At 38.5% G+C, this 72,089-nt stretch overlaps 1 protein-coding gene and 4 pseudogenes across 1 annotated transcript; 2 read left to right on the top strand and 3 right to left on the bottom strand.

The window, feature by feature from the left end:
• Nucleotides 1–3,266: 3,266 nt before the first annotated feature.
• On the bottom strand, nt 3,267–4,515 carry LOC148866198 (Mitochondrial transcription termination factor family protein). Its single transcript, XM_088976205.1, has one exon. The coding sequence runs from the start codon at nt 4,496–4,498 to the stop codon at nt 3,533–3,535; it is 966 nt and encodes a 321-aa protein (XP_088832331.1). The 5' UTR covers nt 4,499–4,515; the 3' UTR covers nt 3,267–3,532.
• A 1,603-nt stretch (nt 4,516–6,118) lies between these two features.
• LOC148866197 (protein ROOT PRIMORDIUM DEFECTIVE 1-like) lies at nt 6,119–7,992 on the bottom strand (annotated as a pseudogene).
• A 14,032-nt stretch (nt 7,993–22,024) lies between these two features.
• Nucleotides 22,025–57,533, top strand: LOC148866196 (mitogen-activated protein kinase kinase kinase 20 pseudogene; annotated as a pseudogene).
• A 4,718-nt stretch (nt 57,534–62,251) lies between these two features.
• LOC148866195 (mitogen-activated protein kinase kinase kinase 20 pseudogene) lies at nt 62,252–63,229 on the top strand (annotated as a pseudogene).
• Nucleotides 63,230–68,418: 5,189 nt separating this feature from the next.
• LOC148866194 (mitogen-activated protein kinase kinase kinase 20 pseudogene) lies at nt 68,419–69,834 on the bottom strand (annotated as a pseudogene).
• Between the last annotated feature and the right edge of the window lie 2,255 nt (nt 69,835–72,089).

The following is a 72,089-nucleotide window of genomic DNA, read 5'->3' as shown; positions in this document are numbered from 1 at the left end:
TCCATTTTGGGCAAATTTCATGACCACTAAATCAGTCAGACTATACATCTGATCAAATATCTATCACTTTTATTAGATTCAGGACATTCAAAAGTGTCAACCCACCAAATTTCATCCAAAAACTCTCCCGTTTGACCTTTCATCAAATAGAGATTCTATTTCAACAAATCTTGTTAATCAGAACTTGTCACCACTGTGTTTAGAGACCCAAAAAAATCCCAGCATGCTAAATTTCATGACCAAATTCATCCATTTGACCGTTGAAGTAGAAATATACCATTTTGATGTACCAGATTAAATTGCCATGTCATTCATCTCAACCTGAAGCCTCAAAAGGGTGATGGCTAATGTTAGACCTATTATTGACTCATTAGAACACTTGGACCAATGAAATAGAGCCTAATAGACCCAAAAAGCCCAAAGCCCCAAGATATCCCTACTTAAAACAAAAAAAAAAAGACAAAATAACATTTAAAAGTTTATCAAATTTACATTTTCTACCATTGACAACCCCAAATACGAGACTACCATGATAGCCTTAAACTCCCATTAGATGTACAAAACCCGTGAAAACCACCCCCAAATCGAAGAAAATATTTCACCAAATAGGAAATCTTAACTTTTCTTTGAGGGAGGCCCCCAGAGAGAGAGACAAAAAGAGAAGAGAGATTTCTCATAGCCCATATACTGTCTCTTGTTCACTTGAAAATCGAAGGTACTTTGAACCTCAAATTCCAAACTCGCCTCCTCCATTTTCAAGCAGAAGTTGTTACAACCAAAAGCACTCTCTAGCTCAAGAACCCATTTAAACTTCTTTTTATCTCATCCCTAGCTGTTGGAAAACTTTTAACAAGGTACATACGAAAGGTAAATCTTTCATTTTAACTTTTAAACCTAATTTCGTAATCTCTTTATTTTTCTAGGTTGTTTGAAGTTCTGAGACTTTGGATAAGTATTGTTCTTGACTTCTTCTAGACTGAGTATAGAGGTAGAGAAGCGAGGGTATTAGGGAAATTAGTACCTAAGACCCAATAACATCACCTCAAAGTCAGTCTCAAGAGAAGTTGAGCGCACATTTCTCTAGATTTCATAAATTCTATCAGCTGTATGTATTGGTTTTCTAAAAGAAATTAAGCCTGAACAACTCCCATATTGGGCTGCTACAATAGTTTAGAGAGAGGGATGCCTAATACCTTCCTTCTCATAAGAAGGCTCTCATCCTCAATTTTCTATGAGGAGATTACTTCAGCAAGAGTGGAGTTACTCCACCCAATACTCTTTTTGAGTAGCTCTCTAGCATTAAGGATTCCTCTCCAGGCCCAAGATATACATTTTTTCAAGGTTTTAAAAACCGACTCAGAAATGAAACCATTCTAACTACCGATTTTTGAGTTTGCGGTTCGACCATCCGGATTGAATAATTCGGACGGTTTTCATTAGGGAAAGTATTTATCATATAAAAGTTTATATGAGAAATAGAGAAAGGAGAAGAGACTCTATCAGCTGAGAAAGAAAAAAAATAGATATGATATCTGAGATTGATTTCTTTGCAACTCTAAAATCATCACCATCATCATCATCATCATCATCATCATCATCATCTTCTTCTTCTTCTTCTTCTTCTTCTTCTTCTCTCTCTCTCTCTCTCTCCCATTGTGTTGGATCTCATATCTGAGTTAATGTCTTTGATCTATCCTCTACAACTACAAGTTTCTTAAACCACGAACCACTGTCAACTCATTCGACCACTTGAGTCAACGGTTTTCTAACCAAGTCAATGGTTTTTTACCCAAGGATGGGTTAAGGGTGAAACAGAACCAGTTGCTTAGACGGTTTCCGAGCGAATTGTCCAACCGTCTGGGTCAACGACGGTTAAAAAACATTGCAAGGCCCACTTTGGCCCAAAGATTATCCTCCTCTTTTAAAATTTTCCATCCCAATTTTGCAAGGCTTACTTCATTTACCCAATGAAGGTTTTTGAGACCTAAACCACCTCAACTCTTTGATTTACAAACTCTCTCCCAACTTAACAAATGGAGAGGCTTTTTCTCACTAGAGTTAGACCAAAGAAAGTTTCTTTAGGATTTTTCTAAATCTTCAATGACATTTTGAGGGAGCTTAAAAGACCTCATTAAGTATTGTGGCATCATATTAGTAGTGGAATTGAGGAGAGTAATTCTTCCAGGTATGGAGAAGGTATTCTTCTTCCAATTGTTAAGTTTGTTATTGTCCCTATCATTGACAAACATGAAAGTGTTTTTAGTAACTCTAGAGTTAATTAAAGGTGCCCCTAAGTAAATGTTTAATTTTGTTTGGATTGGAATTTTCATAGTTTTTGCTAGGATTTTCTGAAATCTGTTAGGGGTATTATTTGAGAACTGGATTGTAAATTTCTTTAAATTTGGATGTTGACCTGATGCCCTTTAAAACTTCGAGAGGATTTTAATTTTCAAACAGGCTGGAATTGTAGTCTCAGTGAAGATAATACAGTCATTTGCAAATTACAGAATTGGAATTTTCAGGCTATCCTTTGCCATCTTGCAACCAATGTGGCTACAATGGAGTAGAGATTCCTTAACCAATTTCAGATCTCTTCCCATCTTAGCATTTTGTCGTCAAAGTTGAAGGAAGTTTTAAGAAGTTCTTGAATAAGAGGAATGCGGTTTCTTCTTGAATTTCTTTCTGTGAGTTCTTGAGTCTTCTGATTACTATCTTCTGATTCAACAATCACAAACTAGAAATGCATTTTTCACTGTTTAATATCTTTAGATGCCACCCAGAATAAAATAATCTTTTTTTTAGATTCCCATTAGATTTTAGACAACAAATTCCTCATATACAATGGACCCAATTCTTGTAGCTAAAGAGAACAGATATAAGGTTGTCTCCTGATCTCATGAAACAAAATTATTTCAACATTTTGTTCTTGACTAGTAACAACTCCATTTGAGATAAAGACACTGTGGGTTCAAATACTAACGAAAACTATCAAATTATTTCAGTTCAGATGGCATTCAAGCATTGTGTAACTTAGCCAATAGCCATGGAACCAGACTTCTATATTGACCCTGACTACTCTTGAGTACTGTCAATGTTGTAGGCCTAATATTTTCCTACCCAGAAGCAGGGTTCTCTCTCTCTCTCAATGTCAATATGTTGTGATTTCAAGAAAACAGAGAAGACCCATTTCCATTCCACCTCTTGTGAGTTAAAATGTGAGATAATGGAAAAATCTACAAACACAGACACAGAGAGCACAAACTCCCTTCCAGTAAAGCATCTAGTTGCACAAATCTCTTATCAGTAATTTACACTCTTATAACAGAAAAATGAGAAAGAAGCAGCATAAACACCAAAGATGCCTACATCAATCTCTTGTGGACATCTTATTATCCGAACCATTTCTATAATTTACATTTTTACAACAAGAAAAGTGATAATGAAGAAATAATACAAAGTTAACATAAATACCAATCTCCATCTCCCCAAGCAATTAGAGAGAAACCAGAAAAAAAAAGAGTGATGACAACCCTCATCCGCCTCCACGCCTTAACAACTCCCCAAACTCCTCATCAGTACTCTTAAGCATCAATGGCAAAAGAATCTGCATCCCACACTCCACCAGCTCCTTGTGTCTAGGCTTTATCCTATTCTCCAAACTGAAAGCAAAGTACTGAGGGAACTCCTTCAGCTCCTCCAAGCTTCCTCCCATCTCCTCAGTGAAGTATGCAAATTTGGGCTTGAAATTGTTCTCCACACTGAAAGTAAACAGCCCTGGGCACCTCAACACCATACCCACAGCATCCTCCCGCGAGAACCCCAAGCTCACCAAGTAGTCCAGTTTGGGAATCAGGGTGTTCTCCACACTGGACACCAACAACACAGAGTCCCTATAAGCCAGCGCCTCCAAATCCTGGAACCCAAGTCTCTGTAGATAAATCAGGGCTGGTTTGAGCTGGTCTCTCACACTTGAGACCAGTAATCTTGGGCATTTGTTGACAGCCTTCCTGAAGCCATGATCTGGTACGCAAAGGTCTTGGGACAGGAACTGAAAAACTGGGATGAGATCATGTTTAATGCTGGAGGTCAAGATCTTGGGGCACATGCCAAAGATCCTGCCCATGTCCTTCTGGTGGATGCCTTTGGATTGGAGGAAAGAGATGACAGAGTGGATGGAGTGAAGGGTCGCGGTGTGGAGGGAAGGGTTGATGGAGAGTGCTTTCCCTGAATCAACACCCATTATCTCAAGACATAGTATCTTCTCCTTGAATTGGACTGAGAGGTTGGATTGGTCTAGTGACGATGAGAGTGGGAGCTTTTGAAGGGGAGTTCTGGGTTTTGCGGTGGAGAGGTTATTGGTTAGTTGGGCCTTGGGCAGGAGGGGCGATGGTGGATTGTTGGGAGAGAAGCAGAAAGAGTGGTGAAGTGCTGCTGCCGGCATGGTGGTGCGATCGATGACTGGTTTGCAGCGTGCAAGAGAGAGAGAGAGATGAAACATACGTGCTAACACATGGATTTCATCTCATTATTGTATCTGTGGATAGTGGTTGGACGTGGCAATTTCTCCGAAGTCTATTGGTTATTACAGGATTTCGTAGATATTTTGGTGGGTTACAAATGCTTTTGCTGTTTTGTCTTATTTGCTCGGATGATTTGGGCGATCAAAGCTTTGTTGCATGAGGCACACCCTTGTTCATCTATTAAAACACCTCCCATGGTGTCACCCATTTAAAAGAACCTACCCTATAGACTATAGTTTGCAGCTGATTTATTCGAGCGGAAGTGAAAAATCATGGTTTTCATCTGGGTATTATATCACATAACTCATATACATATATAGATATGGATATGCTTTGAAAATGTATGGATACGAACGAAAAAGATGAAAAATGCATGGATACGTTAGGAAAATACATACAAATTTCGTAAATATATCAATAACACTAGATTTTTAAGATCAAAATGATGATAAAATAGTATATAAATACATAACAAATCTAAATATTAAGGATATATAAAGAAATATATTACAATTAATGAATCGGGATGCATAATTTTATTGATAGTGCATCAATCAAGAGTCAAAGACATTAAACATATGCACCTATTATATTTTAATTATTATATTGATTATTTTTTTTATTTTTGTACTTTAATTTTTTAACATTAAGAAAAAATCAACTAAATATTAAAATTTCAAGTGCAAATTAAAATATCAATTAATTAATAATTTATAAAATATAATCTTAACTTAAAGTATATCAAATTTGTTAAAATTTCTAAGATACATATCATATACAAATTCATAGTTTTTAATTAGTAAAATAATTATTCCATTATTAATATTTTTATTTCTATAAATTTTATGAAATAAAAAACCATTTTTTGAAATAAATGTAGATTAGTGGATTTGATAGATTCAATTTAATATTATATTCTTCAATATTTTGTATATAATATTTTTACTTTTTGTAAATAATAAATATGTTATTATTTCTTATTAATGTAAATTTAAAATATTAGTTAATAACTAATAAAAGTATATAAAAATTTTAAGATTTATATCATGTGCAAATTTATAAAATTTAACTATTAAAATAATTATTCTATTATTAATGTTCTATTTGTATAAATTTCTTGATAATAAAAATCATCTTTTTATATATATATATATATATATATATATATATATAAATGTGGATTTGATACATTATTTATTCTAATAGTTTATAAAATACTATTTTTAAATATTATTTTTTTTAATTTTTAGTTAGATTTGTTAAATATATAAATATGTATTTTTTATTTAAATTGTGTGTGAACACAAAAATTAATAAAATATATTTCATTTCACTTTATATCAGAAAATGAAGTATGGTTTAGTGGTTTGGAATCATTGTGAGCCAATCACCTCATTCACATTTTTTATGAAGACTAAGAAGTTTATTGCACGTGGGGGATTGTGATGACAATGATTGAAGTATGAAAAATTAAAAGTAGGTTGCAATGGAGGTTGAACTCTTCACGTAAGAGAGAGGCCTTGAATAATGTTTTGTGACAAACAAGAACAAAATTTAATCCTGAAATTGCAAATATAACTAAGTCGCCTTAGCCATAATTCACCAACAAGTAATAAGATTTAGGTCTTCCTCTATGGGAATCACAATCACCATTCTTGTTTGTTTTTATTAAATGGGACAAAATAGTGCATAAGCGCAAGGAAACAAAATCATGCAGAGAATCATAGAAACACACAATCACACATCTTTCAGCCTTGCAACCATGCGTTGGGTTGGTGGTTGGTTCTCTCCTTTCTTTGCATGCATGGATGAAGGACTTCCCCATTGTTTACACGAGGATTCTGGCCACTCGGAGATCAGTTCATGGAAAAAATTTGTATTGGAATCTTGTCAGTATGAACCTTTTCGCATTTCAACAATGTGATTGTATATTTGTCCCTCGCTGACAATGATACGTTAAATGCCTCAATCAAAAACCGTCAACCTAAATAAAGCTTAGAACTCCTTGGCCTGGATGGCATCAAGTGGTTCAAGTGTCGTGCTAAAATAAGGGAGCATGAATCCTCTGGTCTGTATAATCTTGCTTAGCCAAAAAAAGCATCAGACTTGTACTAAGATTTCAAGCTCGATGTTCTAATTAAAAACACTTCCAATTTGGATACTTGAGATTGTTTCACAAGCCCAGGAAGCCATAACTAATGTGAGGCAATAAAGAACCCTTTTGCTTCACTACAGAATATAATTGCAGCAACCACATTACAAGATAATCTACCGGATACCATCATCAAAAAGAACTTCATAAAACCGCTTTCTCTATCATTTTGTTCCAATGTTTCAGTGATTCTTCTTTTCTCCCTGTTCTCTGTTCTAACCGAAATTGTACCTTTCTGCCTCTTCTTCTCCAAATTCAATGCATGCCATCTCTGATTGTATTCATGAAGCCCCACCTAAATGAGTTTCCCAAACTTCTCCTTGATGCTTGACAACAAGCGGGTCCTTATTGATCAACTCTAAACCACTGTAACCTTCCCTAAGAAGAACTGTGCAAATATGATAACATTTAGAAATATAAAATATGCCCGGATTCTATAGAAGCATGACATTCAATCTCTCTGGCAAATTAAACTCTCTCCTAAAATGGTCTAACTTTATAATTGGCGCTTTCTTCCACAGAGTCAATGACAGTAATTCATGCACCAGAGCCACTACCCTCTTCTCCATCTCCTTTCATCCTTCACCAAATTTATCATTTGTATAAGGCGATGTATGTATATGGGCTTTCATTAAATTCATGAAATCTCTCCCATGATTTCACCCAAGTTGAAGGTAGAGAACAAGAAAAGAGCGGTTCAGTCCCCTATTATCGAGTTTGGGCTTCTATTACGGAAATTGCTAAATTAGGGTTCAATGAGACAAGCTAGAGTTCCGTCTTCGACTGTAACTAACAAGTCGAAACATGTCAGGATATTTCGGTACAATCCTAATTATTCAATCATCTGGAAACCCAAAATTTCTCTTCAACTCATTGAGCTTCACCACATTTAACTTTTTATTGGAACTCATCATCAATAACTTCGCTAATCGCTTGATGAGCACCGGCTCTTTTTCATATTCTTCCTCCTCTACCAGGGACATCATCCGTTTCGTTAATCGACAATACTGGTCATCGTTCTTGAGATACACCTCGAAGCAGCATGGATATTTGTTGATCAAGCCAGTTGAGGGTTTTACCTTGAAGATCGAGAGATGGGTCCATCAGCTTCTTTTGGTTGTTCACGATCCATCGGCGGTTCCTAAAGAGATCCGATTCAAGAGATGGGTCCTATTTCATCAACCACAAATAAAAACCATAGAGGAAAATGCATGGTTGAGAGAAAAAGCAAGATGTTAACCGCCATTTCTGTTCCTCTCTGTAACAATTTGTGTCGAGCTGCTCAGTTTTATATCTTGTTTTCTCTCTATTCAACTTTTGTTTTCGATTTTTCGTTTCAAATCAGAACGCAGACGACGGCGGCAAACGCCGCCACCGGATAACGCAAGCCAAGTAAGAAACCAAAATATCTTATCTGAATTCGGTACCATCCTTTTGCATCCCTTTGTTACCTCATCTCATTGTGTAACTGCGACGGCTCAAGTCTCCAACTGATCCAAAGGCACTCTCATCTCACTCTCTAGTCTCCTCAAAATGTTCGCGGGAGTGGGAGATGGGGAATAGATCGTGGGAGATAACCGTTTTTTTTTTTTTTTTTTGTTTTCTGTTAAAGTCGAAGCAAATTACATATATGCCTTTTGTATACATCAACAGGTGGGGGTAGAATTAGTCCAATGAAAAGTTCAGAAAATGGGGCTATTTAATCTTTTATTAGTGAATAGATTAGTGAATAGATGCAATGCATGAGATATGTATACAAAACATCCACGTATCGTATCGATATGTAAAGCCTTCTTACCCCTACCTCCTACATTGTTAGGATCATAATTGAAATTAGAATAAAAAATCCATCGGAATCATAATTTGAATTCCCTACTCGCATGCCTATATGGTTTAGATGAGAATCAGATTCGAATTTCAATCATTGAAAATTTTTGGTTTTACATTATTTTATTTTTTACTTTATTTATTTTTGTTATTATTATTATTATTATTATATTAAGTTATTAATATTTTATTTATTAGTATTTACTAATGAACATCTTAGCATTTTATTATTAACTTATGAATGTTTTACTTATATATTATTATTTTGTTATTACTTTACTGATAGTTTATTACTATTATATTAATATTTTACAAATAGTTCATAATATTGTTTTGTTATTACTTTAGTTATATTATATTAATATTTCATTTGTACATTATTTATTGTTATTTTATTATTTAGTAATTAATATATATTTATATTTTATTATTAATTTATTAATATTTATTATAGTACACTTATTTTATTATTATTTTACTATTAATTTATCAATGGGCTATTATTAATATTTTATTTTACTTTTTAGAGTATTTTGTTAATATTAAGGCTTGGGGGTTTTTTGCTAGTTCTTTACTTTTTAAGAAACTTTGGAATGAGAATCCAATTCGAGGGGGGGGGGGGGTGGGAGGGGCAAGAATGGCCATTAAATCCCATTCAGCCTAGAATAGAGAAATGACATTCCTCAATTGTGAGAAAATCTGTAATATCTATTTGCAAATAAAAATGAAGTTCATTAAATGAACTTGATTAAATGAGGTAATTGATTGTTGTATGCCTTTGTTTATTAAATGAGGTGATTGACTGTTGTCTGGTTTTGTTTATATTACTGTTGTGATTGATATAAATTATACATTTGAAATAAAAAAAAAAATTAACTTAATTTTTTATTCCAATATCAGATTGCACATTTTCATGATAAGAATCAAGTAAAATATCTACCCCAAATTTTAATCCTATGGTCCAATATTTCAACTAAACAATATAAATGAGAAATATTTTTCAATATCTTTAAATTTATTTTTCCATTATTTCAACAATATTTTCAGAATTTCCAACATTTCTATATCTTACAAAACAATCACTAATTATATACAATTGATTAAGTAATGTATATGATGTTGGGTATTGAACACTTGATAATAAATTAGTTGCATCATAAAAATGTTATAAAAAAATTGTTATACAAATTGCAATATCCCAATCATCATTAGTTATAAAGTTATTAGGCATTATATCATTATAAAACATGGTAGGAATTTCCCTTATATGGAAACAACTTTTAAAATAAAAAAATGTGGAATTCCACCTACATTGAACATATGATATTAATCTTTTATAATTTTCTCATATCGTAATGACATAAGTTTTAAATTCTTATTTTCTGGCATCGACAATTCTAAGTTCATAATGCAATTTCTAATTTTGCAAATATGTGGTAAAATAATATTTAAAGCTTCTTTTACACAAATTTAAAATATGGCATGTGCACCTAATAAGAAAGGATTTTCCATTTAAAATTTGTTTTAACTGAGATTTTAAAATATTTATAGTAGAATTATTGTTACTAACATTATCAAAACTAATGAAAAAAATGTTTTCAACACCATAAATATGTAGGGTATTTAAAATATTTTTCCAATTGCTAAACCAATATGTGAGCATTCAAGTATTGTAAAACTTAAAATTCTTTTTGTTTTTTTTGTTCTTTTGCAAAAACTATGACTCTTATTATAATACCTAGTAACAAATAAAATAAAATGCCTAGTGCTACAAATAACTAATGTTATATTTTGAAGTCGTAATATTTGAAGTAAGCGCAATTTTAGAATTAAGATTTGAAAAGTAGAAATTAAATTTTGTCTATATGAAACAAAAATTTCATCTCATTTTTTATCTATTGCTAGTGGTTAGATGTGGTAATTCCTCCTAAGTTGAGTGGTTTGGTGGATGTTTACTAGGTTATAACTTATAAATGCTTTTTCTCTTTTGTCTCATCTCTTTTGTAAGTCATAGATTTGGGAGTTCATATCCCTACCACATCCTTCTATCCTAACCCCAAGGCCCCCACCACCAACACACAGGGCACACCCTTGTGTACTAATCAGGGTCATTTATTAAAACACCTCTTATAGTTTCAAGGATTTACTAAAACCTACCCTATAAATTGTAATTTGATAATACCTACAGATAATTTGCAACTAATGTACTCTAATGTTTTTAAATTTGACTTGGAGGCTGATTTTTTTGCCTCTAGGTTATAAGTCACTAGTTCGACCATCTAGGTTGAATGGATCAGACTGTGACACATTTAGCATATATATATATATATATATATATATATATATATATATGTTTAAATTATACTTTTTATTTGCAAAAAAGATGTAAAATATTTGGATTTGAGGCCAAAAAGGGGGTTTTGGCAAAAATAGTGAGGGCACCTTGGGATGCATAAATCTCAAAAAGCTACCCCAAATCAATATAAAGATCACCCAAATTGGACAACTAAACATAAAGTTATGACCTTTGGAAGATTACTTATACATTTAGTATGCAACTGTGTCTGGTGTCTGAGTCGAGTAGGTTAATAGTTTAATTGCCTGAGTTAGAGGGTTTTTGGTGGTTGAGTGATGATTCAAATTGTTCAACCGTCCAGGTCAACGATAGGTTGAAAACATTGGTTTACTCAACATTTATTACATGAAGTGGAAAATGATGGTTTTGACCTTCAAAGAAATTTAATCAAAAGAAAATAAGAATGAAAATGTAATTCTTACCCCTTATAAAACACATGCAACTAATTTGTTCCATCTCTTTTATTCTTTGTTCAAAGAGGGAAGATGCTATGTTGGACTTTAATCTCACTAGAGATTAAAATCCAATAAGGTTTGATTGATAAATTACATGGAGAAAATATACTTTCATATGCATTTGAAAACTGATTTTAAATTTCCCAACAAAACTCTATTTTTACTTGTTTTCTCTTCTTTCAAGCCTTGTCCCACATTGAAAGATTATTGAACTTGTTTTGAACTTTTAAGTAGGAACTTTTTACACTACTTATAGATATAGAAAAGAGAGTATAAAGACTTGTTATAGTGCAATGCACGTGTGCGGTGTGGTTTATGAGAAGTGATTAATCATAGAGTTTGCAATTTGCAAAATTGTAAATCACATACTAATGGATTTTACAAAATCTCAAGATAAGGGAAATTGCATATGGTTTGAACCACATGGAAGTGTGAATTTTATTTGAAGGTTGAACCATAACCATTGATGTTTTAAGTTAATTCAATGGTCATGACTTGATCAAGTGTGATCAAGAGATAAATATTTAAACATTAATGGTCACTAACCATTAACTAACTGAGAAGAGTCACAAAGTTTGAAATTGTGATTGTATAATGTGACTCTTTGAACCAACACATCCATCTTCAAGATGACTCATCAGAATTTATTTAAGGGGTGTAAACCAAGCCGATTCACAAACAAGTTTTCAATAAATTTTCACTAAAATTCACTATTGTTTCTCAATTCAATCTACTAATGTGTCACAAAATGTTTTTCCGAAGATTCTTTAACTTTGTTGGTTGTAGTTTCTCAGCCTAGGTTCTATTGTATCACTAGAACGAATTTTCTTGTAACCCAATAGCAAACTTAGTGAAATTGAATGAGGGAAAATAACGTTCTAAAGACAATATCTTAAGATACACCTTAGAGCTTCTCTTTCAAAATTTGTGACCCCATTTCCCAATAATTATAGAATGTTATTTTGTAATGAAAGTGGAAGCTAGCATGAGTTCAATCAAGATGATGAACCAAGACCTCGTTTGAATTAATCAATTTGATGAGGCTAATTTTAGTCGATGGAAAGACAAGATGATCTTCTTCTTGACTATGCTGAAATTGTACTACCTCCTTGGTCTAAATTTGCAACCACTTCCTGAACCTATCAACAAAGTCTTAGAAAAGCTAAAGAAAGAAAAGGCAAAATGAGAGGATTCACTTCTATGTCGAGGACACATATTGAACGCTTTATCAGATTGGCTCTACATTGTCTATAAGGAATTGTCATATCCTAAAGAAGTTTGGAAAAAGCTTCGAAATTCAATTACATGGTGCAAGAAGCAAGGATGAACAAATATCTCATTGTAGAATATTTTGATTTCACCATGAATGGCCATAATCCTATCTGAAGCAAGTTCACTATTTGCAACTAATAGTCAACAAAATTTGGTCCCTAAACATCAATGTTTCTGAGTCTTTCCAGGTGGGAGAAATCATTGCCAACTTCCACCTTCTTGTAAAGATTATAGGAAGAAGCTTCTAAATAGGGTTGAAGAATTTATCTTGGAGCAAATTTAGCAATACCTTCACAATGAAGAACATTCTCGGATTAGAGACAATTGGGATAAGACCCTTGCTAGTATACTGAACTCTAAGGTTAACTTTGTGGAAAATAGATCAAAGAAGATTGCTCTTGCATTTCAAGTGAAGAAGAAGGATGATAACTTAAATAAAAGTAAAAACAAGAAGGGATCCTGCTATGTTTGTGGAAAGAATGGGCACTATGCTCAAGTTTGCCAAGATCGAAAAGGCAGAAACAAATCCTCAAATATAGTAAAAGATCAATTGGTGGCCATGATCACAGAAGTGAATATGGTAGAACCATTTCCTGGGCAGTGGTTTGATTCAAGCGCCATACTCCATGTTTGCAATGATAAGTCCTTGTTCAATACATATGAAAAAGTGATTGGTGGTCAAGAGTAGGGGTAGATTCGACCCGAGTTGAGCATTTCACGAGCCAAACTCAAACAACTCATGAACATCTCGGCTCGTGGCCACCCCTAGCCAGGAGGTACAGATGGGAAACCATACATGTACTAAGGTTGATGGAAGAGGCAACATGGAGTTGAACTTCACCTCCAAAAAGACATTGACCTTTTTGAATGTTCTACATGTTCTTAACATACAAAAGAACTTGGTCTCAATAAATCTCATTTGCAAAAGGTGATTCAAAGTGGTCTTTGTATCAGACAAACTAATACTGTCTGAGAATGGGATGTTTGTTGGAAAGGGATATGGTTGTAATGAGATGTTCAAATTGAGCATTAATGAAGAAAAGGATTATGCTTATATTGTGGATTCCTTTTCTTTATAGCATGATAAATTAGCACATCTAAATTTTAACTCCATAAAGAACATGAGTAAACTTGGTTTGATTACTTATAAAAATGAAATAAATGATAAATGTGAAGTGTGTGTAAAGTTTAAAATGGCCAATGAGCCTTTTCCAAGTGTTAAGAGAAATTCTCAACTTTTCGAATTAATTCATCCTAACATCTGTAAATTTAGTGGTGCATTATAACTAGGGGAGGTAAAAGATATTTCATAACCTTTATTGATAACTTTTCAAGGTACACATATGTTTACCTTAGGAAAATTAAGGTTGAAGCTTTGAACATGTTTAAATTGAAGGGATGAGAGATCCATCATATGGATGGCCGAACCCTCCAAGAAGGTTGGGCGAAATTTAAAAAATTTCTCTTTCTTCCATATGGGAATCGCATTCCCTATTTTAGAAATCTACATACCTAATATGAAGTAGCAGTAACTCCCAATGAAGGTGTTTATTCCCAAGGAGAAAACCAAAACCTACTTCCACTGAAAATGACACAATGTGAGGTGAAGTAGAATCAACAGGATGGTTCTTCAGCAAGAATCGAATTCTTCAACAAGAATGGAGTAGAGGGATGGTGAGCACGACTTCAGATTTCTTATTCTATCAAGAAGAAATATCAAGAACAATTCTTGATCACTCCCACAAGTGGAGAACGAACTGGGTAGGGGCGACAAGAACAAGGAATAACTCTGCAGATTGCTGTCTTATATCTGGTGTCTTTTTCATGTTCGCCATGCTCTCTTATTTATAGCCTTAAAGAGACAAATTCCTAATCTGATTAGGAGTTTCCTGATCTGGACTCTGTAAGTGATAAGGATAATCCCTTATCTTATTTGCAGTTTGAGATTAGTTTAATCCTAATCAAATGAGGAGTTTCTTGATCCAAATCTTTATTTGGATCTAGACTCTTCAAGTGGATAAGATTTATTCTCTTATCCTTATATGTCGATCCAAACCCAGATCCACCCCTATTTAATTAATCTAATTAACCCAATTCGAAATTGGGCTTTAGGCCCATTAAGTTTATGTGCTCACTTAACCTCTTAACTTGCTGCCCAGTTGGCTCTCTTTGTAGAAGACAGTGAACCCCTGAGTCCATCACTATGGACTCTAAATGGGCCCAACATTTACACTAAATGGTCCTTGGGTCCAACCACCTTATAAAAACCCAAGGATTTTGGGCAGATGCAAGATTAGCCCATCATGTACTACCCTCAATGGTCTTACACTTAACCTCTCAGCCCATAATGATCAAACACTGTCCGACAAGAGAGGAACTCTTCCTCGGCTGCAAGGAACAGTGCTACACTCTCTACTCACATGGATCCCGAGAATTAAAACCTTTTGCAAAACATTTTGAAACCATAATATATATGAATATCTCTATATAAATATATTTTGCCAAAAAAAATTTCAACGGTTGAAATCAACTACTAGCAATTTAAATTCCATTAGAGAGAGTGCATCCCTGATCATTCACTTTGTTCGACAAAGGGACTGATCTTGTCATTATGATCACCCACTCAGATGAATTCTCGAACTGTCCCAATATACCTAGGTTTTGACACCCTCTAAGGATCTCACTGATTGACATATCAAAGACAACCCGATCTGACACCTAGTGCAATAATATAATCGAGTCTAGGGGTCAGGTGTAACATTCTAGTTTTTCCCATCTATCTCCAAGGTCCAGGGCTATAGTAGAAATTTGGTCCGGTTTAAGGTTTCAAGAAAACCCACAATGCATGTACCTCAGCTCTCACCTTGGTAGCTGAGACAAGCCACCCCGACCAACTTGGCGGTACATCAGTGTTAGCCTTGGCAGGATAAATCTCCCCAAATCTATCCAACGGTTGTAAAGATTCTAAACTAACACGAGTATCATAAGTGTCCAGTTTAAGAGTATCACATAGAAACACACCACAATGACATGAATCAATTATGTATTCTATTCATTTACAATAAATGTCAAAAGATACATCAATATGATTGGAACTAAGGGCATAACTGTTTATCAGCTCCCACTTGCACTTAGGTCCAATCGGGTATAAGCCGGAGACCCAGACTTTCCACGTGTTTCTCAAACACTTTCTGCGTCAGTAGCTTAGTCAATGGGTTTGTCACATTCTTTGATGATGCTATCTTTTAACATCAATCTCCCGCAGATCCAATGTTGTCATACAACAGTTGAATGAGTGATGTGCTGAATTCCAAATTTCAGAATGAACACCTTCATTCATTAGGCAGCCTCACTTACGACAATGTTTTCGGCTTGGATTGTGGGTTGTTATTTTTGTAAGATAGTTTTCTATGCCCTTAGCTCCAATTAGTTTGATGTACTTATGACATTTATTGTAAATGAATATTCGATTCATGTCATGTGGTGTGTTTATGTGTAATACCCTTAAAACCGGACACTTATAAGACTTGTGTTGGTTTAGAATGTTCACAGCCAGTGGGTCGGTCTGGGGAGACCTATCTTGATAAGGCTGACATTGATGTACTGCCAAGTCGGTTGGGGTGACCTGTCTCTGCCACTAGGGTGAGACCCGAGGTACAAGCAATGTGGGATCAACTTGAGACCTTGAACCGGACCAAAAATCCAGCATTGCCCTGGGCCTTGGCGATTAGTGGGCATGATTGGAATGTTATAGCTAACCCCTAGACTCGATTATGGTACCGCACTAGGTGGCGGATTGGGCTATCTTTGATATGCCAATCAGTGAGACCCTTAGAGGGGGTCAAAACCTGGGTATGTTGAGATGGTTCATGAACCAATCTGAGTGGGTGATCATAGTGACAGTACCAGCCCCTTTGTCAGACAAAGGTAATGATCGAGGAAATGCACTCTCTCTGATGGCAACCAAAACTGCCGACATTTGATTTCAATCGTTGAAATTTTGTTTTACAAAATATATTTCTGTGATATAATATATATATTATAGGTTTCCAAAATTGTTTGAAAAAGGTTTTAATCCCGAGGGTCCATGTAAGAGGAGAGTACAACACTGTACCTTGCTGTCGGGGGAGAGGTCCTCCCTTGTCGGGCAGTGTTTGGTCATTATGGGCTGAGAGGTTAAGTGTAAGGCCATTGAGGGTTAAACCTAATGGGCTAATCTTGCATGGATCTATAAACCTGATAGACTCAATGGAGGCCAATGGAGTCTGGACTCTAGTAGATCTGCCCGCCTGGGTAAAAGCAACTAGTTGCAAATGGATCTATAAGAGGAAGAAGGGCCCCAATGTTGAGACCTACAAGGCTCACTTGGTGGCGAAAGGGTATACTCAGAAAGAGGGCATCGATTATGAGGAAACCTTTTCGCCTATGGCCATGCTTAAATCCATTAGGATCCTGTTAGCTGTAGCAGCATACCATGACTACAAGATTTGGAAAATGGATGTCAAAACCGTGTTCCTGAATGCAGATCTTACTGAAGATATCTACATGCAGCAGCTGCAAGGCTTCATTGCTACTGGTCAGAAACACATGGTATGTAAACTTAATAGATCCATATATGGACTTAAGCAAGCTTTTAAGAGTTGGAAAATCCGGTTTGACTCTGCTGTCAAAACGTTTGATTTTGAGCAGAATTGGGATGAGCCCTGTGTATACAGAAAGTCTAGTGGAGATAAGGTTATGTTCTTGGTTTTGTATGTAGATGATATCCTATTGATTGGGAATGATGTGGGAATTTTGACCTCGATCAAAGTATGGCTTTCACACCAATTCCCCATGAAAGATTTTGGAGAAGCGTCTTACATACTAGGCTTTCGACTTTATAGAGATAGATCGAAGCGGATAATAGGATTATCCCAATCTGCTTACATTGACAAAATTGTCAAAATGTATAGCAAGGAGAACTCCAAGAAGGGAAATTTTCCTTTCGGGCACAAAGTTACTCTCTCCAAGAAGATGTCTCCCTAGACATTTGAGGAGATCGAGGACATGAAGAATGTTCCCCATGCCTCAGCTGTGGGGAGCATCATGTATGCCATGTTGTGCACTCGCCCCGATATTGCTCACGCGGTGAGTGTACTAAGAAAATTTCAAGCCAACCCAGGGTAGGAGCATTGGACCGCTATGAAATGCATACTTAAGTACTTTTGTAGGACAAAAGAGTTTTGTTTAGCATTCGATGGTACATCACTACAGATCCAAGGATATACCGATGCTGACTTCCAATCAGACCCAGATGATAGAAAGTCTACATCTGGTTACGTATTCACGATAGGATCGTGTGCTATTTGCTGGAAAAGCAGCAAACAGGGGTCCATGGCGGATTCCACAACCAAAGCTGAATACATTGCCACAAGCGAGGCTGCCAATGAAGCTGTGTGGATAAAAAAGTTCATCCAAGAGTTGGTAGTAGTCTCATCCAGTACATTACCCATCCCGTTGCTGTGCAACAACAGTGGGGCCATTGCTCAGACTAAGGAGCCACGAGCCCACTCGAAGTCCAAGCACATCGAGAGAAAGTACCACGTACTATGAGAGATTGTTGGTAGAGGGGACGTCCTGATTTAGAAGGTAGCTTCAACGGAGAATGTTGTAGACCCACTGACTAAGCCACTCACACAGAAAGTGTTTGAGAAACACGTGGAAAGTATGAGACTTCGGCTTATTCCAGATTGGACCTAAGTGCAAGTGGGAGCAATTAGAAAGTTTTGTATGCCCTTAGCTCCAATTAGTTTGATGTACTTATGACATTTATTGTAAATGAATATAGTGCATATTTGATTCATGTCATGTGGTGTGTTTTTGTGTAATACCCTTAAAACCGGACACTTATAAGACTTGTGTTGGTTTAGAATGCTCACAGCCAATGGGTCGGTGTGGGGAGACCTATCCTGATAAGGCTGACACTGATGTACTGCCAAGTCGGTTGGGGTAGTCTGCCTCTGCCACTAGGGTGAGACCCGAGGTACATGTAGTGTGAGATCAACTTGAGACCTTGAATCGGACCAGAATTCTAGTATTGCCCTGGACCTTGGCGATTAGTGGGCAAGACTGGAATGTTACACCTGACCCCTAGACTCAATTATAGTAGTGCACTAGGTGGCGGATTGGGCCATCTTTGATATGCCAATCAGTGAGACCCTTAGAGGGGGTCAAAACCTGGGTGTGTTGAGATGGTTCATGAACCCATCTAAGTGGGTGATCATAGTGACAGTATCAGCCCCTTTGTCGGACAAAGGTAATGATCGGGGAAATGCACTCTCTCAGATGGAAACCAAAACTACCGATAGTTGATTTCAATCGTTGAAATTTTGTTTTGCAAAATATATTTATGCGATATAATATATATATATATATATTATAGGTTTCCAAAATTGTTTGAAAAAGGTTTTAATCCCCAGGGTCCATGTAAGTGTAGAGTGCAGCACTGTACCTTGCAGTCGGGGGAGAGGTCCTCCCTTGTTGGGTAGTGTTTGGTCATTATGGGCTGAGAGGTTAAGTATAAGGCCATTGAGGGTTAAACCTGATGGGCTAATCTTGCATCTGCCCATAGTCCTTGGGTGTTACAAGGTGGTTGGCCCGAGGACCACTTAGTATAAATGTTGGGCCCAAAGAGTCCATTTGATGGGCTCAAGGGACTCACTGGGTTTTCTAGTGAATTCGGCTAGGCCTTGTGACAAAGGCTGGGCTGAAACCTTGTGGCTGATGTGTAGATCAACGTTTGGGTCCCATGGAGAAAGGCCAACTGGGCAACAATTTGGAAGGCTTAAGTGAGCACATATACTTAATGGGCCAAAAGCCCAATACGAGCTGCGCTAATTAGATTGGCTTGAATGGTAAGAATCTGAGATATGGAAGGGAAAGTTCCTATCCACCCAGTAAGAGTCTAGATTTGAATATGATTCAAAACTGGTAACTCCTAATCAAAGTAGGAGGGTTAATCATGATCTGCAGATTAGATAAGGACTCTACCTTATCACTTAAAGAGATCAACATCTCCTAATATGATTAGGAGCTGATCCCTATAGGGTTATAAAAGGAGGAGGGGACGGCAGCCTCTAAACACACTCATCTCAGATACAGATACAACACAGATGAGAGAAATCAGCATACAATGAGACTGTGCTAATTTCTCCCTGCCCCCTCCTTCCTTCCGCCACCGCCATTAGCAATTCATCTCCACTCACGTGGGAGTCATCAAGAAGCGTTCTTGATTTCATTTCTTTGTGAAAGAATTGAAAAGAAGTTGTGCTCATCTGCCGTCCAGTGGGTTCTTGCAAAGGATCCAGTTCTTGTGAAGAACGTTGCTGATTCTGCTCCGTCCTACACTGTGCCATTTTCAGTGGGAGCAGCCTTTGGTGACTTTTTTCTGGGCATGAACACCTTCGTTGGGGGATACTAATTCTCCGTATCAAGTATTTCCCTCTCCTACTATTTTGTTCAGATCTGGTTCGGTTCTTGATTCAAGATTGATCTTTACAAATTAGTTTTCTTAAATAGGGAATGTGATTCCCAGTTGTAGGAAGGAAATTTTTTTTTGAAATTCACCCATTCTATTCCGCTTTATCTGGGCGTCCATACGATGAATCTTTCCATTCCTTCAGTAGTATTAGAGCCATGGTTTAAATCTTGAATAAAAAATTGTTCAGATCTGAACCTGCGCAAATTGGCAGAAAGCGTTCTACCCTATTTGCGTAGATTTTGTTTTTTGGGAAATTGTTCCCATAAATATAGGTGAATGATCTGGAATTAAATTTTATATAAATCTGGATTTTATATGGAATGGTTCTTTATAATTTTCTTGATTTTTTGGCTGTTCGTACGATGGAGATCGAAATCTTTTATTCTTGGCACGTGGATATCTGCGATTTGCATATTCTTGTTTATTCTTTACATTTGGTCTGTAAATAATTTTATTTTTATTTTTAGACTGAATGTATAGGATTCGATCTGATGTAATAATTAATAGAAAATTAGGTTTTTCTATTTTTGTATTATTTTTGGATTGAATTTGGCAGCGCTGGAAGGAGAATTCGCAGATATGAAAATCGCTATCTGCAATTTGTAGTTCGTGAAACTGCAAACTATGAACTAACCTTTGTTTTGTAGGATGGAGTGTGCGAACAACCCTACTTTACTGATTTGTGCTTTTCTTTATCAGTATTTAATTTCAGATCATTAATCTTGAATTAAAAATCAAACCCAGACCAATTCGAACTAGATTTGGATCAAATCAGTTGGACCGAGTCTAGGGTTTGATGGGGCTTATTTCTGTCCTGATTTCTCCCACTTTTGGGTCAGGGATTGATGTTTAGTTGCAAATATTAATTCGGCCCAACCTGTAAAGGCCAAAATTTAAATTGTTAAAATTACAAAAGCCCACCATTTGCATGAAAGCTATATGGGCCGAACTGCTAACTGCTATTCAACCCATTTACCTAGATAATATTAAATGTTAATACTATGGACTTTAAATGGGTTTTAAAATGGGATTTTACAGATATTTAATTGATTTGATCAATTCTTCCTACATGTGATGTATGGATGTGTGATGTGCTGCGTTCATGGGCCATAAGCACTTGGCTCATGCAGATACGATAGTGGCTCTTGCGCACACCATGGCTGAATGCACATCATTGCCATGGTGTCCCTTATGGTCATTGGATGACCTTTCCATCATGGTGGACCTCACATCCCTAAAAAGGACACATGTGAAAACCCTAGCCGAATTGGGCCACCAGAAATCTAGCTTTATGAAAGCCAGTGAGAGCCACTCAGGTTTGACCTAAAACTAGGGCGTAATTTGTTCCCTCCTGAAATATGAATGCATGTGATAGAGAGATCCATGAGATGGACTCTCTAAAGGCCTTCCGTCATTAGCATGAAGACGGGTCCTTCAAGTGATGAGGGAAAGCACTAGAAAATGGGCCAATCGATTTGCTGATGGATCTGTTGGATTGTTTCTTACGATGATAGAGACGTCATAGACCGATGTGGGAGGGGCTTCACCAGAAAATGAGAACTCTCTCACGGTACCTTGGCGTGGTCAAATATGATGGGTGAACACTCACTGGATAGAAAGGTTTACCCGTAAATGGCTATGAACCTTGTCTGACAGAGGCCAAAGGGAAAGCTCATGTGATGACTAGATATGATCATTCACAAAAAGGTGGTGGGGTTATGCAGCTGAAACAGTTGGCTCCATGCACCTATGTGGTTTCTCACATTTCCAATAGACATAATTGTCGCTGTCTCCGTCATTGAGATAAGAGGAAAATCCCCATGATGAACAAATGGAAATGGGACATAGATTAAAAGCCATATCTATGTAGATGACATGAATCAAATTAGGTTGTGGACTGACATCTTGCTATTTTAACAGAAAATGGCTAACGAACAATTCACCAAGCTTCTTGATGACACCAAACTTAAAGGCCCTAATTACGCTTACTGGTACCGTAACCTCATGCTGGTACTGACTTCTGAAAGATTGGATAAAGTTACCAAAAACCCCACCTCAGAGCGTCTGGGTGATCGGGCTTCTGAGGTCCGCAGAAGGGACTACCTTGAGTGGGAGGAAAAGAACTCCATGGCCCGCTGCTATATCATAGCTTCTCTGTACAATCCAATACATAGGCAATTCGATCAGATTGAACTGGCCAAGGACATATTGGACAGTTTGAAAACTATGTATGAAGAGCAGAATCGTTCTACTTGGCGGAAGGTCTTGAAGTAGTTCATGACCGCTCAAATGACCAAGGGACAGCAAGTGCATGACCATTGTCTTCGGATGATGGGATACATAAACGAGCTGGAAGCCCTAGGGTCAGGGCCAGACCACGTCACCAAGGTAGACGCCATTCTGAATTCTTTACTTCCATCCTACAATCAGTTTATCATGAATTATAACATGAATAAGCTGAACGTCAACTTACATGATCTCAGCAATATGTTGCAACGAGCTGAGGAACTGATTCATAAGGATGAGCCCGTCGCCTTGCTTATGGATACAGGCAAGTGTGGCAAGAAGAGGAGGTCCAAGAAGAAGCCCTAGAAAAAGGGCAACAAATCCAAGAGACAGAAAAAGGACAAGGCATCCGATGCCTGTCACCATTGTCACCAAACCAACCACTGGAGAAGGAACTGTCCTGCCTACCTGGAATCCAAGAAAGGTAATCCCGAATCCTGTGTCATAGAAACCAATTTGTTGGTTACTTCTGAAGGGATAGGAAATCCATCACATAGACGCCCAAAGATTGTGGAATAAAGGGGGCGAATTTAAAAAATTTTTCTCTCCCTTCAACTGGGAATCGAATTCCCCATTTAGAAAATCATATTTTCAAGGATCATTCTTGAACCATAAACTGAACCAGATCTGAACCAAAAGGAGTAGGGAGAGATAATACCTGATACAGAGAAGTAGTATCTCCCAATGGAGGTGTTCACGCCCAAGGAAGGATCCAAAATCTGCTCCCACTGAAGATGGCGCAGTGCAGGGTGGAGCAGAATCAACAGTGTACTTCCAAAAGAACTTGATCCTTCTCAAGAATCACCTGGTAGGCTTGTGAATACAACTCCCACCAATCTTTTCTCCAAAAGATTGGAATCAAGATCCAATCTTGATTTCTCCCAAGGAATGGAGATCGAACTGCTGTAGGCAGTGGCTGCAGGAAGGAGGCGGCAAGAGAGTATTTGCAGGGTGCAGAATCCTCTCTTCTGTGATTTCAGCTCTGAAGATTATCTGTTGCTTGCTTGTGATTGGATGTCTAAAGGATGCCACCCCCTCTTCCTTTTATAGACTTAAAGGGATCAGCTCCTAATCCCATTGGGTGTTGCTAACCCAAATCATATATGGATTAGAAGTCCCTTTAAGATAAGGGATAACCCTTATCTTATCTGCAGATTAGATCAGCCATCTCCTAATCTAATTAGGAATTTTCCAGATCTTAATCTTATTTAGAACTTGGACTCTCTAAGTGGATAGGGTGTGGGCCCAATCCTATCAGCTAATCCATCTTAGAATACGCCTCTTAAGTGACTAATCAAATTAGCCCAGTTCAAAATGGGCTTAAGGCCCATTTAAGGTTATGTATTCATTTAGCCTTCCAAACTGCTGCCTAGTGGGTTTCATTGTATGGCGTGGGACCCAAACATTGATCTACACATAAGCCACATGGGTTCATCCCAACCTTTATTACAAGGCCTGGCACAATACACTGTTATGGACAGTGCACCCCCTGAAACCCATCAGATGGGCTCTATGGGCCCAACACTTACCCTAAGTGGTCTCTGGGCCAAGCCACCTTGTAACACCCAGGGACTGTGGGCAGATGCAAGATTAGCCCATCAGGTATTATCCTCAATGGTCTTACACTTAACCTCTCAGTCCATAATGATCATACACTGCCCGACAAGAGAGGACCTCTCCCTCGGCTGCAAGGAATAGTGTTGCACTCTCTCAAGTATGGATCCTGAGAATTAAAACCTATTTGCAAACATTTCGAAACCATAATATATATATACTTTTATATCTCATATAAAATATATTTTGCAAAACAAATCTCAAGGATTGAAATCGGCTGCCGACAGTCTTGGTTTCCATCAGTGAGAGTGCATCCCCGATCATTACCTTTGTCCAACAAAGGGGCTGATCTTGTCACAATGATCACCCACTCAGATGAATTCTTAGACTGTCCCAACATACCCAGGTTTTGACCCCCGCTAAGGATCTCACTGATTGGTACATCAAAGACAGCCCAATCCGACACCTAGTGCAGTATCATAATCGAGTCTAGGGGTCGGGTGTAACTTTCCAGTTTTGCCCATCAATCTCCAAGGTCCAGGGCAATACTGGAAATCTGGTCCAGTTGAAATATTCAATTAATCCCACACTGTATGTGCCTAGGGTCTCACCCCAGTAGCTGAGACAAGCCACCCCAACCGACTTGGTGGCACCACAGTGTCAGCCTTGCCAGGATAGGTCTCCCCAGACCGACCCATTGGCTGTGAACATTCTAAACTAACACAAGTCTCATTAAGTGTCCAGTTTAAGGGTATTACATAGAAACATACCAAGGGAACATGAATCAAATATGCACTTTTATTCATTTACAATAAAATCATAAAGTACATCATTTTGATTGAAGCTAAGGGCATACAAAACTTCCTAACAACTTCTGCTTCCTGGTGTATTGACTTCGGGGCTTCGACTCATGCATGTAACACATTGCAGGGTTTCAGAATAAGCAGAAGACTGAGTGAGGGAGAGGTGACACTCTTCTTGGGAACTTCTACAAGCGTTTGCAGTTGTGGCCATCGGAACCGTGGAATTGACTTTTAGAGAAGAATCACTTGTACTTAAAGATTGTCTTTATGTACAGAATTTAAGAGGAAATTTGATTTCTGTCTCAAAATTGTGTGCTGATGGATATTCTGTTTTCTTTACTAATACGGTTACTATTAAAAGAAACAACAAATTCATCGCATACGAGGAACTAGAGAATGGTCTCTATGTTCTGCATCATTCTCTGGAAACCAACATAGCCGAAACTACGTCGATTGACGTTCCCAAGAGAACTCGTGATAACGCTAGTCCACATGCCTGTGGCATTACCGTCTTGGCCTAATCGGTATTGACAGAATCACAAGGTTGGTAAAGGATGGTCATTTGGATTTTCTAACTGTAGAAGATCTTCCCACCTGTGAGCCTTGCCTTTGTGGTAAGATGACAAAACAGCCATTTGGCGGTAAACCTGAAAGATGTACGAGCATGCTTGACCTCATACATAGTAATGTATGCAGGCCCCTGAATGTTAGGAGTCATAACCAACACGTATATTTCATCACCTTCACTGATGATTATTCACGGTATGGTTACATGTACGTAATGAGACACAAGTCTGAATATTTTGAAAAGTTTAAGGAGTTTAGAAAAGAGGTTGAGAAATAGTTGGGGAGAGAAATTAAGACCCTTCAATCCGATCGAGGTGGCGAGTATCTCTCTGACGAATTCAAGGACTACCTAAAGTCAACGGGATAGTATTGCAGTTAGCTCCTCCTTTACACCACAACTTAACGGTGTTTCAGGGAGGAGGAATAGGGCCTTACTTGATATGGTTCGATCACTTTTCACACCCTCGGAGTTACCCACATCCTTTTGGGGATACGCATTAGAGGCTGCGATTTATGTGCTGAATAGGGTTCCAACCAAATCGGTTCTGAGCACTCCATATGAACTTTAGAGCGGAAAAAAACCAAGTGTTAGACACTTGAAGATTTGGGGTTGTCCAGCACACGTTAAAAGAATAAGTTCGGACAAATTGGAATCCCGAACCAGTCGTTGCCTATTTGTAGGCTACCCCAAATGCTCTATGGGATATCTATTCTATGACCCAGAAGAACAGAAGGTGTTATGTAGTCGGAATGCCCATTTCTTGGAGGAGGATTACATCCTAAACAATCATCATCAAGAAGTTGTGATATTATGCCGTTGTCCTTTAAGTAGTCCCTGAATTCGTTAGAGAGATACTCGCCACATCGATCTGATTGAAGGGTCTTAATTTTTCTCCCTAATTGTTTCTCGACTTCTTGTTTGAATTATTTGATCTTTTCAAAAGATTTACACTTATAACTCATTTAGGTACACATAACCATACCATGAGTCATCATCGATAAATGTTATGAAATAAACGTGCTGGTTACGTGTCCTAACATTCAGGAGGCCACATACATCAGTATGTATCAGGTCAAGTGTGCCCATAGATCTTTCAGGCTTTCCCGTAAATGACCGTTTTGTCATCTTGCCCTGAAAGCAAGGTTCACAGGTTGGAAGATCTTCTATAGTTAAAAAATCCAAAGGACCATCCTTTACCTACCTTGTGGGATAAAATATTTCACGAGTCCTCTTCTTAGGGATTATTTCCAATGTAGTTTCGGTAATGTTTGTTTCCAGAGAAGGATGGAGAACATAGAGACCATTCTCAAGTTCTTCATATGTGAGGAATTTGTTATTCCATTTAATAGTAATCACATTACTGAATATGATAGAATAACTATCCATGCACAATTTTGAGACAGAAATCAAATTTCTTCTTAAATTAGGTACAAAAAGACAATCTTTAAGTACAATTGTTCCTTCTATGAAAAGTAGTTCTACAATTTCTATGGCTATAACTATAACTATTGCGGAAGTACACAAGTAAAGCATCACTTCTCTGTCACTCACTCTTCTGCTTATCTTGAACCTCTATAGTGAGTTACACACATGAGTTGAAACCCCGGAGTCAATACACCAGGAAGCATAAGTGACCAACAAATTGGTCTCTATGATAAAAGATCCGAAATTACCTTGCTTCTTGTCTCCAGATATTGAGGACAATTCCTCTTCCAGCGGTCGGTCTGTTTGCAGAAGTGACTGGCTTCTGATGCCTTATCTTTCTTCTACTTTTAAGTTTTGCTACTCTTCTTCTGAGCCTTCCGTTTAGCCTTCCACTTTTTTTTGCCCGATTTGCTACCTTCAACAAGCATTGCTATCGACTTATCATTCTTAATCAATTTTTCAGCCCTCTACAACATATTGCTAAGTTCCTGAAGGCTAACACTTAGTTTATTCATGTTGTAATTCGTGATAAACTGATTGAAGGACGGAGGTAAGGAATTGAGGACAACATCAATTTTGGTATCATGATCTAGCCCTAACCCGAGAGCCTCTAGTTCATTGATAATATTCATCATCTTTATACAATGGTCATGAACCTGTTGGTTCTCGGTCATCTGTGCGGTCATAAACATCTTTAAGACCTTTTGTCAAGTAGAACGGTTCTGCTCTTCTTACATAGTCTTCAGACTATCCAATATATCCTTGGACACTTCAATCTTATCAAACTGTCATTGTATCGGATTGTCCAAAGATGCTATAATATAACATCGTGCAAGAGAGTTTTTCCCCTTCCATTCTTAATACTCACTTCTTTGGGCCTCAGAAGCCCTGTCACCCAGACAATCCGGAGTAGGGTTCTTAGCAATTTTGCCCAATTTCTTAGACGTTAGAACCAATATAAGGTTTCAGAACCAGCCAACATAATTAGGGCCCTTGAGTTTGTTATCATCCAACAGTTTGGTGAAGTTTCCATTTGCCATTTCTGGTAATGGCAAGATAGATTTGGAAGTCTACAACCTAATCAATTCATGTCATCACATAGAATTGGCTTTTAATCTATATTCCATTTCAATTTTTTGCATCTCTGAGACTCCCTCCAATCTCATTGACGGAGACATTTGTATCTCTATAAATGTGGGAAACCACATGGGGTGCATGGAGCCAACTGTTTCAACTGCAAAACTCCACTACCTTCTGTGAAGGATTTCATCCACTCATCTTATGAGCTTTCCCTTTGACCTCTGTTAGACAAGGTTCATAGCCATTTTAGGTTAAACATTTCTGTCCAGTAAGTGCTCACCCATCATGTTCGTGAACGCCAATGTACCATGAGAGAGTCTTCCATTTTAGGATATTCCCCTCCCACATCGGTCTATGACGTTCCTATCATCTCATGAAGCAATCCAACCAATTTTATGGTGCATCCCCACTTACCAATACAACCAACCTTCATACTAATGATGGATGGCGTTTAGAGAATTCATCATATGAAATTCCCTATCACATGCACTTATATTTAATGGATGGAATGAAAAACCCCCTAGTTCTGATTTAGGTCAAACCAAAGTGGCTCCCACTAGCTTTCATAAAGCCAGATTTAGATGGCTCTAAACGGATAGTGTTCCGCACGGTTCCTCTTGGGGAGGAAGCTGATGTGAGGCCCACCATGCAGGGAGATCATCAAATGATCTTAAGGACACCATGACAATGATGTGCATTCAGCCATGGTGTGCGAAAGAGCCAATATCGAATAAGCATGGGCCAAGTGCTTATGGCCCATGAACGTAGCATATCACACATCCATACATCACATGCATGAAATCTATAATTGATCAAATCAATTAAATAACTGTAAAACCCATAAATAAAACCCATTTAATCCCATAATATTACCAATTAGTATCATCTAGGTATATGGGCTGAACTACAAAGAGCAATTCGGTCCATATTGCATTTATGCTGAATTGGGCTAAAACAGTTTTAACAGATTAAAATTGGGTTTTACATATGTGGCTTCAATCCAACCAGTTTTGTCCAATTTGGTTCGAATGGGTCTAAGGTTTGATGTTTAATTCAAAATTCAATTCAAGAAGATGATTTGAAATTAAACAACCGATAGATGACATTCAAGAATCAATAATCAAACAAAAAGGGGGTTGTTCATAAGGTTGCAACCTTACAAAACAAAGATTTGTTAGAAGTATGTAGTTTCCAAAACTGCAAATCGCAAATCGCTGAACCCGAATCTGTGAAATTCTTTCCTTTGCATTTTTAGCTCCGTCTTCGAATGAAATAAAAATAGAAAACCTAATTTTTCTATTAATATTACATCAGATTCAAATTCCTATACATTTCATTTAAAATAAAAAAAAAATAATTATAGACCAAGAATGAATAGAAGAAATCTGATTTCTTGCACCAATAAAAGAATTCAATCTCCACCAAAAGAACAACCCAAAATCCAAGAAATATATATCGAACAATTCTAAATATAAATTAGATTAATAAAGATTTGATTTTAGATCATTCACCCAAAACTTGGAAACGATTTCCTAGAAAAACATTAATTGCGCAAATCGGGTAGAATGCCTTCTGCCCAATTGTGCAAATCCAGATCTGGTTTAATTCGGCTCAAGATTTGAACCTGGCTCTTATACCACTGAAGGGGTGAGAATCCATCATATGAATGGCCAAACCCTGCAAGAAGGTTGGGCAAAATTTCAAAATTTCTTTTCTCTCCCATATGGGAATCACATTCCCTATTTTAGAAAACTACATTTTTAAGGATCAATCTTGAACCAAACTGGACCAAATCTGAATCCAAAAGGGAGGAAAGGGATATACTTGCTATGAAATAGCAGTAACTTCCAATAAATATATTCACGCCCAAGGAGAAAACCAAAACTTGCTTCCACTGAAGATGACACAATGTGAGGTGAAATGGGATCAGTAGGATGACTCTTTAGCAATAACTGAATTCTTCAGCAAGAATGGAGTAGAGGGCTGGTGAGCACGACTTTAGATTGCTTCTTCTACCAAGAAGCAATATCAAGAACAATTCTTGATCACTCCCACAAGTGGAGATCGAACTGGGTAGGGGCGGCAAGAACAGGGAAGCACTCTGTAGATTGTTGTTTTGCATCTAGTGTCTTTTTCATGTCCGCCCTTCTCTCTCATTTATAGCCTTAAAGAGACAACCTCCTAATCTGATTAGGAGTTTCCTGATCCAAATCTTTATTTGGATCTGGACTCTTTAAGTGATAAGGATAATCCCTTATCTTATCTATAGTTCAAGATCAACTTAATCCTAATCAAATTAGGAGTTTCCTAATCCAAATCTTTATTTGGATCTAGACTCTTTAAGTGGATAAGACTTATCATCTTATCCTTATCTGCTGATCCAAACCTAAATCCACCCCTATTTAATTAATCTAATTAACACAGTTCGAAATTGGGCTTTAGGCTCATTAAGTTTATGTGCTCACTTAACCTCTTAACCTGCTGCCCAGTTGGCTCTCTTTGTAGAAGAAAGTGAACCCCTGAGTCCATCACTATAGACTCTTGATGGGCCCAACATTTACACTAAATGGTCCTTGGGTCCAACCACCTTATGAAAACCCAAGGACTGTGGGTAGATGCAAGATTAGCCCATCGGGTACTACCCTCAATGGTCTTACACTTAACCTCTCAACCCATATTGATCAAACTCTGCCTGACAAGAGAGGACCTCTCCCTCGGCTGCAAGGAACAATGCTGCACTCTCTACTCACATGGATCTCGAGATTTAAAACCTTTTGCAAAACATTTTGAAACCATAATATATATATGTATATATCTATATAAATATATTTTGCAAAAACAAATTTCAACGGTTGAAATCAACTGTCGACAGTTTAGGCTTCCATCTGAGAGAGTGCATCCCTGATCATTCACTTTTTTCGACAAAGGGGATGATCCTGTCACCATGATCACTCACTCAGTTGAATTCTCGGACTATCCCAACATGCACACGTATGTGTGGTGCAAGGAATGACACTTTGCCCGCACTTTTGTCTGTACCCGTGTGGTTCACGAGAAGTGATTGTATTTTTGGTGCGATGATTTTTTATGCGAAGGAAAAAGGTTTGCAATGGTGCATTAATCACAAAGCTTGTGATTTGAAAAATCGTTCACAAGTCACAGAACAAGAACACTTTATATCAAGATTCTAAAATAAATATTTGGTTTCTAAATCTACAAAACAATGTTTGGTTTCAAGAAAATAATGAAAAGAGAATAGTGGCTTTTGAGTTCTTTCTTTACAATTGTGTGTTTGTTGGGAAATGAGGTTACAAAATTTGAACGAGAAGATCTGAGGCATATTTAATGACATTATGTTTAGAATGTTATTTCCCCCATTCAGTTTCCTTGAGTTTACTATTGGGTTATAGGCAAATTTGTTCCCAAGATACAACAGAGCTTAGGGTGAGAAACTACAACCAACAAAGTTGAAGAATCTCTGAAAAAACATTTTGCAAGATAGTAGCAAATTGAACTGAGAGAAACAACAACAAATTTCAATGAGAAGTGATTGAAAACTTATGTGTGAATTGTCTTGGTTTACACCCTTTAAATAAATTTTGGAGTTATATCAAAGAGGGATGTGTTGGTTCAAAGGCTCTCATCATACAATCCTGATTTCAAACTTTGTGACTCTTCTCATTTAGTTAATGGTTAGTTACCGTTAATGTTTAAATATTTTTCTCTTGGCCACACCCGATTAAGTCATGACTGTTGGATTGACTTATAGCGTTAATGGTTATGGTTCAACCTTCAAACCAAACACACCCTTAGGTGCGATTCAAACCAGACATGATTTTCACGTATCTTGTAATTTTGAAAATCATGAATTCTATGACTTGTAATTTTACAAATTGAAAATCCAAATTCGGGAAATAGAAACATTAGAGACCCTAGAGTTTGGTCTCTAAGGAGGACCCTTCGAAGATCAAGTTGATGTGAAGTTGGAAATGAGTACAAGCTGAAGAGATTGGTAGGCAAATAAGGTGTGTCAAATAATGTAGAGAGTAAGAGTGGCCGAATTGGACAAGGATCTCGAGAAGATGAGGTATGATGAGGTGCACAAATCACAAGAAGTAGAGGAAACCTTAATTTGGCCTGGATGCTATGCTCAAGACACACACCTTTCCCTCATTATTGTTGAAAATCCTCTCCTCATGGTTAGGAAGCTTGAACCTGTACAATTTAGGGATGGAATGTTTTTCCCAGATTTGTTCCCAGACCTCCACTCTAAGTATGTTGCTATTGGGGTGGAACTCTTCACACTTTGAGCTCAAAGCCTCAACTTGAGACTCTATGGGGACCGAGTAGTTCGAGTCACTCTCATTACCTTGACAAGGTGATTCACCCCTCCTTGAACTAGACCAGGAGGACAACAATGGCATGTTGATGATGAGAAAAGAAGCAAAGAAAACTACTCAAGAAAGGGAGAGGACCAAAAGTGATAAGTTGACTTGGCGAACTGACCTCTCCAAACCTAAACAACACGTTGTGCAAAAGTGAATGACCCAGGGGCCCTTGATGTTTGTTTAGAAACATGAGTATGATATATATCATCATAGCGATCTTCAATCTGATAGGTCCCAGTCAACGTTAGAGAGAGATAGAGTATTCTGCTTAGGGTGAGAATAAGACCACAAGAGTTTATTAACTTTCAACTGCCCCATCCATGTGGTGTTATGTACTTCTCACGCAACTCTTGGGAATTTTCCCACGTGGCATCTTCGCTAGAAAGGTTCTTCCATTGGACGAGGCTTTCCTCCACGAAGGTGGATCCTTTCTTCACCCAGCGGGTATTCAGAATAGCTGCTGGTTCAGTGATAAGTTCTCCCTCCTCGTTTATGGGTGGCAATTCGGTGCTAGTGGTAGTGGTGTTGCCCACCTGTCTTTTGAGTAGGGAGACGTGGAAAACTGGATGGATGTGCGAGCCCTTAGGAAGTTGCAGTTTATAGGCCACCTTGCCTATTCGTTCCTCCACTTGGTACGACCCGTAATAGTGACTGGCTAGTTTGTGATAGGCCTACCTATGAACCGTCTGCTGTCGGCATGGGTGGAGCTTGAGAAAGACCAGATCGCCCACTTGGAACTCGACATCTATTTTTTTAGCGTTAGCCATTTGGGTCATGCGGTTAATTGCCACATGTAGGTTTATTTTGAGTTGCTACAAAATGGCATCGCGAGAGAGCATGGCTTGATCTACCTCTTCTACTGGGGATGTTCCACCTTGGTAATTTGAAATACAAGGTGGTGGTCTTCCATAAAGTGTTTGAAAGGGCGTCATTCCGATGGAGGAATGATAGGTGGTGTTATACCAAAATTCTGCCCATTGGAGGAAGGAGCTCCACTTCCGAGGTTGCTGAAAAACAAAGCAACGGAGATATTGCTCTAGACAACGATTGACCACTTTGGACTGCCCATCAGTCTGGGGATGATAGGCGAAGCTCATCTGCAATTTGGTACTGGACATCTTAAAGAATTCCCTCCAAAAGTGGCTGATGAAGATAGGATCTCTGTCACTAACTGTCATCTTTGGCATACCATGCAGCTTCACAATTCCTTCTACAAACCTCTCGGCTACTAATTTTTCCGTATAGGGGTATTGTAAGGTCAAGAAATGAGCTGATTTAGTGAGACGGTCTACTATTACAAAAATAGTGGTTTTGCCTTTGGACGGTGGTAGTCCTTCTATAAAGTCCACGGTAACGTCATCCCATACTTGGCAGGGAACAGGTAATGGCTGTAGCAGTCCTGCCGGGGATAGAGTGTCAGCCTTATTTTTCTGGCAAATGGCGCAAGAAGCTACATATTATTGAATATCTTTGTACATGGAGGGCCAATAGAACTGCTGTGCCATACGCTTGTATGTGTGTAGAACCCCAGAATGTCCACCATAGGGGGAGTGGAACTTCTGTAAGAGGATAGGGACGAGGTGGGTCCGAGGAGGGATCACGACCCGGTTTTTGTAACATACCAGCCCATTTTTCCATGTGTAGGGAGCTTCAGGATTCTCCGTTGCCAGCTTGCTGATGCAGATCATGTAGGGGTGGGTGCTGGCTTCTTTCTTGATGGTGTCCCACAGAGATGTTTGAGGCACATAGAGAGTATTAAGATTTGAACTGCTCAAAACTCTAGATAGTGCATCTGCAGTAGAGTTTTATCGTCCAGGCTTGTAAATGATTTCATAGTCATACCCAAGTAGTTTGGATACCCATTTCTGTTGTTCTGGTGTCCCAATGCGTTGCTCCAATAGATACTTGAGGCTGCGCTAATCGGTCTGGATGTAGAAATTGCAGCCCAACAGGTAAGGTCACCATGTCCGTATTTCCTGAACAATGGTGAGCATTTCTTTGGCATATGTGGACCAACTTTGTTTGTTGACACCTAGAGCTCGGCTCATGAATGCAATGGGTCATCCCTGTTGCATCAATACTGCTCCAATACCCGCTCCGGAAGCATCTGACTCAATGGTAAAAGGCTCCTCAAAATTAGGCATTGCTATTGTGGGAGTCGTGGTCATTGCCTTTTTTAAGGCTATAAATGCTTCTTGGGCTTCGGTGGTCCATCTGAATTCACCCTTCTTGAGAAGATTAGTGAGGGGTCAAGCTATGATCCCATAGTTGCGAACGAACTTCCCGTAATATCCTATAAGGCCTAAGAAGCCACACAAGTCAATAATATGAGTGGGTTGAGGCCATTTAAGCATAGCCTCAATTTTCCCTTGGTCTACCTTGACCCCTTGGGAAGTGAAAATGTGACCCAAATACTCCATCTCTGGCTCATCGAATATACATTTACTAAACTTGATAAAAAATTGGTGATGCCTTAAAACCTCAAAAGCTGTTTTAAGATGTTCAAGATGCATGCTCCAGTTGGGACTATAAATAAGAATATCATCAAAGAAAACTAGCACAAGCTTTCAGAGGTAGGGGCAGAAGACAAAATTCGTAATAGCCTAAAAGGTGGAAGGTGCATTACACAGGCCAAAGGGCATAACCAAGTACTCATAGTGACCATTGTGTGTGCAAAATGCCGTTTTGTGAATGTCCCATGGGTGGATCCGTACCCCGATGGTATCCAGATCCTAAATCAAGTTTAGTAAAGAAAGAAGCTCCATGAAGCTCATCTAGCATGTCGTCAACCATTGGGATAGGAAATCGATCCTTAACGGTCACGACATTGAGCGCCTGGTAATCGGTACAGAAGCACCAAGTCCCATCCTTTTTTTTCACTAGCAAAACAGGGGAAGAAAAGGGACTTGTGCTAGATCATATTAGCCCCAACCTTAACATGTCTTGTATTTGTTTTTCTATTTCAGCTTTTTGGAATAGGCATACCTGTACGGGCGGACATTGACGGGTTTCGTTCCTTCTTTGAGAATGATGCAGTGGTCGATCTCTCTACGTGGTGGCAATTGTGTGGGCTCTTTGTAGAGATCGTTGAATTCGGCCAGTAATTGTTGTATATCTGGGTGTAGTTGGGGTGGTGCTTCTTCCGTGGTTGCGTGGAGATAGACAGTAAATAGCGAATGCCCCTGCTTGATCTCCCTTGAGAGTGCTTTGAATGATGCAGGCTGAATTGGTTGATTGTCAACCCCCTTCAACAGCCCGTGTTGGTTGGCCTAATAAAACTCCATCGTCATCTTCTTCTAGTCACACGCCACTGTGCCCAGTTGCTCGAGCCAATGGATTCCTAGTACCATGTCCAACCCAATCAGTGGTAAAGAGTAAAGTGTTAAGGTGAACGGGATAGCTTGTAGTAAAACGTGCACATTTTCAAATCTTCCACGGCACCAAAGGAGTTCACCATTCACAACTTTGACATTGATGGGCTTGTAGGTATGACCGGTAAGTGCAGCAGTTCGGCAATTCGATCGTTGATGAAGTTATGGGTGGATCCACTATTAATGAGAACAATCAGTTCATGGGAACCGACCTTGGTTGTGACATGCATGGTTTTAGTCTTCGACCATCCTGTAAGGGCATGGAGTGAGATTTCCGGCTCCTTGCGCGTGTCGATGAAGCTTTGGTCATCATCCTCTTGTTCATAGTCGGTACAATCTCCGACGAGTAGAATCAGCTGCGGCCCCTTGCATTTATGTTCAGGCCAAAATCTCTCATCGCAGTTGAAACATAAACCTTGGACACGCCTCCTTTGCATTTCTGTCCAAGAAAGATGTTTCAATGGTGGAGTTGTCTTTGTCCTTGTCGGGAAAGAGTCGCTGGTGGCTTTGGTGGTTGAACGCTAAGTCTTCTCAGGACAACACAACTGTTCATCCTTCATGCGTGCCAGGCTGATGGCTTCTTTCAATGATCTCGGCTTGAACATCTGAATTCCATCGGCTATGTCCGTTTTGAGACTGCCCATGAATGTGCCCACCAATGCCTTTTGTGTCCATCCGTGCACCCTGTTGCCCAATCTTTCGAACTCCTTCTGATATTCCCATAGAGACCCCGTTTGTCGTATTTTTGATAATGACTCATCAAAGTCTTCACAGTCAGTTGGGCCAAAATTAGCCCAAAGCTCATCTACAAAAATCTTCCATGTTACCTCCTTCCCTTCTTCATGATACGCCTGACATAACCATTGCCAACAATGGTTTGCCTCTCCTTCCTAGTGGAATGAGGTGAGCGAGACTTTCTGTGGTTCCTCGGTGTGTTGGTATTTGAAGAATTGATCAACACGGGTGAACCATTCGGTTGGGTCATCACCATAATGCTTGGGAAACTCGAGCTTGGCTAGTTTTGAGGAAAACATGGGTCGGCCTCTTTCTGAGTTGTCACGAGAAGGTCCGGAGGAGGACTGTCCACTGCATCCATTAGCGTGGCTCAGAGATGGTTCTTGTCGGGTCAACAATGCTTCGGGCATCCTACTAATGGCTGCCTCCAGTTGGTGTAACTTGTCATTAACCCCTAACTCGAGCTTGCTCAAACTTGCTTGGAGTCCTCCAAGCCCAACTTCCAAACTCTCAATTCTTTCTTTGTTGGTTGCCATGGTGCCTAGCTCTGATACCAATGATAGGTCCTAGTCAAAGCTAGAGAGAGATAGAGTATTCTGCTTAGGGTGAGAATAAGTCCACAAGAGTTTATTAACTTTCAACTGCCCCATCCATGTGGTGGGGTGGTGTTTAAATACAAAAACTTCTTAACTTCCTACCATTGAAATAACCTCAAAGTAAGGTATTAGCCTTCTAACTACATGGTTGATCCCTATGCCTTCTCATACTAACAACTTAACAGAAATAACAAGTAACTTATTTGACTCATTCTTGCTTAAGACCAGCTAACAACATGCTTAAGACTAGCTAACAATCAGCAACTAACTGCTTGACCGATTCTTGTGGCTTGACCGAATCCTGCTCTATTGGGTCCTGCGCTACTGGGCCATTGCATGGGCCATGCATGAGGGCTGGTTTTGCATGGACCATGCATGAACATTTTCAGTCCACGTACCTTGGGTTACGCGTGGGTACCCTGTTCGACCTTCGCGGCCCATCATAATCCATCTTCCAAATTCCCTTGTTGCTAGATCATACAACAACATGAAGTACTACTATACTAGGGGTTCTTTTGAAATAAATGGAAAGCAACCCTGATTCTTAGATCACTTCTTTCTTGCAGCTCAACTAGGCAACCTACTCAGTCCAGCGTCCGAGTTGTCCGCTAGTAGGGAGCACCCAATCATGCATCATGAATTGATGCCATCTGTGGGAACGCGTTACACAAAGACAAGTTCTCACCTACTTACTAAGATTCCAACTTAATGGCATCTTCCAAAAACAACCTCATCAACAATGTTAACAACGACATATGCATTGACAAAGCAGTTATAGGGGCAGAACTGGCACGCCATGCACATTGAGGTCCCCTTTGTGACTATCGGGCATTTTGACTTATTAGGCATTCCTGTCACATAGAATCCCAACTTCCATCTACCCACCGTGAATGCAGCCCTTCCAACAGTTGAGCCCTTTGTGGTTCCTGTTAGGATTGATGGCCGCTAGTTTCACGAGTTGGTACAGTTTGTCCGTGGCCTAAGGACTTCAAGGCCCTAGCCTGGAATCTTATGATAGAACAACCGGCCCAGTTGACCACCTTAACAGTTTCCAGGCCCTGATGCAGCTACATGGGGCCAATGGTGCGAGCCTTTGCATGGCCTTCCCATCCACCTTCCACGGCACAACTGGTGGCCCACACTTTGCCAATGGACACTAAAATCCTCATAGACCTATGGCTTAAGGACTTCAAGGCCCCTAGCTTAGAATCTTATGATGAAATATCTGACCCAATTGACCACCTTGATAGTTTCCAGCCCTGACGCAACTACATGGGGCCAACGGTGTGAGGTTTTGCATGGCCTTCTCAACTACCTTCCGAGGCAAAACTCATATGTGATATTCGGGACTAGCCTTGGGCTCAATTAAGAGTTGGAGCCAATTCACCTATCTCTTCACCACCCACTTCACGACGAGCAAGCGGTGTCCAAAGTCAGCGAATTGCTTCCTGAATGTAGTCCAATGATCAAATGAGAAATTTTGGGGCTATATCAAATGGTTCAACCTGGAGTGGTTGTAGATCTTGAACATTGATCCAACCGTATAGCTCACTGGAGCAGCTAACGGCATTTGATATCCTAACTTGTGCTAGGAGGTCAATTTAAACACTACGAGATAAAGTGGATTCTGGTCGACTAAGTGAATGGAGTTAGAGAGGAAGGACATGCAACTGGGTGACGTCCCCCTGGCTGGCTTCAGTAGAGAAGCGGCCTCTAAGCCGGATAAGAGTACTAGTAAAAGTGGGCTTACCACTGAACCAGGTGCACTTTGATCACAACTTCCTAGTGGTAGCAACTCCCTCACCCTACAATGCCATCTTGGGTTGACCGATCTTGCAAACACTCAGAGCCATGCTGTTGACCTATCATCTATCGATGAAATTCTCGATACACTATGAAGTGGGAGTGGTGTGAAGAGATCAGATCAAGTTGTGGAAGTGCTATGTGGTTGTGCTGAAAAGGAAAGGAAAGCAAGCCATTGACATCGACTTGGAGCCACCCCCGAAGAACGATGACGAGAGAGCTCGCCCCGTGGAGGACATCATCCTAGTGCCAGTCTCAGACACCGACCCTGTGAAGACGGTGCAGATCAGAGCCCGCCTAACAAAACCATTGCGCTTTGAACTAGCAAGCTTTCTAATTAATAACTTAGATGTGGTGCATGTGCATTGACTACACCGACCTCAACCAAGCCTGTCTAAAGGACAACTTCCCACTCCCTAGGATAGATTGCCTTGTAGGTGTGACCTCAGGGTTCAAGTTGTTTAGCTTCATGGATGTTTACTCTGGATACAACCAAATCCAGATGGATCTAGTTGACCTAGAAAAAACTGCTCTTGTAACTAAAATGGGCTTGTAATGTTTTAAAGTTATGCCCTTTGATTTAATAAACATTGGAGCTAGACCTGTTCATGGGCCAGGCCAGGCCGGGCTTGGGCTGGGCTTTCACTCTGTATTAACAAATTTTTCTAAGGCCCGAGCCCGAGCCCAGCCCGACCATCGGGCCTACAACTTGGGCCCAAACCTGATCCTCGTAAAAAGCCCGAAGCCCGGGCCTGGGCCCGAGCCCGAAATTTAGCCCATGCGTTAATATTGCTAAAGTGGTTGAATAGAGATAGATAGAGAGAGAAAGAGAGAAATTATAAAGAAAAAAAATAAAAAAGTATATATATATATTAAATTATTAATATACATTTTAATAAATATTATATTATTTATATATTTTATATAATATATAAAATACATATTATGTATTTTATCAAATATATAATATTGAGTTGGGTCGAGCCGAGCTCGGGCCAGGCTTTTTTGACAAATCTCGAGCCTGGCTCAAAACATAGTTGGGCTTACTGTATTAGGCCCGAGGTCAAGCCCATGGGCCTAATTATATGACCAAGCCCGACCGGGGTGTCGGCCGGGCCATCGGGTTACCCGGCCCATGAACAGGTCTAGTTGGAGCGATCTACCAGCACCTTGTAAACTAAGTATTTTTTTATTTAATTGGAAATAAAATGGAAGCTTATGTCGATGATATGAGCTAAAAAGATACCTAAGTTCACCAACCTAGCTAACTAGGCCGGAGCCTGGAGACGAGCTAAAACTCTACCTCTCAGCAAGTGACGAGGTAGTCAGCTTGTTTCTAATTCGCGAGGTGGACAAGGTGCACGGACCTGTCTACTATATAAGTAAAGTCCTACATGCCATTGAGACTATGTACCCGAATATTAAAAAGATTGCCTTCTCATTGGTGCTAGTAACCTGTAAACTGCACCCATACTTTCAGGCCCATACCATTGTGGTCCTGACTGATCTACTTCTGAGTAGGGGTGAGCAAAAAAATCAAAAAACCGAACTGACCAAAGAAATGACCGAAATCGAACAAAAAAATTGGTTAATCAAACTGGTTGGTTCGGTGTTTTTAAAAAATCGAAGGTACCGATTCAGTTTCGGTTAACCATTATAGAAAGCTGGTGGTTAACCAAACCGACCAGTATACATATATTTCTATATTATATATATATATTTTATATATTAAAAATTCATAAATATGCATTATATATAAATATATATTTATAATATATGAAATATTATTTATTATTTAAAATATAAAAATTTATATATTTATTATTGTTTATTATATATTTATATATTTTTATAATATATATTGTAAAAATTAAAAAAAATGAAAAATCAATGTACCAAACTAACGGTTAACCGAATCGATCAACTAGTTAACTGATATGTTTCAATTACTGGTTTTCCAAAAGCCGATACTACCAGTTTGGTTACAAAATATGTCACATAGTTTGGTTAACCAAACTGTAAGCACCCGTACCTCTGAGGCAAGTCTTTCAGAAGCTCGAGGTCTTAGGAAGTATAACAAATGGGAAATCGAGCTGAATGAGTACAACATCTGGGTCGAGCCTATGACCACCTTGGAGGCATCTACCAGCATGGAACTTGACCTAACTTGGGATGGGTGCAACACCCAACGATCCTAGATCATCCATGTGGGTAGCTCGTCCAACCAGCATGGAAGCGGAGCTGGGGTAATCCTCTACGAACCTAGCAAGGTGAAGCTAGAGTATGCTCTTAGCTTCGTGTTTCGAACTTCGAATAATGAAGCTAAGTATGAGGCACTAATAGCCGGGCTATCGTTGGCAATAGAGGTCGACACGAAACATCTCATGGTGTGCAGTGATTCCCAACTAATGTTGAACCAAGTGAATGGGTAATATGAGTCTCAAGAGCCTGCCATGTTGGCCTATCTGTCCAAGGTTAGAGAGCTCCTACCCAACTTCCACTCTTGGTACATCCAACAAGTTTTGAGGTCCAAGAACACCGAGGCCAACGCGCTCTCTAAGCTGGCTGGTGCAACAAACATCACGAAGAGGACAATTTACATTGAAGACCTACCACGACCTAGCATAGAAATGGTGGTAAAAAATGTCACTTCTATTTTGGCTGCAAAGCCAACCTGGATCGACCCGCTCATTGACTATTTGTGCCATGGGACCCTACTAGCAGAACGCAACATAACTCGGAGGGTAGAGCAGTAATCGGCTCACTATGTTATCATTAGCAAGCAACTATACTGCAGATCATTCATGGTCCCCTACTTGCGTAGCTTGCATCCAAGTAGGGGTGACAATTGGACGGATTTGGTCCAACTCAATCTAGTCCAATGTGAGTCCACTTATAAATGGACTGGACCCAATCTAGTCCAAATCCAATACAAACCAAATCTAATCCAATCCATTAAAATGTAAATGGATTGGATTGGACCCAATCCAAACCGAATGAAATATCAAAAAATATATAAAAGCACTTTTAGCATTGAAAAAACACTTTTGTAAAAGTACTTTGATAAAAATATTTTCACAAAAGTGCTTTTCCTAAAGCACTTTATTGAAAGTACTTCAAAAAAGCACTTTTCACATACTTCCATAGACTTATAAAAGTACTTTTGTAGAAGTGCTTTTGTAAAAGTACTTTTATTGAAGTACTTTCATAAAAGTTTTTTCGTAATAGTGCTTTCATAAAACTGCTTTCGTAAGAGTACTTTTATAAAAGTGCTTTCATAAAAATACTTTTGTAAAAGTACTTTTGTAAAAGTGCATTTTTTAAAGTGGTTTTATAAAGTGATTTTACAAAACTACTTCTGTAAAAGTGATTTCATAAAAGTACTTTTGTAAAAATGCTTTTGTAAAAGAGTTTTTATAAAAGTGCTTTCTAAAATTACTTGTATAAAAGTGCTTTTATAAAAATGTTTTCGTAAAAGTACTTTTATAAAAGTGATTTTATGTTGTTTTCAGTTTTGATTGATTTCAAATTGTACAAGGGTTTGGCCTCAATGATCGGATAATTAGAAATTTGGTTGAGGTCTATTTCAAACCAATAAGAATAAGGACCAATTTATTTTGGATTGGTTTCTGACTCCCCAAAGTACTGATATCAGACAACGGGAAGTATTTCAAAGACATCAAGTTCGAGAGATGGTGTGCTGAGATGGGAATCTAGTAGAACTTCACCTCAATGGCCCACCCTTAGGCGAGCAGCTAGGCCGAAGTGACGGAGAGGGCAATCCTCCACGAACTGAAAGCTCGGCTTTCCCGAGCTAAGGGTTTATGGGTGGATGAGTTGCCCAGTGTTCTTTGGGCCTATCGAACTTCCATCATGATGATGACTGGCAAGACCCATTTCAACTTGATGTATGGGATGGAGGCTGTCATCTTAATCGAGATCAAAGTACTAACCTTGCAATTTGAGATGTACGACGAGGAGGCTAATAAGAACGAGCTATGGAGTAAGCTTGACCTAGTTGAGGAAGTCTATGATAGCCTACATTCGGACTATAGCGTACCAACATTGAGTAGCTCGATATTATAAAGCTTGAGTTAAGAGATGCCAATTTCAAGTTAGAGACCCGGTACTCAAGAAGGTTATGGTATATGAGCCCAGTGTAAGAAAGCTAGATGCAAATTGGGAAGACCCCTCTAGAGTACTCAAGGTGATCGGCGAAGGCATGTGTGAGTTTTAAACAGTGGAGGGGATGCAGGTACCCTGTGTGTGAAACATTGATAACCTTAGTAGATACTACCTATGACTTGGGAAGTTTTAAGCTGTGTCCACAAGAGCAAAAGCATAGACCACCCGCTACAGTGACCTGGTCATACGAACTAGGGCTGTTCATAAGAATGCCCAACCCGACCAAACTGACCAACCCGGACCGACCCAACCTGAGTCGACCGGGTTTTCATCAGTACCGGTCAGTTTCGGGTTGGGCAAATATATAAACTGATATATCAGGTCGGTTTCGGTTTTCTTGTGTGAAAACCGAAAACAACCCGACCCGACCCGAACTAGTCTTCTACTAGTTCGGTAGTTCCTAGATTGAGTAGTTTCCTACTTAACTATAACTAGTCTTCTAGACTTCTACTAGAACTAGAAGGCCCATTAGGCAATTACAATTAGAATAGGCAATCTATCCTAGTTTCTAACTTTCTATAGTCTTTTACACCAAATAGGCAACCCATTAGGCAATTACAATTAGAATTCAATTAAGTGTCATTTTTTAGTTTTTTACCTAGATTAGAATTTAGAAGGTTTCTAATTTTCTATTTTATTGACAACTTTTGTCTTCTCTTAATATCTTCTATTCTCTAACTTGGTTCGTCTGCCCCCCTCAAGTCCTCAACTCGAGAAATCTTCTATTCTCTTAATCTCTTGATCTCTTCTATTCTCATTCTCTCAACTCAAGGCCTCAAGCTCAACTGCTCAAGTCTCATTCTCAAAGTCTCAACTTCAGTCATTCAAAGGTTAGTATTTATTTATTTATTTTTGAATTTAATGCATGTTACAAGTTGATATATTTTATTTGTGTTTTGTTTAAGTTTAAGCTTTGAAAAAAATCTAGTTAATGATGATATATTTACACAAAAAACTTCAGTTTTGTATGAAAAACCTAATCTATTTAAAATTTTAAATATATATTTTGGTTTTAATTTAAATATATTTTATATTTAAAACTATTAAATAAATTTTAAATATGTATATTTTTGTTTATATATATATATATATATATAAATATTGGAGCAAAACCGAAACCGACCAAAATTGACCCAACCCGACTCAAACTGACTAGGACGGTTTGGCCTATCAGTGGGTCGGTTTCGGTTCCCACCTCAGGTATGAAGGGATGAGAGATCCATCGTATGGATGCCCAAATCTTGCGGAATAAGATTTCAAAAAAAATTTCTCTCCCTTTCAACTGGGAATCGAATTCCCTATTCAGAAAATCATATTTTTAATGATCAATCTTGAACCATAAACTGAACCAGATCTGAACCAAAAGGAGTAGGAGTAGGTTATACCTGATATGGAGAAATAATATCTCCCAATGAAGGTGTTCACGCCCAAGGAAGGATCCAAAAACTGCTCCCACTGAAGATGGCGTAGTGCATGATGGAGCAGAATCAGCAGTATTCTTCTCCAAGAATTCTGTCCTTCGCAAGAAACAACAGGATGGCACGTGAGCACAACTTCCTATCAATTCTTTCTCAAAGAATTGATGTCAAGATTGAATCTTGACTTCTTCCACAACTGGAGATCGAACTGAATGTTTGGCGGTTGCAGGAAGGAGGCGGCAATAAAGATTTTCACAGGGATTGCAAAAATCTTTCTTCTGGGATTTCAGCCCTGAAGAGAGTGTGAGTATCTGTCTCTAAAGGCTGTCGCCCCCTCCTTCTTTTGTAATCTTAAAAGATCAGCTCCTAATCCAATTAGGAGCTGCTGATCCAAATCATATTTGGATCAGACATCCTTTTAGACGATAAGGATAAACCCTTATCTTATCTGTAGATTAGATTAGCCTTCTCCTAATCTCATTAGGAGGTTTCTAGATTTGAATCATATTCAGATCTGGACTCTCTGAGTGGATAGGGTTTAGGCCCATTAAGCTTATGTGCTCACTTAGCCTTCCTAACTACTGCCCAGTTGGGCTTCCTTGTATGGCATGGGACCCAAACATTGATCTACACATCAACCACATGGGTTCGGCTCAGCCTTTGTTACAAGGCCTGGCCGAATACACTGTTATAAACAGTGCACCCCCTGAAACCCATCAAATGGGCTCTATGGGCCCAACACTTACCCTAAGTGGTCCCTGGGCCAAGCCACCTTGTAACACCCAAGGGATTGTGGGCAGATGCAAGATTAGCCCATCAGGCATTACCATCAATGGTCTTACACTTAACCTCTCAGCCCATAATGATCAAACACTGCCTGACAAGAGATGACTTCTCCCTCGGCTGCAAGGAACAGTGTTGCACTCTCTACTTATATGGATCCCGGGAATTGAAACCTTTTGCAAATATTTTAGAAACCATAATATATATACTTTTATGTCTCATATAAAATATACTTTGCAAAACAAATCTCAACGATTGAAATCGGCTGTCGGCAGTCTTGGTTTCCATTAGTGAGAGCGCATCCCCGATCATTACCTTTGTCCGACAAAGGGACTGATCCTGTCACAATGATCACCCACTCAGATGAATTCTCAGACTGTCCCAACATACTCAAGTTTTGACCCCCGCTAAGGATCTCACTGATTGGTACATTAAAGACAGCCAAATCCAACACCTAGTGCAATTTCATAATCGAGTCTAGGGGTCGGGTGTAACTTTCCAGTTTTGCCCATTAATCTCCAAGATCCAAGGCAATACTGGAAATCTGGTCCAGTTCAAAGATTCAATTAATCCTACACTGTATGTGCCTATGGTCTCACCCTAGTAGTTGAGACAGGCCACCCCAACTGACTTGGTGGCACAACAGTGTCAGCCTTATCAGGATAGGTCTCCCCAGACCGACCCACTGGGTGTGTACATTCTAAATTAACACGAGTCTAATTAAGTGTCCAGTTTAAGGGTATTACATAGAAACATACCAAGGAAACATGAATCAAATATGCACTTTTATTCATTTACAATAAACTCATAAAGTACATCATTCTGATTGAAGCTAAGGGCATACAAAACTGTCTAACAAGGTAACCCGACCAAGTTGGGTCGGTTGGAAAAACCCCAATAAATTGACCCAACCCAACCCGTGAACACCCCTAATACGAACAAGGAGAAGCCAAACTACTTTCAGCTCTAAGGCCCCTATGCCTACCTCAAAAGACCTCGGCAGTTCAACAGTTTGGCAGCGTTTTAACTTAGACAAAATTGTAACCCTAGTTGCTTTGAGATCTCTGCATAGATTCTCCTCAGCAACCTTGGATTGTGTATTAACACTTAGCCTATTTTCTGGTGAGAGAAAATAGAAGGTGAGAAAGAAAGGCACAATATATGCAAAAAGTCAATTCTATTAAGTAATGAAAAAGTATATCGTACATCATTATAAAAAAATAGAAGGCAACAAATCTTTTTGAGATTGTCGAGCTAGGTGGCTCGACTAACAACATATAAACAGGGGGTCCAAGAAAAGTGGTAAGAAGTTCAAATATCTTTGGGCTCTTCAGTGCCCATGTCATCAACTCCATTTCTGTCAATTCCCACTTCGTCATGCACGCCGCCCTCAATGTGCTCGACGACCTCATCTTCCTCCTTGAAGTCTAGCACCTGATTTACCTAGGTCATCATCTCGTCTGTGCATGTTGAACTCTTCAGCTTGGCTAGGTCGAAGTCGGGGCACATCGAGGCCACCAACATCCAGCATAGCTTAAAACCCTAATGGAAGGTGCTTGTCCAAAACTTTTCCCTCTCCTTTAGTGTTAGTACTCAAATTTTGTTTAGTTTTTTGCCTGAACCCCAATTCACCTCGAGCACCTAATTAAACCATTTTGATCTCTCTAAAACATCCAAATACCTAGAAAGCCCAACTTTCAGCCCCAATACCCTTAAATCCACCGTTAAATCTGCTCAGTAATAATCTGATAACCCTAATCAACCCCTATATATACTTCAACCCTCAAATCAGACACCACCATCGGACTCAAGACCTTTCAAAATAACTACCTATAAAATTTCAGCTCAAGATTCCTCCTTTTAAACTTTCATCAAGAGAATACTTCATTCTAATGCCTCTCGTTAGCCTAAACACTTGTATCTCGAATTCCCTTGATCTTAACACATCTGAACTGATCAAACAACACCATTAAACTCTGAATACTTCAAAACACCTGCTCATGAGGTTTCAAATCCAGATTCCCCCCATTTACCCTTCCATCAAACCAAGATTCCATTTTAGAACATCCTATTGACCCAAATTCCCATTATCTTGACCATTCAAGACTAATCAGACATCACCCTTAGATCTCAGACACCTCAAAATACCCACCTATTAAATTTCAGCCCAAAACCCTTTTGTTTACCCCTCCATTACACCAAGATTCATTCCATTTTGAAACCCTAGGTTGACTAAATCAAGCCCTCTCTAGATTTGCCTAATCCGGACCCAGTTGGCCCAATCCAACCTTACCAATCACCTAAGGCTACCCAAAAACACTATTCTATTCCAGATCTACTTGATCCGGGCCCATTGGACCCAATCTTACACTACCAATCCACCAAAAATGTCCAAAAACCCTACCCTACCAAATTTCAACAAAAAATACCACAATCTACCCACTCATCCAAAAAGATTATGTTTCAATAGATCTTATTGACCCACACATGCAAAACCCTTCTTTGCGGTCAAACCCACTTTAACCCTCTGTCAATTTACTCAAACCCTTATCTTTGAACCTAAACCCTGGTTTGACCCCCTTGAACCAATTTAGACCCGAATTCATGAAATTACAAAATGCCCCTCCAATCTCCCAAAACTTACAAAAGCACCCCTGGCACCATTTAAAACTTTTCCATTATTCATTGTCGTCTCCCTTGCTTCGAACCACTAGAGGTGACGGCGATTTCTTTCTCCGGCGTCAGACCCCCTTTCCCCTCTTTTTCCCTCTTCTTCTTCTTCTTCTTCTTCTTCTTCTTCTTCTTCTTCTTCTTCTTCTCCCTCGAACCTGAAACCTCCCACCACTGTTCATCGTCGTTTTCAGTGAACAACAGCAGTACCTCTCCTCTCCTCCTAGTAATCCACCTCCGCTTCCATTAACTATTGTGAAGGATCGCTTCGTCTCCAACACCATCGTTTCATCTTTGAATCTAAAACCGCTACCACTGCTCACCACCATTCATGTCAACGATTTTTTTTCAATGGATTGAGGTCCCCTCTGTTCCACGAGCTCCACCTCAAGTCAAACCAGTCTCAGAAGTTGCCATCAATTCACCTGCACCAAGAGAGATTCATTCAACCTCTCTGAGCACCAACTGCAGAGTGCGTTGAACACCAGGATCTTCATATTCACAGTATGAAACCGACGGGCCAGAACATCATTATGGTAATCTGAACCCAGCCTCTTGTTTTTTTCTTTTTCTTGCTCTGATAGTGAAGGCTTGAGGTTGAAGAAGAGATCGATGAATCCGGCTCCATCGGAATGGCTTTCGTAGATCTTATCTTCAGCCTAGCCGACCTAAATTCCAATGTCTGTGCTCCATCGGAACTAAATTCCAATATCTACCCATCTTCACCCGATACATATGAAAAACTCTGAGTACATTAGATTTCCAAACCAAGTGAGCCATTTTTTTGACGCTCACAGACTCACGACTACACTGGGGAGTTCTTGGACCATAGGTGTGGCCCACATGGGGCCCATTTGGCTTGATAGCCTTTTCTTGTATATATGTATGCTTCTATGTTCCTTTTCTTTTATTGGAATAATAACTGCTTATTTCTCGTTGATTATTAGATAGCTGTTTATTGCTTTATTTTTGTTATTCATTATCTACTTATGCACACTCTGCACATCATCTTGCATTAGATCTAGCATCCCATTGTCCTATAGGAGAGGGTCGTACACTTAAGCCTCGGGACCAAAGTACACATATGTTGCACTGAAATCCCTTAAATAGCCACCAACCTGAGAAGTCCATGGTGTTTGCCTCCTCTTCAAGAGCTTAGGTTCTGGTGGCTTCCCTCTCAGTCTGCCCCAGCAACACGTGAGCCATGGTGTTTGCTTGAGAAAAAAGAAACAATGTATCAGCAGCAAGCTTAAATTTTTCTAAGTACTAAGGAAGAGGTCGGACACATACCACCAAGAGGCAACACATAAGCTTACCATCGAGTTCACTAGGACGTGATTCGCGGAGCTCTACAACCATTTCTAGAAAGACAACCTCCTTGCTCTTTACTAGGACAGTTCCAAAGCCCATGATGGTGCGTTTCTCCTCAGTAGTGGCCCGGGTGTTCGAAGCAATAGTCGCCCTGGCCCCGACCTGTGGAAGGGGTTCCTTGGAAGTCTGAGTGGCCTTGGGTTCTAGCAAGGTCCCCTTTGGTTGGTCTTCCTCAACGAGGTCGACCACCGGTACGACTTTGGCTGCACTCCGCCCAACAAGCTCGGAAGTAACAACCTAAGGAGCCTCTTGGGGAGTCACCTTCCTCTTCTTCCTCATCATAGCTTGGAACAGCCTGGAAGTTGGCATGTTCGACATGTTTCTTGAATGAGAAGTCAAAGATAAGTCAAGGTCAAAGAGAGAAAGGAATATGCAAGAACCTAAAATGACGACCTACCAAGAGGACTCAATTCGACCTGGATCTAGGGTTGTCCATGGGTCGGGTTGGGTCGATTTATTGAGGTTTTTCCAACCGACCCGACCTAGTCGGGTTACCTGAGATGGAAACCGCAACCGACCTAGTGTTAAGCAAAACCGACCTGGTTGGTTTGAGTCTGGTTGGGTCGGTTTGGGTCAGTTTCGGCTCTAAGTTCATGCCCCCCATGGCCACCTAGTTTTCTGAAAATATATTTAAAACTGAAATATGTATTTTAGAAATATATATATATATATATATATATATATATATATATATATAAACAAAAATATACATACAAATATATTGGAATATATATTTTCTAAAAATATATATCTGACATATTTCATAATACATATTTTTTAGATATAGATATTGGAATATATATTTTCAGATATTTCAGTTTTTAGTTAAGTAGGAACTAAGTCGGTTCGGTTCGGGTCGGTTTCGATTTTCACACAAGAAAACTGAAACCAACCCGAACCATCGGTTTATGAATTTGTACAACCCGAAACCGACTGGTGCTGATGAAAACCTGACCAACTCGAGTTGGGTCAGTTTGGTTGGGTTCGGCCTTCTTATGAACAACCCTACCTGGATCAACTTCTCCTTGGCCTAGAATTCACTCAACTCCAACCTCCTGTCCATTAAGAGATGCACCCTTATTTGCATCCGTTCACTCAACGTATCCTCCCCGGAGTCCCTAGTCTCCTCTCTCTAGGACATTGAGAACGATCATCTACTACTTCGATCAAGGAAGAAATACCTCCTCTTCTAGTCCAGTACCTTGGAAGGGAAGTCGTGTAGCAATTTACACACAAATCGGTATGATAGGTAGTAGCTATACATCCCAGGAGTACTGGAGGGATTTCGCTTTATGTGGCATATGCCGACAAAGGTTTTGACATCTAAAGGGAAGTCGAAGTGGTGACAAAAAGAGATGGTGCCAACCAGAGCCCTAATGGAATTAGGGTGAAGTTGACCTAGGTTGACATTGTAATAGTTCAACACCTCAGGAATAAGGAGGTGAAGGGGGAACCGAAGACACAGTTTTAGGGCCTCCTCAAAGATAATTGCCTCATCATCGTCATGCTCCCATGGGAACTGCCCAAGGGTAAGGGAATATCTGAATTGGTCTGGTATCCTATATCGGTCTACGAGCTCGTAAATGTCTTTAGCATCCAGATCGATGGGACCAAACTCGGGTGGATGACGAGAGAATGAGGCTCTCTTGTTGGAACCTCATCGTTCTTGGGCCAAGGACTCCTCCTTGGCTTGGTAGGATGGACCCCTCTTTTCCCCAGACTCAATAACAAACATGATAAAAAAAGAGTAGAATCAAGGGGAGGTGACTCACCTGGAACAAATAAATCGACCTCTTTTAAAAGATCGATAACTTGGACAACGTCGAGCTCTATGATCTCACTGTGCACCAGAACTCCAAAGTTAGGGATGAGGAAAATGGGCCCCGAGGGTCCTATTTATAGATAGTTGAACCAAGCTATGGATGGTTGAGATTGGTTCGATCCAATGGTTCACAAGAACACAACGTTTTCCGAGGCAAAATTTGTTTAGCGCGTTTTTGACGTCTATGCAACCTAATAGTTGTGTGGCATCTACACGTGCCCGGAACGCTACTTCATGCCTAAGCCAGACTGGTCGAGCCAACCCAATCCTAAGCCATTGGTTGGATCACAGTTGAAGCCAGAACTCGGACCAAATCCCTCGGCTACTCCCTCACCAAGCTGGGGGGCAATTGATGAAGGGTGATTTGGTCCCCCAATGATATCATGACACATGGCATTATAGAACAATAGAGTGACACCTCAGCACCACATAAGCAGACCTCAAGAGCACTTCAGTCACTTCACAACCGCCTTGACGACCTTGGCACCACTTCGTTAAGCTGAATTGTGAACGACCAGGCAAGACCTCAGGTTGGCGTAAGAGGCGACCTACTTCCATCGATTTGACCCAACTTCGATAAGCGACCTGCCTGACATGCGACTTGCCTGACATGCTGGGTGACCTTACCCTTAAGCAAGCTATTGTCTCTAACTTCCCCAAGATCATGACGCCATGTCAAAAGAGCCAGTTATCACCTCGCTCACTTCAGGCGCGATTGGATAAACATTACCCGCTTACACGAAGTCCACCTCTAGGCATGAAACCACCTCTGAAGCAACGAGCTGAAGATCCCAGATGTGCTCCATGAGGCTCACAACAGCTTGCCTATATAAAGGCCTCACCTTCAACCTCACAAGGTATGCACAATTTAGCTCTCACACACTCTAGCTCTCTTGCATTCTTGCAAACACATTATTAGTTTCTTGACTTAAGCATTGGAGTGCCTACCCTAGGTAAAGCAACCCAAACACTCAGATCAATTTTTTCTTGCAATTCGACTTGGCGACCTACTCAGTTTGGCATCTGAATTGTTTGCCAACAAAGAGCACCAAATCGTGCATCATCATCTACTATATATCACATATTTGGTTTTAGATTTATTTTATAGAACTAATTAGTAATGGTTTAGGATTAGTTCACCCTATCCCAAACCCGACCTAGCCCATTGACATCTCTAAACACAAATGGCTCTCCTTTTGTATCTTTATTGCCTATGATGAGTACGAACATGTGCATAGAAAATAATTACTTAGTTTTATTAAGTTATATAAATTTATATACAATTATATTTTTATATAATTATATAAATTCTATGTATTAAAATTCATATATACAATATAATATAATTGGATTTGGGATTTAATTAGACTGGATGGGTTTAAATCTACATTGATCAAATTATTAATTGGAGGTCAAATCAACCCTCCACAACTAGTGTAAAGTGGGTTGTGCCAGGCCGGCATAACATGGCTCGTGGGCTGCCCGTGCAAAGTGCGGGACATGTCGTGTTGGCCCGCAGGCCGTGCCACCTTCCCCGGTGAAAAATTTGAGGGTCGGCCTGGCATGGCCCACGGCCCAGGCCCGTGTGGACTTGTGCCATGCTACGGGCTGGACTGGCCCGTGGGTCGAGCCTTGTGCCAAGTTGGGCCGTGCATCGGGCCAAAGCTATTTATTTAAAAAATTTGACAAAAAACTTAAAATATATTATAATTTATATATTTATTTTATTAATATATTATATACTATATATTATTATATAATTATAATTTATAAAATATTATATAAATATATAAATAATATATATGGGTTGTGCCGAGCAAGGTTTAAAATTTTGATACGATACACCCGATACGGGGCGTATCGTATCATATCTTTTAAAAAACATATACGGTATACACATGGAAATCATGTGTATCATCTTTTTTCATGCGTATCAAACCCGTATCGAGGGCGTATCGGGGCGTATCGGAGGTGTATCGGGGTGTATCAGTAGAGTATTGACAAAAAAGGTATAGTAAAAAACCAAAAAAAAAATAAAGGGGAAAAGTAAGATTCTTTCACCCTCCAAATGACTCTAAAACTCCAAACCTTATTCTTAGATTTCTAGATTTGCAAAATTTTGCAAGAAACAAGTGTGAATCGTTTTTTTTTTTTTTTATTTTCAAAATTTGAAAAGATATGGAAAAAAAATAGTTTTTTTTCAATTTTTTATAATATCTTATGATTTCCTTTTTCTTGAATGTATAAATTTATGTTAATCTACGTTTCTTACATCCAAAATCACATTTTTTTTTGTGTTATCTATAGATTTATGGAAATTTCATGAGATATTTGGGGAAAATATAAATTAACAAAAAATTTGAAATATAATTTTTTTTCTTTGTGTATAAATACTAAATATGTTTTATATCTATAGATTTATCTATCATATCCATAGAGCAATTGAAATTTCTTCTTTAATATTTTTTTTATTTTTATATTTATAGAATTAAAAATAAATAATTAACTAATTATATTGTATCATTTGATCACAATGATTGAATATATTATAATTCTATGGATCATCTATTATATATTCCACAAGGCAATTGAAATTTATTCTTTAATAAATATTTTTTGAATATACTATGTAATGTTTATTTATTTTTTTATATTTTTTAAAAATTAATAATAAATAATTATTAAGTATATTTTCACTTAGAAGTTGTGTTAATGCATATTTTATGGTTGGATAAGAGAGTTGGTTTTTTCCCATCCCATTAAACATTAAGACTTAAGAATTATAATTTATAAATTATAGTTAAGTATAGGATTTTTAATGAAATTATAAATAACTACAATATATTTCTTCATAAAATCATTAAAATATATTAATTTAATGTATATACACCTCATTTAGGTCTTATATTTAGTGTTGTTATACATTTTTATGATTTATTAAAGTATCTATAGTGTTTCAAAGCGTATCTATGTGTATCTTAGTTTTTCTCCGATACGTATGCATATCCAAGGCGTATCTCGATATGTCTCTTAAAATTGTCTTTTTGATATACTTGGCATTTTTTATACTTTAAACCTTGGTGTCGGGTTGTGCCGTGGGTCATGCTGGACCGGGCTACGGGCTACGTGCTAGGCCGTGCTGTGCCGGCCCGTGGACCTAAAACACCAAGCCCAACACGGCTTGCATGATCGTACCGGACTTAGCATGACCCGTGGACCATCGTGCCAGGCCGGTCCAAATTCATATTGGGTTGTGCCAGGCCACGGACGGCACAACCTGATTTAGATCACTATCCACAAGATTGCCTCCACAGCATCCCACACAGCACATTCCCATTATTAATTGGGTGCGGATTACAAAATTTAAATCAAATTTGATTACGTAAATAGGTTATTCGAATCCAAGTTGCCCAAAGCAGGCCCAGCCCATGATCACCCCAACTATGGCTACAAATGATGATTACATAAGATATCCAACCGATCTGATTCGATAAGAATTCCGACCAATCTGAATTCGATTAGAATCCGTCAAAGTTTTATGACTTTGATTATCTTATCTGGATTATAAATCCAAAAGAAAAACGTGATGATACAATATAAATGATATATTATTTATATAATATATAATATTTCATAACTAATTGATTGGATTGGATCTTATTCGATGGAAATAGAGGTATAAAACCGGCCGTGATGGGCCATCTTGGGATGTGCTATCCTCCCCTAGAATAACTTGGAGGTTGGTCTGATATGGCCCATCCCCCAAGCTCGTACGGGTCCGTGATACGGGCCGTGGATTGGACCAAAGCTATTTATTTAAAAAAATTGAAAAAACTTAAAATTTTAATTTTATTTGAATTTTATGTATACAATTGCTTATATATACAATAATTAAATAAATTAGTATAATAAAATTGAAAATAATTGTTTATTTTATTAATATATTATATTATATGATTATATAATATATTATATATTATATATAAATATGTAATAAATATATATAAATAATATATGGGTTGTAATAGGTCGGGCCGTGGACAACACGATTTGCTCGGTTGTATCGTACCGGCCCAACCCGAGGACCTAAAACCCCAGACCCAGTACGGCCCACATGATCGGGCCGAGCCGGGCCAGTCCAAATTGTGACCCAGCACAGCCCCGATTTACACCTCTAGATACCTTAATGATCCGATTTTCTAATTCAGTTGGATTTGTTTGGAGAAAAAGGAATACTCTAATCCAGCTCTTACCGAATGGAATTTGGATTCGAATCGGATGAAATCTGACGTATTTGCAATCTTACAAACCGCTCCCTTAGCAAAAAAGGAGAATCCGAGTTTTGTTTGGATTTGAAAATCCTAGTTTGGATCTTCATTTTTTTAAAATAAATGGGTTTCGGATCCAAATCCAATGTGATTATTTAAATAGCTCATCTGATGAATCTGAGATAATTGGATTTCGACCTTCAAAGTTGATACCCCTAATTACATGCAACCAATTCCATCAGAAGAGTTCTCTTAAGCTCATTCAAAATTGAGATATTTTGTGACTTCTGTCATTCATAAGCCCAGGTTGTAACAGATGGGTTTCGGATCAGATTCACCTATAGCTGTAACAGATCGGTTTCGGATCAGATTCATCAAAACTCGAATCCGATTCAATTAGAGAAAAAAGGGAATATGAATTCGAACCAAAATCCGATCAAATTTGAAGATCCACCGGTTCAAATTGAAATCCTATTGACAGCCTTAGATGAAATAAGTATTCCCAGCGCCTCCACCCTTAGATCAAGGGAAAGTCTATGGTGTTTTGGTTTGACGGATAGAGATAAACAGAGGGAGGGGTAATATAGTAATCCTGTGGAGGTATTTAGTACTCAGGATAAGATTAAAAGAATCAGGGGAAATTTCAAATAGAAATCCAACTTCAACTAGAAGATTATTTGGACAATAATAGGTTTGTATGAGAGAGAATGAATGTCTTGTTAGTAGTTAGTTTCAAACTCTTGGTTGGTAGGACTAGTTCCGTAAGAGAGACAGAGAGAGACCTAAATTTTAGTTTCAAGTTTTGAATAGGATTTCTAACCTAGAAATCCCAAAATTTTAGTTTAGCATCTGGTCCAATTCTGACACTACCCGTGACTCGTAAACATTTCACCAAAACCATGTTGCCATATTTGAACCGGATGCCGACCATATTGGCCATTGGGCCACAGGCCGAATGGTTCAACCATGAACCATCTGCCTTTAACTTTATAACGCACTCAAAGAGTTCACAACACCCACTAAAAGAATGGTCCGACCATCCGGTTTGGCTTAATTAAATAACTGCCGTCTGCCGAGGTTGTTGAAGAGTTTCTAATTGTGTAAGCTTGCTCTTCCGCGTAAACACGTACGATTACAAGACTCCCAGATTTTAGAAACTATGCCTTCCTTCTATAAAATGGAAGAAACTCAGACTTACACTACTGAAAATGATGATCTCGAAGATGGAGAAGACGACATGGACTAGAGGAAAACCCATCGGCCATGGAAGCTACGGTGTTGTTTCATTGGCCGAAACCAACCACCATCTCTTACCCAACTCCAAGACTGCTCACAAATTATTCACTGCTATGGCGACACCGTCACCTTTGAGGATGGTTTTCCTATTTACAATCTGTTGCTTGAGTACGCTTCTGGAGGCAGTTTACACGATAGAATAGTGCGTTCCGGTGGGGGGTTGCCGGAATCGGAGGTCAGGCGCTACACTCGCTCAATCCTCAGAGGCCTCAGTCATATTCACAAGTGTGGCTTTGTTCATTGTGATCTCAAACCCGAGAACCTTCTGCTCGTGCCCAGCAGCTCGTCTTCTAATAAGGGGCAGAGTTCTGTCAAGATTGCCGATTTCGGGCTCTCTAAGAGGGTTGGAGAAGATATGCTCAGTAGGAAGGATGGGATGATGTTGAGGACCACGCCTCTTTATGCAGCACCTGAATCGATTAACTTCTGTTTGTATGAGCCTTGCTCTGATATATGGGCCTTTGGCTGCACTGTCATAATGATGATAACTGGTAAGCCTGCTTGGGATTTTCCTCCAGAAACTGATGTGGATTTATTCTTGAATGAGATTGGTTTCACTCCCGTTGTGCCTGAGATACCGAAGAAGTTGTCCATTGAAGGTAAGGATTTCCTCAACTTGTGTTTAATTAGAGATGAGACTCTTCGATGGACTGCAGATATGCTACTATTACATCCCTTCGTAGCTGTTGATGATGAAGATGATCATGAAGGGGCAGAAGAAACAGAAAGGGCCCAAGTGGAAACAGGGAAATCTGAGTTTGTTCAATCTCCAAGACAGGTGTTTGATTTCCCTCCTCCTTTTGGAGAGAAAACGAGGATCTGTGCTGAACCACCTGGGTTTTAGAATTACTGGTGCTCTAAGAGTCTCCAACACAGAGGAGAGAGCCCCCTGCTATGCCAAACTCTTCCTAGCTTCTCTAGTTTCCAACACATGATTGTATTTATTCAGAATCTTCTGTAAATATTGTGCACATTTCATTATTTGCAAATTATTCATTTACTGAAATAAATTGCTGGATTATTTTTCATTCTTATTTTAATAGTTTTTCTTTTTTCCTTTTATTGAACCTACTTTAGGCATTTTGTATAAATTAAATTATAAATGGCTCCATAATCAAAATTATATACATAAATGTTAGTGCTGAAAAATTCAACATAAATAGATTGTTATCCAAACAGGTTTATTTTAGTTTCTTCTGAAATATGCAATGCACTAATACAGTGCATAAGTTTCTACTTTCATGTCTACCTACCTATATGGATTAGTTTAAGAAGGTAATGAGAAGTAATCTCAGTCGGGTGGTTTATTTTAGCTCCATAACAGCTAATCCGTACCTGTTCTTTTTAAGCTATGCAAATCATTTCAAAAACTAAGGTTGGACCTCTTGCTTCCAATCTCATGGCACGACGTGTTTTAATTATTTAGATTATTTATATAATAAGAAAAACCCTTCATTCGACTTAATTACAACTATATATATACAGTTGGTTATGACATACAATGGGAATGTTTGGAACCTGGCGGTTTTTCAAAAAAACGATGCCACGTGGGATTCATATATGCGTTTCAACAAATGCCCATATATATTATTATTTGGTTCAGGTGTTTATTGAAAAATCGGGCATGTTTCATAAATCGGGATCTCACCGATGCATGAAATGTCAAATTTAGCGTTTCATGCATCAGTAAACCGTATCCCTCAACGATTGACTGATTCGTAATTATGTGTATCTTGTGTGGTGCTTATCTGTCAGCATATACATAAAAAATGGTGATGAAAATCACCTTATCAAACAGTATAGTATTGCTCATTGCCTAGGTGGCAAAAATACTCCTAAACAAAATTAAAACATTTTTTTTTTGTGAAAAACAGATCTTCGAAGCATGGACATTTTTTTTTAAATCAGTCCCAATAAACGCACACGCTTCCAAACACCATCAATATCTCACTTTGAATAAATACCCACTGCCAAGATTGTTGTAACTCACTCTGAATGGTTAGATACAAGGCTGGGTCAAGTTTATCTCAGAAATAAACAAAATGGGACTCAAAGCCCTTGGTATGATTTAGTTTGTAGGAAGGCCAATTTAATAATGCGAATTTTGGGATTCTTTTGTGCATAATTCTTATATACGATGGAATAGTCATCTCCCTGCTATTACAGTTTCCATTTTGGAAATATCTAGATAAAGAAGCTAGACCGACAAAATTTAATGATTTTGGAGTCCATTGCAGTGGTGACTCTTTAGACGATCCCAATGCACGGTTAAAAATGTATGGGTCTACAAGATAGATGCTAGAAAGTCAGAAAAATAACTTGTTTCTAAACCCTAAAAGATCAGTTGTTTTAAAAATGAAAACATACTTCGGTTTCCAATTCTAAGGCCGGTATTTTTTTACATCCTCTTAAGTGCTCACTTAAAACTTTTAGGCTGCGTTTCAAAATGATGCAAATAAGTGTGAATGTAAATACGTATAATGTAAAACACTTCATATATATTGTAAAGTTAGGTTAGTTTTGCATTCACAAATTTACCTTTTTATCAAACAGACTTTTAGATGTAGGGGATGTTTGGAAGCGTGGGCGTTTTTCTGAAAAATGGTGCCACATCGGATTCATGTAGGCGATTCCACAAACAACCGCCTACATGACTGTTTGGTTCAAGTGTTACTTGAAAAAACACTGAAAAATGGGCATGCATCAGAAAATGCATCCCAACCGTTGCATTTTGGTTCAAGCGTTTCATGCATCGATTGGTGAACCGTTGCCCCTAACGGTTCAATGATGTGGTGCTTACATGTATATGCACATACATGAAAAACGATGATGAAAATCACCTTACCAAACAGCATTAATATTGCTCACTATCTACGTGGCAGAAACACTACGAAATATGGGCATTTTTTTTTTAAATCGGCCCCGAAAAATGCCCACACTTCCAAACACCATTGTAATAGATACTGAAATTAGATTAAATGCAAAATGAGCAAATTACTGAATAATGATGGAATGGGGTGCAGACTGAAGATACCCAGAACACCAACACAATAGAAATGGATGTCACAAACAAGAACGGAACTAGGTGGCAAGCTATGGGTAAAATATAATGGTTTAGTGCTGTAAAGAATAGTTCCTGCAAGACAATGGTTCAGCAGTAAAAGTTAACAAGAAGAAGAATATGAGCAGTGATGATAATAACTAAAGTGCTTGAGGAGGAAATCAAGTAGGATTAAATAAACTAGTCAATAAAGCAAAGAGATAACAATTATGTGTATGACAGAACTCACAAGACAGACTTCAACCAAGCAGTACAAGAGTTAAACGGAATGCAAATAAGGCTTATAGACTGATTATGAATGCTGGTATTGGGTTGGTACAGCTGCTACAATTATCAAGAAATGATAGAATGAGGTAAGACTGAGGTGATTTGTATAGGAAATATTAATTGCTAATGTTGAATCAGTAATGAATGACAGTTTATCAAATAAAGTTAAATAGCTAATTTAGACAAAAGAGATTTTAATAATTCGGGTTTGATTCTGCTAATATGAAGAAAGGAACAAATCAGACATGTGTTTCTCAGATGTTTCAAAGGTAAACTAATCAGATCATTGTACTAAGCAGAATAGATCATGAAAGAAAATATCACAATAGACGGGGAGTTTAGAACTTTCCTGTTCAGATAACGTTGGGTTTTTTCTCCATTTGCAAATAGGGTGATGATAATAACGTTCATTAAAATAAAATAAAGAGGCTTTATAAATCCAAAGGTCTTTCTCTAATAGTATGCAGTTTTATTAATCTAATCAAGATAAACAATGATTACTATTTTATATTTTTAAAACAAAAGAAAATAAGAAAAATGTGAAAAAAAAATAAAGAAAATAGATAAATAGCTTCTATCAAATGAGAGACATGTCGACATGGACATACCAATTTTATATAGATAGATAGATAGATATTCTCTTTCTTTTCTAAAAATTCCATTTTCTACTATAAACACTATTACTCATTGAAAAGTCTATGTTTATCTTAGCCTTTCCTGTTCCAATGCTCTTCTATAGACAAACGAGGGACAATGTCTGTCATCAGAACTATAATGTCTGTGTATGGATTCATACAAATTTGGGCTAAAATGGAAACCATTGTAAGGATGATAAATCAATTTAGAATTGAAATCACAGCGATGAAAAATCAACAAGAAGAGATTCTGCTATGAGATGAATAACAAAGAAAGAGGCAGGAGACAGAAAATAGAGACGGAGATTGTGTCGGAAATAAGATGGAAACGGAGATGGAGACAGAGGCAGAGGCGAAGGCTGAGATGGAGATGGAGACGAAACGCTTCATTTCTTCCTGAAATTTGAGTTTTATTTTGAAAATTTGACTTTTCATTTTTTCTGTTAATACTTAGCGATGATGTCAACTATTAGAAACAATAGCGTAGTGCAAGACAGTTAAACAGTAAGGATATAGTTTTGTCAATTAGAAAGACAGTAGGGGTAATTTAAGAAATTTACCAGATATTTTTTTATATATATTTTATATTATTCATATATTATAAATGAATATATTTATGTATTATAAGTTTCAATTACCGGTTTAGAGAATAGGAATTCACATCAGCCTCCCACAAGGGGGCATCCCACAAAGTCCCACAGCACATCCCAGTCAGTCATGTATTGAGAATTCCCAGTAATCTTTCATCATTTCTTATACTATCATTTGAAGATGTTCTTAATATATGATTGGAATGTATTGTATCATTGAGAGATGTTCCTAATACACACTGAGATGTGTTGTGGGGGCTGAATTTGGCTCGTAAAATAGGTTCGTGAACACCCATAAAGCTATTAAAAACAAAGCAGAGCTTTTCGGACCCCCATTTACTCTTCTCCATCGCTGAACACCCCACCGAGTCCAATTGCAGCCTGAGCTTTCGGTTTTGAACAATAATAGGTCTGTACTTTGTACGAGAGAGAAATCCAATGAATGTCTTCTTACTTGATAGTAGTTGGTTGTTCAAACTCTTGGACCAGGACAGATACTGTCCGAGAAATCCAAGTCCAAGTACAACTAATAAAGCTAATATAAATTTTAATTTCAGTGACGTGGTGGGATTAGCTCAGTAAGAGTCGAAGAGAGAGAGAGACCTAAATTTTTAATTTCAAACTTGGATTAGGAGTGTTACCCAGAAATCCCACGCCTAGTATAACTAATTAACTACTACTACTAGTTCAATTCTGATACTACTCGTAGAGACGTAGACCATGAACCGCATGTAGAACCAACCATATTGGCCATTGGGCCACAGGCCGAATGGTTCAACCATCTGCCTTTGACCATTCGACTCACCCAAAATAAATAATGCAAAAAATAAAATATGATTCCAAAATATCTTTTACTACTATTTTACGTTAAATAAGCAGAAACATACAAATATTATTAGAGTTCACAACACCCACTAAAAGAATGGTTCGACCATCCGGTTTGGCTTAATTAGGCTTATTTTCCCGCCGCATAACAGAACATAACTGCCGTCTGCCGAGCCTGTGGAAGAGTTTCTAACTGCGTAAGCTTTCTGTTCCGCGTAAACACGATTACGCGAGTCCCAGATTTTAGAAACTATGTCTTCCTTCCTTCCTTCCTTCTTCTTCTTCTATAGAATGGAAGAAACTGAGACTTACACTTACACTTCTGACTACTGAGATAGATGACCTCGAAAATGGAGAAGGCGACATGGATTAGAGGAAAAACCATCGGCCGTGGAAGCTACGGTGTTGTTTCATTGGCCGAAACCAACCACCATCTCTTGCCGCCTGTCATAGCTGTAAAATCGTCTGAGTACTCCATGTCTGGATCGATTCAGGAGGAAAGAAAGAATCTTACCCAACTCCAAGACTGCCCACAAGTTATTCACTGCTATGGCGACGATGTCACCGTTGAGGACGGTTTCATCATCTACAATCTGTGGCTTGAGTATGCTTCTGGAGGCAGTTTACACGATCGGATAGTGCGTTCTGGTGGTGGGTTGCCGGAATCGGAGGTCAGGCGCTACACTCGCTCAATCCTCAGAGGCCTCAGTTATATTCACAAGTGTGGCTTTGTTCATTGTGATCTCAAACCTGAGAACCTTCTGCTCGTGCCCAGCTCGTCTTCTAAGGGGAGGAGCTCTGTCAAGATTGCCGATTTCGGGCTCTCTAAGAGGGTTGGAGAAGATATGCTCTGCAGGGAGGATGGGATGCTGTTGAGGACCACGCCTCTGTATGCAGCACCTGAATCGATTAAATTCTGTTTGTATGAGCCTTGCTCTGATATATGGGCTCTTGGCTGCACTGTCATAAACATGATAACTGGTAAGGATGCTTGGGATTTTACTCCAGAAGCTGATGTGGATTTATTCTTGAATAAGATTGGTAACAATCCCGTTGTGCCTGAGATACCGGAGAAGTTGTCCATTGAAGGTAAAGATTTCCTCAACATGTGTTTCGTTAGAGATGAGGCTCTTCGATGGACTGCAGATATGCTACTATTACATCCGTTTGTATCTGTTGATGATGAAGACGATGAAGGGGGAGAAGAAACAAAAGGGGCCCAAGTGGAAACAGGGAAATTTGAGTTTGTTCAATCTCCAAGACAGGTGTTTGACTTCCATCCTTGTGGAGAGAAAACGAGGATCTGTGCTGAACTGCCTGGGTTTTAGAATTACTGCTGCTCCAAGAGTTTTTGTAGTGGCATCTCAGTTAACCGGATGGAGGGTCTACAATCAGAACGAGTAGCATTATTGAACAAACATTAGGTTTTGAACCATGCATGCAACTCAATTGAGGAGAGAGCCCCCTGCTATGCCAAATTCCTCTTTCTGAAGCCCCCAACACATGATTGTGTTTATTCAGAATCATCTGTAAATATTGTGCACATTTCGTTATTTGCAAATTATTCATTCACTGAAATAAATTGCTGAATTATTCTTTACTTTTTGTTTATGCACTTTTCCTCTGTTTATTCTTATTTTAATAGTTCTTTTTTTTTCTTTTATTAAACCTACTTTAGGCATTTTGCATAAATTGAATTATAAATGGCTCCATAATCAAAATTAAATACATAAATTCTAGTGCTGAAATACTCAACATAGATTGTTATCCAAAGTCTAAACAGGTTTATTTTAGTTTCTCCTGAAATATGCAATGTACTGCATAAGTTTCTACTTTCATGTGTACCTACCTATAAGTATTAGTTTAAGAATGTGATGAGAAGTTATCTCAGATGATCTTTTCATTTTAGCACGATGAGCTAGCTAGTGAATTATCTTAACCTTCAATCATTCCACTGACTGATTGGTTTGGACCAGTTACCATTAAGAGATGGGTTGCCTGTATATATGCAAGTAACTGCCAGAACATTCTGTGTAAATATTAAAGAAGATATTCTTCAGAGGCCATTGCATGGTCAAGTAGTCTAATCTTAGGCTGACATTCATTAAAATTTAGGTTCAAGTCTGGGTGTGGTCACTTTTTTGAAAATTAAGCCAAAGTTAGGTTTGTATCCAGTCTATCCCTCCCAAGATCCTGGATAGCTTGGACCAACAATGGGCAATGGCCCTTAAAGGAAATGTTTTTCATTTTCCTTCATTTGGTGCAAGTCAGCCAGGCCTCACTTCTAGTTGTTACATTTCTGTATATAGTAGATCTTTTAGAGAATGGATAAAATTGTTAAAATAGCCAGGCTTATGCTCATTAGCTGTTTAGACAACAATATCAAAATGTATAGCTCATTCCTATGGTTCTGGAAACAGATGTAGACATCTTTTATTTTCTCTTATTTTTTCCCTTTCACTGATAAACTTGTATGCAGCCTGTGGAAACTGTGATCATCTCACTTCTGGTTCCATTGTTTATTGAAAGTTTGTAATAATCATATTCCACATAAAGGAAAAAAGTGTTATGGGGGGAGTCCATAATTAAAGAGGTTGGCAAACCTAATACAGAATTTTCTTTTCAGATTTTTATTGTATGTTTTCATATAATTCTTTCTGGTTCCTACAGGGTCTTACCTAATTAAAAGGTGTCACATAAGACATCAATATAGCTAGTTGAACAAAAGTCTCTTGAGTTAAGAAGACAAGCTTATAAGTTTGCCACTGGCATTTATAACTTGGTGTGAAGTTGTAGGGCCCTATCGGTCTTTAATTCCTCCATCTGTCTTCCTCCCTGTCAAAGAATTTTTTTCCTTGCAAAAGACAAATTTCATATCCAATGATGATAATTTTGGTTATATTATTTTCACTTTATAGGCCTGCAGAACTTGTGGAAGCAGCTCAAAAGTTTGGCATTCCTCTAGAAAAATTTGATCTATTAGGTGGCTAAATTTTCTAGTCAGGATTATACAGGAGTTCTCCAATTTACATAACTGACCAGTTCAGATACTTCTAATATCAGATCACATGTGAACAATTCAATGTTTCAATTTTATATGACAATAAAAATATACAACAATCCACAGAACTCACTATTAGAATTACTATGAATTTGTCCTTGTTGCCAACCATTCAAAAGCATGCATATAAAATGGACAGAAACTGAGAAATTTACTAGTAAAATGAAAATCAAGTGAACTTCCAGAAACAAAGAAGACCAACTTTAAAGTAACAAATAGAAAATAAATTGGCAAATAAAATGGGATGTCATGGCATACAAAAGCTAAAATACAGAAAATTCCTTTTTTAAAATCAAAGACAAGGACTTTCTCACTGATACGACTACTGCAATATGGGCTATTCAGATATTTCATGGGATCACCTTCTTGTAGTTATCATTTTCAAGTCTATTACCACTTTTTCTGAAATTTAAATCATTAGAAGGAGAAAAGTAAGCTACAGACGAAGACATTGGTTTGATCTACAATGACTAATTAAGAATGTTCTGTCAACCTCTACTCACTTTTAGCATAGAAGCATAATCATACGGTTCACCACCTTGATTCTCTAACCAAGTATACCTACTTACTTTGATGTGATAACCAATAGTTATGGTTGAACTTATTTTCTTAAGGAACACATCCATCTTATTTCTATGTCCAAGAGATACCTGTAATGATCAGTTACAAATCTAGTTTCCATAAAAATTCTATTAAATGTTGTGCATGATTTTCTTGTCGCTTATGCCTATAGAAACCACTAAGTTGCAGGGGATACCCTTAGACTTTGTTTTGACAGGGAAGAAGTGTCCCCATTGGGGATCTTATAAAAGAATGTGGTGAAAGCTTGTATAGAATAAAAAGATTAGCACAAGGCTGAACCATCCTAAATAGACTAAGTAGAAATAATGTAACCCACATTGAACAGCTGCAAGATTTTACTCTTCCAATTCACTACACATGCTCCACACAAGCACACTAGTAGATGAAAAATGAGCTCTATCCACTATATGCATCAAATGGATAAGAGCTCTGAAAACTTCATTGAAATGGATATTTGAAGTAATACTCTGCTATCTCCTACCCAAAATGCTAAGAACATTATAAATTGGTGCTATTTGAAGGTTATAGAGTTACAGGTAGCCCAGAAACAGATGCCAACTACCTAGTATTTCATTAGTCTTGCCTAGGAGATCCCATCTACTTTTGGTTCTATTTTTGATGATTCTAAGTTAGGCATTAAAGCTATCAATTCTATTTTTGGAGCTAACCATCATAGATTTGTCAGTTGATTTTGAAATGAAAAAAACGAAAAAAGTGAAGAAAAAATCTAACCCAAAGAATAAGCAAATGCACCAAAAAAGACTAAACAATAGATTATCAAGCATTTATATAAACCCAGAAAAAGAATTCTCTTCTTATGCATAATTTTAACTGAAATTTACTATTGATGTTTCAAAACAATCACTCTTTAAAGACAAAAGAAGAATGCCAGACCTGTTCTAGACAAAAAGAAAAAGGAAAACAGGCCTCTTCGCTCACTGCCTCTCTACTACTTACATTTTTAAGCTACCCAAAAGAAAGAAAAAAGAAATGAATTCAGAAGGTGGGCAATCTATACATTAGGAGTGACCTTGCTAGAATCATCCCAAATATATGTCACCAAGAGATAGAGAGGCACCAGCAAATCTATTAGAACATCAGTAACATTGAAAAACAAGTGGTTCATCATTAATAGAACTTGTTTTAAAAGCAGACGATTGAATTAATTGAGATGCAGCTGCAAATTTTTTGAGACACAAATAGCACTGAAAAACATGCACTTCAGAATTTGTGTCAATGGTAAGTTACTCAATTGACTAAGATACCATTGCAAAACTCCTGCCACTCCAGTAACAATGAAAATATGGTGCTTCATTAGTAGTTACATTTGAATGAAAAGATACCAGGAAATCTGCAAACAAAGACTCATAGTGTACCCTCCTATCATTATTGACATAAAGCAAGGTTTTTAAAACTGAACCGTACAACAAACCATTCAAGGGTCTGGTTTCCAGGTTGAATGGTCCAACCATTCGAATCGAATGGGTGGCCTGTTTTGACAATAAAAATTAAAAATTAAAAAAAAATAAAAAATGGCCAAAACTGTTGGACGGTTCAAACAATTCAACTGTCCGGGCCAGTGGTTTTCTGACCAAATCAACAGTTTTTGACGAAATGACGGTTTTGGAGTCAAACAGAACCTGTCAGGTGACTGGTTCCTGGTTTTCCAGTCCGGTTTTGAAAACCATGACATAAAGTTTGCTCCTAATGAATGATTGAAAACCATGCATATATCCATCTTGTTTCTACATGCATGTCTAAGAGTTAAAAGTAATGATTGGCTACACGTCCAGTTGCCACAAAAAAAAAAAAATCTATTGTTGCACAAAACTTTCTTATAACTTATGCCTATAGTAACCATCAAGTCGTAGGAGATGCCCTTAGTCTTTGTTTTGATAGAGCAGGAACATCCCCACTAGGGATCTTTTAAAAGAACATGTGATGAAAGATCGCATACTTAAAATGAGAAGATCAAATCAGATGATGATAACAGAGGATAAAAAGATTTACATAAGTCTAAAACAATCATAAATAGACTGCATTGAAGTGATCTAACCCACGTATCCAGGTTATCTGTGGCTAACCATCCTCAAATAAATGCACTTTGAATAGCTGCAGGATTTTAATCTTCTGGTTTACTACACATGCTCCACACACACACTGGCAGATGAAAAAGGAGTTGTGTCCATACCATCCTCAAATAAATGCACTTTGAATAGCTGCAGGATTTTAATCTTCTGGTTTACTACACATGCTCCACACACACACTGGCAGATGAAAAAGGAGTTGTGTCCATTCCATGGATCAAATAGCTCTGCAAAGTGCAAACTCCATTGGTATGGAGATGAGAAGTATCTAGATACTCTGATATCTCCTACTCAAAATACTAAGAACCTAAGTAGCCATGACACAGATGCCAACTACTCATTATTTCATTAGTCTTGCCTAGTAGATTTCATCTACTTTTGCTTATGTTTTCGATGATTCAAAGTTAGGCATTAAAGCAATCAATTCTAGTTTTGGAGCAAACCATATATTTGTGCAATGATTTGAAATGAAAAAGAAATTGGAAAAATAAAGAGCAGGAAGAAAGTAACCAAAAGAATATGCAAAAGGACCAAAAAATTCTATTTAATAGATAATCAAGAATTTATATAGCACCAGAAAAAGAACTCTCTGCTTCTGTACACTTTTGACTAAAATTTACAATTGATGTTCCAAAATAATCACTCTTCAAATATACAAGAAAGAATGTCAAACCTATTCTAGACAAAAAAGGAAAACAGGCCTCTTCTCTCTCTACCTCTCTACTACTTACATTTTTTAAGCTACCCAAAAGAAAGAAAAAATAAGTGATTTCAACAGTTGGTCAATCTATACATTCAGAGTAACCTTGCTAGAATCCCAAATATATGTCATCAAGAGAGAGGAACCAGCAAATCTCCTAGAAGACCAGTAACGCTGAAAAGCATGTGGTTCATCAGTAATAGCACTCATTTTCGAAGTAGACCACTGAATTGACTGAGATTCCATTGCAAATCTTCTGCCACTCGAGTAACAATGAAAACCTAGTGCTTCATCAGTAGTAGTATTTGATCTGATACTAGACAACCCAATAACATCCTCTGCATCATCTACAGTCCTCTTCCTCTTCCCACAAACAGTGCATTTATTTAAATGAGAAGAAACAGGACCTGCTTGCCTTACAGTGATCCAACTCTTTGATGAAGACCAGTTGGGGCCTTTCCCTGTTACCAACTTCTGGATGTGGTTGGCAAGCGAATCTGAGGATGGAAAATTAGCCTGAGGAAAATAAAATGCACAGTTTGGAGATGGAACAAACCCAACTCCAGCTGCATCTGTTAAAACCTCATCTAGTTCTTCTTCATTTGCATCAACCACCTCATCAGCAACAGTAGCAAAAGGATGTTTTAAGAGCTTATCAGCCGTCCACCTGAGTTTTGGATTCCTAACCAAACATTTCTCTACAAAATCTCGCCCCTCTGTCGAAAAACCACTTGGTATCTCCGGCAACTCTTGCATGCAACCAATCTTATACAAGAGTCCACACGCTTCAGTATCAGAAGTGAATTTCCAGGCGGGCCTTCCAGTTCTCATCTCTATTACTATGCACCCAAGAGCCCAGATATCAGACTGAGGCTCCTGTTCACCATTGACAATTGATTCAGGAGACATGTACAGAGGGGTACCTCTCACTCTCCGGCAGACCTTATTCCTCCTTTGCTGTCCAACCTTCTTTGCAAGTCCAAAATCAGCGATCTTCACTGTTTCCTTCCCCATCCATATTCTCCCCTTGAATCCATCCTCAAAAGAATTCGAAGATGATGAACAGGGCACCAGTAGAATGTTCTGAGGCTTGATATCACAATGAACATAACCATGCTTGTGAATGTGACTAAGCCCTCGAAGGATCGATTGGGTGTAACGTCTAACTTCCGACTCCAGAAATCCTCCAGGGTAAGCTCTTATGCGATCGGCCAAGCTGCCTCCAGAAGCGTACTCCATCATCATATTATAGGTCAGTATACCACCTTCCAGGGTGATATCATCGCCGTAGCAGCGAAGAATGTTTGGGCAACTCTGAAGCTCAGTAAGAATTTTCTTCTCCTTCTTAAGTGACTTTGATACAGAAAACTCAGTAGACTTCACAGCCATTAGAGGCGGTAAAGGGTTGTTGGTTCTCCCGGTTGTAGCCAGGTAAACGATGCCAAAGCTTCCTCTGCCGATGGTCTCTCCCCGTATCCATGTCGTAACCTCCATGTTCGCCATTTTAGTAATGTTTTCTCCTGTAGAGTCTTTTATCTCCGGCCTTTGCTTCCCTCTTCAAGTTAGTTTCTATTTTCCAGGAACAGAGACAAACCCAGTTGAAATAGGTAACAGAGAATCAGAGATCTTTCCTAAACTGGATTTGATTTAGATTTGGCGGGAGAGAGAAACCCCCTTCAACAAGAAACCAACGGTCAAAACGCATAGGTTTTCTATTACTAAAATACTCTACTAATTTATGATTATTGACTAAACCAACCCTCCCTTTTACTTGTATATGGCTTTCTGTTAGCCTTGGGCATCTAATGGTCAGCCTTTCGCCATACACTAACTCAAGGACAGAAAGGACTTTGGAGGGGTCCCACAATACTGCATACTACTGCCCTTGGATTGGAATCTAAGTAATGCAAATCAACTGCCTTCTTATTAATCACCCATCTACTCCGTCCCCGTCCGGGTAAATATGCCAATAGCCTATTTCCAATGCAAGGCTGAAAGAGACTATGCAAACGGTGTGAGCAGTCTTGTAGGTAGGGGTGCAATCAAGGTTAAAGTAACGTATGTAACGATACGTATGGTTCAATATGTATCATTTTTGGGACCCCTCCGATATGCCCCTATAATGGGTGTATCGGGGGTTTGACTGGTTTAGGGAGTGGAGGAGACCTAAATCGGCCCCTCTAAACTGGTTTTGAAAAAACAACAAAAGTAAAAGAAAAAAGGTATTGATTCACCCGATACGCCCCTACCAATGTATCGGGCATAACGATATTTTGAACCTTGGGTGCAACTTGTGTGGGTCTCAGTCCGAGCCTGAACCAGATCAACCTGGAATTTTATATAGGTTAGACTTGGATTTTCCATACTTGGGCTGAGCTCGGGTCTAAGAAGTTGGGCTTTCTTATTTTTCAGGCTAGACTTGGGCCTAACTTTTAGGTAATCCACACCCGGCCAGAACCTGGCCCAATTATATAGATTTATAAATACATATATGTATATAAATATATATATATATATATATATATATATATATATATATGTAAATGTTGTATACATATTTACATATATACACAAATATATGTATATATATTTGCATAAATACTTTTACATATGTATAATTTTAGAGTGGTCTCATTGACCAACCTGAGTGCATCAAATTACAATATCGGCTGGGCTCGGGTTGGAAAAATCGGGCTTAAGCCCAACTTCTAGGGTCAGGCCTAGGTTGCCCGCCCAACTTGCACCCCTACTTCTAAGCACTGAAGTCAAACTCGTGTGTAATAATGTTCATTCCAACGAACCAATTTATTTTGAACATTCCGTTGTCTGTGTTGAGTTCGGATCTCCTACCCACACTCCTACAGTGATGGTTTCTTGTGGGTAGGGATACGGGATGAGTGTCTGGGTAAGAGATCCTTTAAGGGTGTTCATGGTTGTGTTCAATGCAGGTAAGAGAAGATTCCAGGCCAAACCAGTAAATATATGGTCTTAGAATTTCTCAGACCAATCCAAACCATTTTAGTATGGTTTGGTGAGGTTTCTAATACAGATTGGGCCACTCTATTGAGTTAAACACACTGAAAGAGTTCAAACAACATATATGCTTGCATAAATAATAAATATTGTCTTTTAGTCATCATAAAATCATTGAATCATTGTAATTGGTATGCTATTGTAAGCATCAGTTTGGTTAAATGAGAGTGCTTTGAGAGTTTATTTTATTATATATTATGTATATTATCTATAGGGAAATTGTCTAAAACTCACCATGAGTTTTAACATTTCTCTTAAACTCACCACAACTTTTCAAAATGTATAAAATTCACCATGTTAGTTAGTTTTTTTTTTCCCAAAACTTATTTTCCGTTAGTGCACCGTTAATGCTTCTTAGCAGAGGTGTCCACATCAGCATAAATAACAATTTTCATGACCAAATTACCCTTGGATGGCGAGTTAGAGGTGTCCACATCAGTTTTCTTTTTGTTTTTTGCATTTTAGTGTTTTTTTATAATTTCCAATGTTTTTTATAATTTCTGTTTTTTTTTACATTTTTCTATTTTCTACAATCTATAAATTTTTCTATATTTTTTGTTATTTATTTGCAATTTCTATGTTTTTCTATATTTTTTGTGTTTTTTCTACAATTTTTATTTTCTGATTTTGTTTTTCAATTTATATAGTTTCTATAATTTGAAAATAATTATTTATTTTGTTTGAAATTTCTATAATTTTTTTTGTTATTTATATAGTTTCTATGT

The sequence above is a fragment of the Nelumbo lutea genome, chromosome 3, assembly GCF_056320005.1.
Source record: "Nelumbo lutea isolate HS-2025 chromosome 3, American lotus-T2T, whole genome shotgun sequence".
Lineage (NCBI taxonomy): Eukaryota > Viridiplantae > Streptophyta > Magnoliopsida > Proteales > Nelumbonaceae > Nelumbo > Nelumbo lutea.
The sequence above is the reverse complement of the archived record's forward strand: the minus strand, read 5'-3'. Positions and strand labels throughout refer to the sequence as shown.

What these genes read in the sequence shown, in the direction of transcription:
- LOC148866198 (XM_088976205.1), bottom strand. Translation starts at nt 4,498, where the DNA reads ATGTTTCATCTCTCTCTCTCTCTTGCACGCTGCAAACCAGTCATCGAT.